The sequence below is a fragment of the Perna viridis genome, chromosome 9 (assembly GCF_037379345.1).
Source record: "Perna viridis isolate PV_CMFRI_1.1 ecotype Kerala chromosome 9, ASM3737934v1, whole genome shotgun sequence".
Taxonomy (NCBI): Eukaryota; Metazoa; Mollusca; class Bivalvia; order Mytilida; family Mytilidae; genus Perna; species Perna viridis.
Window position 1 is genome coordinate 30,810,759 of NC_142453.1, and position 60,948 is coordinate 30,871,706.

Genomic DNA, 60,948 nt, shown 5'->3' on the forward strand with positions numbered 1-60,948 from the left:
TTATACGCTGTCCGAAAAAAAATTAATTGCCGATATTCAGTTTTTACTATGAAACATACTTTGAAGCAGGAGTTATTATGCGCTATGAAAACTGTTTTTTTTAACCAACCATTTTCATTGTAAACACAAAGTCATTGCCGCTGTTTCTACCGTTTTGGTTTGTGCCTTGATATTGCTATTTTCTGTATGGACTTTTTACCTATTCATTTTGAATATTGACCTAAGTTTGTCAGCTCAATTGTGTTATTACCTTTCATTTGAACTCAACATATAAAAAAATCTTCCTTACCTTCACGATACTAGCTTGTCCATTTTTGTTTGTAACATATGATACTTCTTGTTGGCCTTCCCATTGGTTTGGAATGCAGCATGATGTCACGACTAATGGAAGCAGAGTCACAAACGATAACTGGTATAAAACGCGACTGTCCATGATAAATATTATCTGAATTGTCTAAAATCTTTTCCCTTATATAAGAAATATTAGTTCAGGAACTCCACCTTTGTTATCAGTTAAAGGTCCCAAGTTGGCATAAACATTCCAAACCGTAGTGCTTTCCGTTGCTTATTTTGAAATTCCTGCCGTTATCAAAAATGGAATTCCAACAATCATTGTGAAATATTTAAGATGAATTTCTTCATTGATTAAGGGTTTAGTGACAATTGACCACTCCTTCAATAGTTGCCATCAGAAATATCAATTTCATATCTGGATATGAATTTTCATTTTAGCGTGTGGTATTTTGTCATGTTTTGTTTTGTTGTTTGTTTGTTTGTTTTTTTTTTTTTGTTTGTTTGGGGTTTTTTTTGGGGGGAGGGGGTATTTGTTAGTTGGTTTGTAGTATATCGAAATTTGTTTGTTCTTTTCTGTTGTTAATATTTGTTTTAACAAAACTCTTCTTTTATTCATTTTTCGTCTTTACCATTAATATCTATTCATTTGATTTGTCAACGTATATTATGTTTTTATTAATTATCTTATTCAAGTTCTATTCAAGTTCCAATGTAATCTTTCATTCACTGATATATACAATATGCTGAAGTACACTGAAGTACATGGTTCGAAAAAAAAATAAAAAGCTTCAATTTTAAATAATTTTCAAATTTCAAATAATAAATCAGCTTTTGACCTGTGATCAATCTAATAATGTGAACATATTTATTTGCGATCTTTCTATGCATATCTACATTTTACATATTTATGCTTATTCGAATGTGTCGTGCTACAAAAACGCATCTTTCTCTTTAGTTTTTAAAATAAGAAAAGTTTTGTTATTTTCAGATTTTATCAAATACATTAAGAAATACGGTCACTACGTAAACAGCTAACTGGAGTTATGCATACATTGTACAGACTGTTTCAGATGTGAATACATTTTTGTTATCATTCATTCAGGATTTTGCACATTGTACAAGTTTCTTCTAAATACTACACACTACAAAAAAAAGCCCAAAGCAACATAATTTGGTATTATCATGATGTGTCAATACAGACTAAAACACAATGCACTTCATTACATTTAATACGTTTAATTACTTTTCGTTCAATAATTTCACAAGGAACAACACTGCAACGCGTCGAAACCAAAGAAGTTGATATGAAGTGACACACTCTATCAAGTTCAGAAAAACGATGATTCCGAAGACCAAAGAATAAGTACATTTTTGATATATTTTATTTACAATTTCGTAATTCATTCATGATATTGTATTTTTCACTTTTATGTGGCAATGACCATTGATTATTTATTTGTAAGTGTGAAATTTTCTATATTGTAATTCATTCACATCATCTACGCAATAAAGAATCGGATATGTATATTTTAAGACAATAATATTTGACTTTTTAAAAGCCGAACTATTTAAAATGGATCTGATATGCCAGTTAACTGTTAGTAGGCCTTTGTTTGTTAATTTGTGTAACGCATAATCAGTTTCTTTATTACTATTTTAACAAGGTACTCAGAGCTTTTTGAACTGATTTTAGGTGTGTTTACTTGTGTATTGTTTTCCGCATTGGATAGATTTAAATGGGGAAGTTTGTGATCACGACGTACTTCAACACCGCTGCATTTTTTGCGCCTGTCCCAAGTCAGGAAATTGTTTGTCTCTGTGAATATTGTTTTGTTTTTACTTTCTCTGTACTTCTTTGTTGCTGGTGGTATATAGGTTCAACTAGTTCGCTGTACCTATTTATAATATTATTTTTGGGAGGGGGCAGCAGCAGCCTGCCCAGTAATGTAAGGATTTCCTCGTCGTTCTTTGAAGACCCATTGATGGTCTTGAGCTGGCATTCTTCATCCAGATGGGGTTGGTGTCTCTTTGACATATTCTTTACTTCAATGCTCCTTATATTTTAGTGGATTAAACAGTGTTGAAGGTGAATCAATTAAAGTCAAAAGTCTTTGATACGGCTGTATTTTGAATCGAACTCATACTATTCATCCTTCGTAGCCAACATGGGGGCTAGAACAATTAGAAAACAAAGATAGAAGCTGCAGGAACAATTATTAATGAAAAATTCAATGACTGGGCGGAAATGATCATGCTTTCAAAGATTAAAAACAATCATGTAGACGTGAATTGTGTGATAAACCCAAATTATGAGTAACAACGGCAAGAATCGACCCCTGAACATTTTGAGTAACTAAAGTTGGACACAATATTCAATGTCAATACAGCCCTGAATTTAAATTGTAGTTACTTGTCTGGCAAGCTTCTTTTCAGAATGAACATGAAAAAATAACTGTAAACCTTGCAGTTTTACTACAATGAAAGTCATTTCTAATAAATTGATAAAATTATTTATTTTGATTCATTAGTGGGCCCTACTTCTTAAAAGGTTACGGCTATATTCATTAAAAACCGTTAAAACGTTTATTTATTTTTTTTATATAAAACCTTAAAGTACAATTTTACGGAGATCCATATACTTTTACACTCGTGTAACAGAATAATGAAAGTCTTTGACTTTTTCAGCCGTCAATTTCTAAAATGTCAGGTTATAATCCAACAAATCCATCCCAGTCTCGTTTTGAAGAATAAGATCACGTGGTACATTTTCATAGATACATTGTACCCATACGCTAAAACAGTTGATATTTAATTTTATATTTTGGGATGCCTGCATCCAGCGAGTTTTTGGTCCTCAAATCCATACGTTTGAGTTCATAACCCCAAGTATAAAATACTTAATTCAGATGGTGACAAAAGTGAATTCATAATGTAAAAAAAAGGAAGAGAGACTCAAAATGCAGTTTAGGTATTTGTAAATTATTGGGTATTTTTACATATGAACAGACATTTGTGATAAAAAGCGATAAACCGATATGCTTGATGAAAGTCTTGCGATTTTGTTAAAAAATAAGATTGAATAAATTAAACCTATAGTCTCGGAGCTTGTGGTGTAAAGCAAACAGTTTCACGAAATCTTTATGGTAGATGCAAGCCATCGGTTTCTCCGAAATGGTATTTTCTTAAGAGAATCATGGTCGCGTTTCCTCGAAATAGTGGCTGATAATGATTCGTGGGTTTGTTTGAAATTTAAGTGTTTTCTGATACTTATGTTAAGCAGAAACAGCAGGAGTTAGCTGCAAAACTCGGTGTGCAAGAAGATAGGGTTTTGATATGTGCCATAAATGTTTCACTTCAGATGTAATCAATTACGAGTAAAAACACAAAACTATTAAAAATATGGAAATACTGAGTTTGTTATGTTTAAAAGATACGAAATAACAACTTTAAGAAAGAACAAAATAAAACTGTATCAGCAACTTATTCGGTTATAAAACTGCGCAGATACAAGAAAGGTGAAAAATACATTTTCAAATATATCACAATAAAGACATTTCATTTCCTTACAGTATTCAACATCAAAATCCTACTCAATAGTCCGATTAGTCATAAATATGAAGTCGTCTGGTTTCTATGACATTTCATTTCTGTGGCAACATAATTTACGGGCTAATTTTATTGTTTCCCAATTCAGTTTCTGTGTTTCTAGGTCAGTGACTACATTTAGGCTTTCAAGTTGCTGACCTTTCTAAATCTTGCACTTATGTATCAATGTACTCACAATGGTGAACGTAACAGATTTTGATAGCAAGTTGCAGTATGAGCAAGCTTTTGGAAGAGTAATCAAGGGAACCAAGGTTATAGCGGTAATCAAAAGAATGTAATCCAGGGACAAAGACCATACATGTAAAACAGACATACACAACAAAGAACATAAAGTAACTAAAATCATACATACAAAGTAACAAAAGTAAATGAGCAACTCGGACTCCACTAAAAACTGGGAGCATGGACCGGGTGCACCGGTAGGGTATCATGTCATTTAAAAATATTGCTATAATAGAAGGATTTAACATAACAGATAAAGATTGATAAAGTCTTTGTAATATGCTTTGTAAATCTTTTTTTTTCTATATTTCTCTGTGTGAGTGTGTTTGATAGGATAATTTTCTCGTTTAAGCAATAAAGTTCTAACAGCAAAACAAGACAGACACACAATTTTCTAGTAAGTGACTATCAGTGTATGCGTGATGATCTACCTTGTAGTGACGTGACTTGCTGAATGTACAAAAAAAACTATTTTACACTTATTACCATTGTAAATGGTAGGTTTACAAGGTAAAAAAAATATTAAGTGTCAGTCCCTGTAAGAATCAGACAGTAGGTGAAACATGGCATTAAAAAAAATGATATTGTAATTTGATTATTTTCACGGAAAACAGATAAGATTTATCATATCATGCTGCACCATTGAGTTACAATTTCATAGAAATGCGCTGAAAATGAACATTTCAAGGGCAGATAATTCTGTCAAAAACCTCATTTTTCTAAAATTCTATTGAAAAATTTCTGAGCATAGCCAGTGAAGCAAAGATCAAATAACGGTCTTTTTAAATAGAGAAAGCATCCTTGAGTGATATTACATTGTCTGATCGGTGAGGTTTTGACAGCAAGTTTCTGATTTTTCCCATTTTGCCTGATCCTTACAAACACTTACACTTAAAACATAATCCGAAAACTTGTCAGAACAGAAAGAAAGCCGATATCCAGTTATGACAATTAAAAAAACACAATCTGCGACTTTTCCCCACAACTTGGATCTAAAATGACAAGGAAGGAAACAGTTGTTTACTTGTTTTAAAGTCATTATATTATGGTTATTAACATTTCCGTTGGATCACGGAAGATTAAACGAGATTTACTCCTGTGTATGTTATAACAGATCTTTGATTCCGTTCAATATGATTTGTGTAATCATCTGTTGATATCTTCGAATTGCTTGGTTAGTGGCTGATATATTTTCCTTCCGAGACGAACATGTTGTATGCTAAGCGAACTTGCAAAAAATTAAAATGACATGAAATGATGCACCTGGTCCATACACTAAGTTTTAAATGACGTGCGGGTTGCTCATTCACTTTTTGTTTCTTTGTACGTATGGTTTTTATTTTTGTTTCTTGTTTTTTTTATTATTTGATTTTTTTCATGTCATTTATTTGTTTCTAAGTTCTCTGTCTAGTCTGTATCCTTGGAATATCTTCTCTCTTGATTACTGCGCGAATCTTGGTTCCCATGATTAGGCATCGTCCTTTAGAGCCAATTAGATGAAAAAGGTAGTTAAATTGCGCTAAAATTACCCCCCCCCCCACCCAGTTGAATTGCATCAACAAAAAAGACTACCAATTGCGCCATTTTACTTGTAAAATATCTTTATATAGCGGTAGTGTTATCAAGCATTTACAAAAAAAAGTATGAAAATAAAATATAAGTTGAGAAAATTTATAAAAAATGCATAGAAGATGTAATCCACATTTGACAAGGTAGATTCATCTTTTATTGGATCAAGTATTAATGTTTATACTGAACAGTAACTCCGCCGGGCAAACCTGCTGGTCAAACGTCCGGAGGGAAGTCCATGTTCATATGTCACGTCGTTACAGGAGATTTAACCATTATCGAAAACGAATCTCTACGTAATATCCTTTCTAAAGGTCACAAGTACCGTGAACCACGCTCCATAAATTGGAATTATAACTTTAAAGTTCTTATGGATGCCGTCGAGGACTATGCATGAAAATGGATAAAACGAGAACAAGAAGACATTGATTCACTGTCAGAGTGGTTAAAGGCCGTGAGGTCTTTAATTTTGAAACGAATGAAAGTTTTAAGTAGGTCAATGAGTGCCAAGGCTACACCAGTTTTCAAAGACCCCGATGTAGCAAAAACATTGTCTACTATACATGACAAACATGTTGTCGTACCAGCAGACAAAGCCCAAAACAACATTGTTTTTGTCTGCAAAACGTTTTATATCCAATGTTTATTATCAGAGGTAGACGTAGAAAATAATAACAGTGATAAGACCAATACTGCTACCACTCTCTCCAAAGAAGAGATTGTGGAAAACCATAAATCTGTGCTATCCTCTTTTGGTCTCTCTACCAAGGACGATGATTGTGATTTACCGTCTATGTACTGGATTCCTAAACTTCACAAGAATCCATACAAACAATGTTTCATAGCTGGATCTGCAAAATGTACCACCAAACCTCTTTCAAAACTTTTAACTTCTATACTCACAACTGTCAAAGAGGGTCTGCAGTCCTACCACAACACTTGTTACTCCCGTAGTGGTATTAATTCAAAGTGGATCCTGAAAAATTTGAAAGATCTTTTGGAGACAATCAGTTCAAGACTATTATCTGAATATAATAGCATTAAAACCTATGATTTTTCAACACTGTATACTTCTATTCCCCATACTAAATTAAAATCCCGACTTAAAATCATTATACATCGTTGTTTTTCCAAAAAAGATGATACACCTAGATACAAATATATAGTTCTTGGTAGAGATTCCTCATACTTTGTAAGAAATAATTTCAAATCATCTTCAGAGGAAGATGTTTACAAAATGCTGGAATTTTTAATCGACAACATATTTGTCCAGTGTGGTGGACGTGTTTTTCAACAAACGGTCGGCATTCCAATGGGAACAAATTGTGCTCCTTTACTTGCTGACCATTTTCTTCACTCTTATGAGGCTGACTTTATAGCTGATTTGATCGGAAAGAAAGAATATCGTTTGGCTAGATCCTTCAGTCTCAGTTTCCGCTATATAGATGACGTAGTATCTTTAAACAATCCTAATTTTGGGGATTTGATACATCGCATCTACCAAAAAGAACTTGAGATAAAGGATACTACAGATACTGTGAAGTCAGCTTCATATATTGACCTACACTTAGAAATCGATGCTAAAGGAAAAATATTGACCAAACTTTACGACAAACGTGATGACTTTTCATTCAGAATTATCAACTTTCGTTTCATCTGTGGCAAAATCCCTTCGGCTCCTGCGTATGTAGTGTTCATATCACAACTCATACGCTATGCCAGAGCTTGCCGAAACTACGTAGACTTTGTATCGCGCTAGAAGTCTAACAAATAGGCTTCTGGAACAGGGTTATGTTGCTACAAGATTGAAGTCATCATTACAGAAGTTTTATGGTCGTTATCATGAACTCGTGGATCGTTATGTATCCATCAGCACCATGAAAACTGATTTATTCAACGGGTCATAGTTTGCCTTTCCTCGTTTGTCTACCACGGACTTGACTTTTTATGAGCGACTCGGCGGATGTTTCTAGAAAAACAGAGGACGCTTACCCTACCAGTGCACCTGGTCCATGCTCCCAGTTTTCAGTGGAGTCCGAGTTGCTCATTTACTTTTGTTACTTTGTATGTATGATTTTAGTTACTTTATGTTCTTTGTTGAGTGTGTCTGTTTTCCATGTCTGGTCTTTGTCCCTGGATTACATTCTTTTGATTACCGCTATTACCTTGGTTCCCTTGATTACTCTTTCAGTATTTTGTTTTTGTTTTGAGATGTTATAATAAATAATTTTGAATATTTGCGGTATATATTATTATCATAATAATATCAGAATGATTACAATTTTACCAGTATTTTTTTTTTTAATGTGTTCTATCATAGATTTTCATCACTCTATTTTTAAATTCATATTTATTTAATTAAGCTACTTCTGCTATCAAATATTATTAGAGGGTACTATCGTTGTTACATTTAATATCCGAGTCCTTTGCAATTGTATCAAGATGCACGGATTTTCGGGATACAACTATTACTTTTACCTTTAATAAATTTTTTTTTCTCAATTTCTTTTAACATCTAGTCCGCATTCTCCAATTTCGTTAATGATACATCACTTAACATCCACCTGATGAGACGTCGTATTATACCAAGAAAAGGCTTGGGCGATTTGTTTTTATTTTTGGTACAATGGCATCAAGGATGTTCAATTTGCAGGTCGGGTATTTCATTTTTGTTATTAGTAACTCTAAAGTTAAAAAATAAGACAGCTGTATTACAATACACTATAAATATATCATTTAATAATTATTTAACTAAATATAACTTAATTTTAATCTATATCATAGATTATTACCTATATAATAATGTTGAAAGCACTACCCATCAAACTATATAGCACTCAGCCACATGTGTTGAGGAGGATCCAAACTCAGCTTTCCATATATATCGATTTTTAAAGACAGACTTAAAACTAAAAATCTGCTTTCATACAGAAAGAATACATATATGTATACATTACTGTAGTGGTTAATCTCCTTACATAAACCAAACATAAACTTATATATTAGATTAGATTCTACATATAATTAAGTAGAATTTCAGTAAATAGTTCATATAGTCAACTAAATAATTATTTAAGTACCATTCTGTGTAAGAATCAGGCAATGGGTGGCACATCATTTTCCTCAATTTACACTTTTTTGCCGAAAATATATTCAGTCCACCTAGAAAACAACCAAAAAAGCTATTTAAAATCATCCTGAAGGATCTGTGATGTAGATATTTTTTTACTGCTTATATAGGGAAATAGTGCAGGAAAATTTTCCCACCATTTTTCCATAGTGCATTTCAACTAAATTTGACCTATTGATATCTAAAAAGGGCAAATTTTACAAACAATTTGATGGTTATTTCTGGTGATTATCAGGTATAATAAATTGATTGATGATATAAAATCTCTGCGTTTTTTCCTTCATGTACCACACCTTATATATATTTTGCCCAAATCTAGACAGAGAAATACTTAAAAGCAATGACAATGTTTGTGTTGGTACACATTTAAAATTTCTTTCAATAATTTAAAATAGAATTTATATTGTAAATAAAGTAATTGTATTAATGTAAAATTACAAAAAAACATGGCCTGTCTAAAGTGTAATAGTACAAAACTTGGACAAAAGCATCTTATATAAATGTAGTTACACAATACACATAAACAAGACCAAAGATTAACAATTTATAATACTAAATGAAGGAGGAAGTAAGGGACAAAACTCTTAATCAATTTTACATCAATCTCATGTAAGCATCAAAGTAACCTGGATTGATTTCATTCTGTTTCAAATGAAAGCTTGATAGGCTTCAGTGAAATTGAATATGATACAAACACATCACTGATTTCAAGAGTTGTTTCTCTTCCCCTAGGTCTACTTTCTAAACAAACCCAGCATTTTCAATGCATACACAACATATGCAGATATATTATTTTATAGTGCAAGCAAATTACAAACTATTTGTCAGAACATGGAACAAATTATTGTTCTCTGGAAGATATAGTATGTGACTGAATAGTCAAGCAAAACACACAACAGGGAAAGAAAAAAACATAAAAAAACCTGAATAGAATTTAATAGCTCTAAGCAATATTCAATGATGAAATAATGTTTTGTAATGCATTATAACAACCAAAAAATAAAACGCAATGTATTGGAATAGTTGTATGGAGCATAATAAATGTTTTAACGTTTTTCAGTAAGAAGTCACTAGATTTTTTCTTAAAATTTATATATAATTGAGCAAATGTAGACAATGGAATGTTGATAGCATGTTAGAGGTTTTAATTTCTAGAATAATAAAAAAGACTTTGACATTATGTTTTTTACAAAATATGTCAATGTCAAAATTAACCCTGTGAAACAAATTAAATCAAAAGATAGATGAATTCCATAAAAAGTAGGACAAAATTTCTAAATATTTAACTCATCTACAAATAGTATTGTGATATAACAAGAAATGAAAACAGTACAAGGGCAGATCCAGGATTTGAGTTTAGGGGTGGGGGGGCGTTAATTGAATTAAATGCCATGCAAAGCAAGGCAAAAAAATATTATGGGGTGAAACTTGTAGTAAAAAAATGGGATTACTCTAACAACAGGAATGGACAGCACAAGAAACATGGAGGCACAAATAAATATCCCTGTCCCTCTATTTCTGAGAAAAAAAAGGAGATCACTACACTAGCAATGACTTTATTATCCAGAAATTAAATGATTTCTTTGATGTGATACCATAAATTGTTAATGAACATTTTAATAAAATCTGTACATGTAAATATCACAGTACACCGGAATGCCTTCCAAAAATACTGTAACATAAAAAAAAAATATTGTGCTGACTATATAATTGCAAAGTAATGAAACAACGAAGAGTGGAAATGCCATGTAAATAAAATAAAAAAAAAAAAACAATGATTGATATTAGAATTTAAAATTGTGATTTTTTTCTGTGGAATGTAAATTTATCATTTTAGTGTAACAAAAGCAAACGCCATGTAGCTATTTTAAAACCTCCTAGCCATTCTATAAATGGAGAAGTTAAATGTCATTCTGGCTCAACAATATAAATTCCCATTCAAAATAGTTGACATACTATGAATGTTTTTTTTCCCTTTTAAATAAGAGGGGTTCCTTGAATCTTCCTCTACAAGATATTCGTAAGTGAAAAACAAATATATAAAAATAAGAGTTAAACAAAACAACCCATTTTACGATGATGAAATTGAATCTGAAGGTGAAAATATTATGAATATGTTCTTAACAGATGTTTTATTGTTGGGTATATTGACTACCTACATATTATGCGAAAGGGTTGGTCATAATGGAAAACCAAAATAGATCAATTCAAAAAACACATATATGCCACACAATGAGATCAAGATATCAACCCATGGTGTATTATCATTATTTAGTACTAATATATTTATTTATAATTTTAACATTTAATCATAAATTAACATATGTCTAACAGGAGTTTCATTATCTGCTTTTCTATAGTTCAAAGTGTTATTGAAAATGCAGAAAATGTATTTGTTTAACTGACCAACCACTACCTTTTCATAAACGAAGAAAGTCTGGTGTCTAAAAAATATCCTAAAAAGCCATAACCCTGCATCTACCTGAAGTATTACTACATGTAAGTGTGCAGCCAAGTTTTATTAAAGGAATGATTTATATATGAAGAAATTACCTTAATCACGTGATGCACACTCAATAACCTGTGAAGCATTTTCAAGTGTTCACCATGGGCATTACGGTTATTTTAAATATGCAGTTGGGAAGTGACTGTTTTAACTTAATGCAGATGCAGATCATGTTTTTTATAGTTTTGCATCTTTCCACTGGACAAGACATCAGAAATATAACATAGCAGAGGCATATCAAAAAAGGCAAATGTTATTTCAGAACAAATGGCTTCATTCCTCATCGGCAAAGTTTAAAAATAATACTCTAGTTATTTATATGGTAACTTACAGCAAATGACAAATTGAAATCATGAAGTAAAGACTAAGGATTGTTCATAAATCATACAGCACAAAAAATATCACAGATGTCTGGAAAAAGAAAAATATCTATCGAAAAATATAATTATATAAATGCTGATATTTTTAGCACATTACAATGAAAACATATCAAGACCTATTTCTATGAAGCTAAACAAAAGCTGCAATGCTCTTATTTCATCAAAATATTAGCTGTAATAAATCAATACCAAAATATAAACTTGATCCAGAATTAATGTGAAAGTTACAGTTTTCTATCCTAAAATACCAACTGTTTACCATTATCTCTACTAACACAATGTGATACAGCATTGTCTTGAACCCTTAGAGAAAATGCACTTCAAATGAAACTGGTAGAAAAAAAAATAGCAATTGCAATCAATCATCATACTGCAACACAAAAGTATATGATTGAATGTTTTTAATCAAAAACCTTAAAAATAACAAGTAACTACAAAAACCAACCAAATAAAGAATTGTCAATTATAAAAATAATAAAATCTGGTCCTCTTGTTGACTGAAGAATATTTAAAGGGTCAGTAGAGAATGTCACTTGGATGATTTTACTGATGCAAGTAACCCAGAACCTGCAAAGAAAATTATGAATAATTAATGATAGTTTATCTTTCTTCATGACTTCACAATACCAGGTAATTCTATTTAGGGTACAACATTTGTTTTCTCCTGGCTGAGAAAATACTTAAGTACCATTCTGTGGAAGAACCAGCAATGGGTGGCTCATCATTACTCCCAATTATTGCCTCCTCTTTTTTTTTGGCCTCAAATATATTCAATATATCTAGGAAATAATCAAAAATCTGTAATTTTTAATTTATTCCCTCTAGCCTTCTTAAATTAATCCTGAAGCAACTGTGATATAGGTATTTTGGAATACTTATATAGGGTGGGAGTTTTCCATATTGCATTTCAACTGAATTTGACCTATACATTTCTTATAAAGGAAGTTCAACAATCACTTTGATGGTTATTTCTGGAAGTTAAGTAAAAATAATTGGATAATACCATAAAATCTCTTAATTGCCACAGCTTATACACATTTTGCCTGATTCTTAGACTGGAAATTATTTAAGAACGTCTTAATGCTACCAACACAACTACACATTTTACTCTGTGATATCCCTACTGAAAGGGAACAGAACATGACAATATAATTATTTCTACTTGAAGGAAAGCAGGACAAGTTTGCCTTTTGAAAAAGTGTTGTTTGGACAAGGCAAAAATTTTATTTTCTCCAGAAAGGGAGCAGAAAAATACAACTATTTTCTTCTTGTGAAAAGGAACAGGAAAAGTAATCTCTTCTAGTTAGATGAAAAGCTATCTTAACAAATCAATTTCTGGGACATAAAAAACTATCATGTCCTCATTAAGAGGAGCTTACACATTACTTCTGACAAATATTTCCAGTTTAAAAATCAAATTTTGTCATCTAACATTTCCACTGATAAATTTTCTTTAGATTTTATTTAGTCCCATCATTAAAGTTACCTCTCAAATACGAAAAATGTTAGAATTCTTCAAAACAAACATAAATAAGAAATTTCCCTATATACTTTCTTTAGACCGTAGACAAATAGACAGTGTTATAAGACCAAAAAATAAAAGTTTGGTTTATTCCAATCAGCAAGAAAAACATAACGCAGGCAGGTAGAAAAAAAAAAAAAATTATGTTGAGTTAATGAGTAAACAAGGAAGATTTTAAGGGTGCTTGAGCCAAAATTGCCATCAAATGCATAAGGTAGCATAAAAAAATAAGGGTAGCAGGAAACACATGTCTTCATTTTTTTATAATTTTATTAATATTATTCTTTTTTTTCTTTTTTTTTTTGCCTAACATATCTAGTAAATTATGGGCATCAAAACCAACCAAGCAATGAGAAACAAGTATATTTTAACACTTATCACTTTTCTAGTGGATATGAAAATAATATTTGTTAATCAAAACTTCCAACATGACTTTATCTTAATTGTAAATTAATGGAAACAGTACTTCTTCTTAAATCCTAACAAGTTAACAAATCATTATTAGCATACTATCACCATGGAAAAGCAATATACACCATTGTTCAACACTAACATCTACAAACCCAAAAGCACTGCAGGGAAAAAATCAACTTAAAATTGATAAGCGGTCATAATATAAATCAGTCCTGACAGGAAAGACCATTATATTTATTTACTATTAGCAATAGAAACCAATATCTAAAACAAAATGTTCCCATAAGAGTAATCCTAATGTAAAGTTGTACTTTTCTTTTGTACTGTCAAACAATAAAACTCTTTTATTGTTTATTGAAGTTATCCTCAGTGGATGTAATCCTGGTATGTAATTAATATAGCTGTCCCTGGATGCAGCTAAAAGCTTTTAAATAGCAGACAGAGAAATCATGTGGAAATTTTCTTTGCATTTTATATTTAAGATGAAAAATGTTTATTTTAGAATCTGCAATGCTACTGCTCAGTATACTCAGCAACCAAAGAAATGCACAACTTGAGTATTTTTCTTTGGAATATAAAATTCAGATCCATATTTACTTAAATGAGGTGAAAATTTGACTTCTATAGCATCCAATTCTATGAAAATGGAGGATTTCCATATTTTCTGTAATGATCCTTCAAAAAATTGACATTTTTCAGACATTTTTCAAAAAATGAAATTTTTTTGTCCAAAACTGATGCAACATGTGTCTCTTTACCAAGGCAAAATAAACATTTTGGATTGGTGATTAACTTTTTCATAACCACTACGCCTTAATGTGACTAAAGTCAGGCAATATTTCCACTTCTTTGGATAAAATGATAATCCTCTATTGCCATTTTACCAGGCAACCCAAAATCCTTCAATGGCATGTTTATGTCCAAGAAGATGCTTATAATATTTTAGTATTTAAGTACCTCAACCTGTGGAAATTGTACAGCAGAAAAAACCTGGTGCATGTTTTCTGTTGCTAAGTATAGAAGCTTTAATCAAGAAACATGTCATCATTTTAGTGCAAAGATTCATGTGTGAAAATTAATGACTAGGTCATGTAGGTTAAACGAAAAAAATGTGTAAAATTTGAACCCCATTTTTCAAACTGAAGCGAAACTTGATGCAATTAAGTTTAAGTATTAAAACCCATAAATAAAATACTTCAGCAGTCAGATGTCTTAGGAAATGTTTGTGTGGGGGTTGAAGTGACTGCAAATGTAGTAAAAACTAAACCCTCATGCAAACTTTCGAATTATTGGTACCCTAATGTTTTTGTATAGGCTATTCAATATCACCTTGACCTTTTTTCATTCTTGTTTGTTTTGTTTTTCAGTATCACGAAAAAAATATCTCCAGGTTTGATATCCAAAAATACAGTTTGTGTATTGTTCATAGTGTACCATGTTAGACACCTGCATGTCTCACTCTCTCTCTCAGGAGAAATACCTAGACAAAGGAGTTCATTTCTAAGACTTTTGAGGAAAATTTTGGGAAAAGCCTATTAATTAAAAAGCAATAGTTCTTATGTATTCAGCAGCAGATCCATTGAGGAGGCAGTTCAAAGGGATGGAAACGTTTCTTTGAAAAACTTTGTTAATTTTGTGAAAATGGTCAAATGCATAACCTGAACCACTACTTTTTCTGGAACAGCCTCTTTTCAATAAATCGGAATCCCTGCTAATTTACTGTTGTGATAATAGAATATGGTAGACAATAACTAGTGTACTGATTTGAAATAAAAACAATATACAGATGAGGCTAAGAAGTGGAATAAAACGTGAGGCTTTGTTGATCATTTTTTCCTATTCTAGCCATATATCGTTTTTATTTCAAGTTTAATTTTTATATGAAGTATTTTTTACATTTCTTCCCTACTAGTGACCCACCATAGTGATGCTATGACAAACAGGTAGTTCAGGCAAGGGTAGGAAAGCTGGCATACCCATAGTGTCATTTACTGTCAGTAGCAAATGTATCCCCAGTAAATATACAGTCAATGCATTTTGGTTGCTCAAATAGAACAATTCAAAACTTGAGAAGACAAACCAAGATAAGATAAAATAAAATTAATTCTAGCAAGGATCTAATTATATACATAACTATACTAAAGCTATCCAAAGAAAACATGCTTCAGAAAAGAAAAAAAAGTCACTTTAAACATTTTTTTTACTAACACAGTAGCAGTTGATATTATTTGTTTTTAAAAAAATATTTCTAATTTTGTACTGGAAAATCTGCAGAACAGTTATCACATCATTTCAAACCTAAATGCTTTACTCATCACACTTAGAGATATCAATGAAAAATAACCACTTTGCCAACACATATGAAGGGAGCTAACTCATATCATTCAACCCATCACGATGCATTCTGTAAAAGATATTGGTGCAATCACTTCAAATCCATGATGATAATGTGGGTTATGCTGAAGAGAGGAGGTGTGTTTAGCAATGAACACTATTTCAATAAATTATAAAATGATTATAAGCTCCTATTTAATACTGCTTAAGATAAATCTTAGATTCCCATCTTTGCCTAACAGTTAAAATTTAGTTATCCCCACTCCAATACCCTCTTATGGAATGTGTTAATGTTTGCTAAGTTAATGATATCCTACCCCAACTTATGAGAAATTTATTTCTAATTAGGAAGGAAAGAAATTATAGTCCTCTTCTTAACCCCAGTTTATTTTTACAGAAATGAATCTGACATTTGCTTTTCAGTGGTCTTTTATTGAATTCCATTTGTTCAGGACAATCAAAATTATTCTTTTATTACACAACTTCAAAACGTCTAAAACATTATCATGGGTGAACTAGATAAAACAGCAATTGTTCTTGAATTATAGGAGAATTAAATGAAAAGACTAAATAACCAATATATGATCACAAGTGTAAAAAAGCCTGTTGGTTTAATGAGCACACCAAACTTGCTTTGTGTATAAGCCAGATCTCTCAGTAATCTTCATATCAGTAATCATATCTATTCACAATAACCAATTGATTATCAAATTAATTATATAGATTTTCTCAAAATTTTTTGATATTTTCACAAGACTTTTATTAATTTTGTAATTTGCCGATTAATATTCCATATCATCAGTGATATCAATTTGAAGTTAACATCAGATGATAAAAATTGTGATGTTTTGGCAGGAGAAAATAAAAGAGTGAGAATACAGAATTTATCTTACACATTAATTATCGAAATTTATTACACAGCAAATATTATATAAATCAAAACTATCTTTATACCAAATTATAATCAATATCTGGCAATACACAACAAATAAAACAAATTCAAACTTGTTTTTGAATAACGGTGAACAAATAATTAAATTTGCACAGGAGGATAAAAAAGGAATGAATCGTTGTAGAAATAGATGGAAATCTGCATGGATAGGGCTATTATACATATACTGTCTAAAGCAGTCACACGGTAAGGTTGTGAACAGGACAATACCTTCAATCCTTGTCTGCCAACATGTCAACTGCCTCTGTATAAAATCAAAAACACTTAAAAATGCCTCATAGTGGTTCATTTTAAGATTCGAGGGGTAATATGTACCTCTTTGCAGTAAAAATATGACTTAGAAATTGCATTTTATAAGCAAGAGAAAAGAGAAACATTTAACCAGCATTAGGTATTTTTCTAGAAGCAAAGCTCAAATTCAAACATCCATGTGTGTTATTCTAATGTATTGCATTTAAGAGGAGACTTTGTCTGAGAAATGTCATCTTCTGATCCTAAAGGTCATTACACTGGATAGTATTAAGTTTGAATATTTTTCCTTTTCCATATGAGATCAATTATACCATAATTCAATAGTGCAAATTTAAGTGTCTATTTAAATGGTCTAGAGGGAAATACAGGAAAGGAATGGAATGGTAAAAAATCTTAAAATACAAACGTAGCATGAACAACATATTGCTAAGTTAAAACTGCTTCACCAAATTAACTGAAAAAACTGCAAAACTGGCACTAAAACACAAAATTACCCTACAACAACACAAATAAATCATGAAATAGCTTGTGATTCCCCTTACCAACTGATTTTTGACCTACATCATACATAAATGATACAAATTTAATCATTAAAATTGCACAAGACATAACCTTATCTTTAAGCATGAAATTCACTTCTGTGTGAAAGATATATAAACTGCAGTATATCTCATATAATTGAAAAAAAATTTTTAAATATAAAAAAAGAAAATATATTCAATATACTGATGCCCTACTCTGCAAATACTTTTAACCTAAGTTATACTATGTTATTTATATATTACGAGATTCCTGTGAATTTATTTTCATGATCTGATCTACAAATGAAATATTACACCAAATTCGTGATATGCTTGACAAATTAACCTTCTAATGTTAGATCCATAATAAGAAGTGTTGATTAAATGCAAGATGACAAATGTATGGCCAAACAAGGTTAGGATTTGTGAGACCTTACTTGTGGTGACCCATGGACATCATGGTATAGACAAATACCCAAAAATATCATAACTCACCATCATCATCATCATAATTAGATTCACCTAAACCTAAAGTAAGCAAGCAGTTTAGCATTGTGTTGTATTGCACTGCTGTCAGAAATTTTGAAGGTATGAGCAAACTTTTTCTGATATTTCTATAAAAAAAAATGAATGACCACATTCTAAACACAAACTTAAAATAGCTCATAAAAACTAAACCCCTTTACCCCGTCTTTGAATTTTTTATTTTTTTTTTAAAGGAAAACATGTATTTTTTACGGCAACTCATACAAGCCAAGTTTAACACTGCTGGTATGACTATATATCTTACTTCTTAATCTCTGCCTTTTTTCTTCTGCAGCCTTCTTCCACTCAGGTTCAGAGGTTTTAACCTTTGGCTCTTGTACTGAAATCACACACAATCAATTACATATACAAGAAGTGTGAAAGAGTAAAAGAGCAGTAATTACAGATGGCATATATTTTTATTTTTATTGGCAACTGGAACCTTTCATTATCATTATGTATACTTTATTTCTCTATTATTCTCAATTTTATCCCTGATTCTCATTGGGGTAATGGGATATCCAGAACTGCAATCATAAACATTCCAATGCTGTTTCGGCTGAATATTTCTATATTCAACTTTGTTATATAATGCATTATCATTTGTTATTTCATGCCTTAGTATCTGAAATTAAACCACCAAAGGCTTTTTCATAATTTAATGGCTAAGTGGAGAAATCAGCTTTGCAAAAAACATTGATGATGAAAATAACTGAAGAAAATAAATTGCTTTGATGTCCTTTTAAATATAATATACAAGCAAGTATCCATGACAATGTAAACCCACATATTTAGCATTTTCGTTCATACAAGACTAGGTGTGTAACTATAAAAGGCAGGAGACGCATCATTAATTAATGTCATTATAATTCATTACAGTTCAAGTCCCATTTTTCCCCTGCATTAGTTTTATTGTAGAAAATGTGATCAGGTGAAAATTTCTACTCATTAAAATTGTACATAAACGTGTCATCTCATTTTTCTGATAAAACGATTGTTTTTTAAGTTACCTAGAAATATTGTGACTAGGCTCACAATAAAAAGAATCACTTTACTTGGACTTTAAACACGATAGGTTTGATTACCTTCCTTTGCTGGGATCCTACTTTCCAACAATAATCATATTCCTTCAGGCACATCTACATATAATGTATGATACATTACCATGACACATAAACGCACAAGTTGAATTATCTCCCCTTTCAGTTACCTTCCTCCAGACATATCTATATATGATGTCTATCCTTTCTAACAAATTTCATCAAAATCCATCAAGCAGTTTAGGGGAAGTTGTACTTCTATAAATGTGGACTGACAAATAGACAAATATATAGAAAAGGTGATTCCTAAGACGAATAAAAATATTTACCTTTAGCAGGAGTTTGTCTCATTTTCTTCTGTCCTAGTTCTACCTTCCAGGGAGGTAATTCTTTATCTCCAGATGCATCTTTCTTGGGCTGCAATAAAAATTGAAAGACATGTATATCTTACTAAAGTGTTTCTAATTCCATAAAAGTATTACTGAATTATGTGCCCACAGACAGACAGATGAAAACACAACATAAAGTTGCACGCCTTGTCATGCTAGGAATACTCCCATACAGGAAGTTGATTTTGAACAGTAACTAAAATTACTACAATATACACCCTATCTATATAAAACCATACATTAAATTTAAAATCAATTCTTCCGGTGGGATATTTTGCTGAAAATTTTCTCAATTCTTCCATCATTTAAAATGTCCCATGAGACAGGAAGTTGATATCGGACATGTACCAAATTTACTTATAATGAATGCATCATCCACATAAAGCCCTACATTTAGTGGAATCCAAGTTACACATCTACCTTTCTTACTTTGTGTGTCTGATTTTAGTTACTTTATGTTCTTTGTTGTGTATGTCTGTTTTCCATGTCTGGTCTTTGTCCCTGGATTTCATTCTTTTGATTACTACTATAACCTCTTGTTCCCTTGATTTGAAAATCAATTCATATGGTGGAAGCTGAGATTTTTCTGAGTCTCACAATGACAATTTTTTTTTTCTATCATTCCATCAATGGAAATTGGTGAAGTCTCATGAAACAGCAGTTGAAATCAAACAGCAACCAAATTGTTTAAAAAGTATTCCCGATCTATATATAAAACCACTCATCAAATTTGAAATCAATCCATCCATTAAGAGTAGAGGATATAGCAACAAAAAAAAACTTTGATGGACAAACAGACAAGGTGATTCCAATTTAATTTAGTTTGATTTGTAACAAGCTTTCTAATTGGTGGTTCTCATTTGAGTAAACCAAGTTATTTTGTATAACCTGGCTTGGTACTATGACATCACTAACTTCATTTTGTCCATGCTCTGCTATTCAAATAATCCCAAACAAAATAATGTTTTGATTACGAATCACTTATTAGTATTCAAACTGTCTTCAATGAGAAATTAAAATGTAAGGAATTTTTGAACAGGTTTATATATGAAATAAACTGGTTTGCGACAGTTTCCACTTATAAACTGTGAAGAGGTTTATAAACAAGTGGCGCCTGAATCACTCACCTGGTTGAATTTTGCCTTTCAAAGGCAATAAATTTAACAAGAAGTTGTCCAACAATTCTGACTCAAGAAGTCTTTGGTAAGACTTATCATAAGGATCATTTCAACAATTGAAAGTTTCTTTTAACCTATCATAGTTTTCAAGATATTGACTGAAAACTGTAAAAAAAAAAGTCTTTTTTTTTTCATTTTTCCCCTTTCAAGGGCAATAACCCTTACAAGGAGTCGTCTGGCAACTTTTATCCCTGAAGACTTTTGTAGTCATAATAATAAGGATCATTTCATCTATTGAAAGACTTTGGCTAAACCTAACAGTTTGGAAATATATGCAAAAAACTACTGTCTGACCCTTGTGTTTTATTATTAGTAATGGCGGCCATGTTTTTCTACGAATCGAAAATCCCCATACAATTTCTATGCAGGATACCCGAAGGAACATTCATACCATGTTTGGTTCTAATTAGTCAAGTAATTTCAGAGAGGAAGAGTTTTATATAATTGTTAATGATGACGACAACAACAACGATGAACCCCAAGTGATGGCAATAGCTCACCTGGCCAAAGGCCAGGTGAGCTAAAAATGTGTAAACTGTCGCAAGCCAGGTTAGTTTTATATAACCTGTCCAAGAATTATAAACATTCCTTAAATACTGCCAACTCATTGAGTGGAGGCATAATAAACTATTATAAAATTCACCAAAATATCAAATTGTTTCACTTATTTTGTCATTAAACTGTCTACTTTCATTCTGTGAGAGATACGTTTTAAATTTTTAGAGTTGAAAAAAAAATAATTACCGTGAATCTCAAATCACTGTCTTTTCTGCCTTTTCGTTTTTCAGCCAATTCTTTTTTCCATTGAGGTATTTCTCCAGTATCTTTGGATGGTGTACAAAAGGCAAGATTAGGTGTAGAAGGAGATTTGCCACGAGTCTCTGTTGTCTTTAGCCAACTTGGCGTGTATTGATCCCTACCTACAAATGGTAAAATTAATGCTAACTAAATACATGTATCAATAGGAAAATTGATGTGCTTACTTACTTTTAAGGTAAAACATTTATCCATGGTCAAACTCAATTTTTTGTGCATCTTTTTTAATTTAGCTCCTTTTCTTAGTCAATGTATATCAGTATTTTTCTCTATTATGAAAGTGGTACAAGTACTGAGGTATTTCCCTTCATTGACATACAAGTAATTTTGCTAAATTTTGTGTTATTTTTTTTTCATTGTAATGCCTGTACCTTCCTTTAGTTTGATATCTCCCCTGCCGTTAACATGCTAGGAGTTTTTGACTTTTGAGATCTTTCCTTCTATTGTCAAATATTTGGATTTGTCTCCATCATTGACTATCATTATTATTATTCATTTTTAAAATGTCCCCCACTATGATCATACCTGTATTTTTCTTAATTTTTAGATCATCTCCACTATTGTCAGACCCTGTAGATGTGTATCTGGTACGAGATGCATGGCCGTTGATATTCTCCTGTTGAGTTTCCTGAAGTGGAATAGAGGATTTTCTTGGAACATTCTCCAGGGTTTCATTGTCACTTATTCTATTTTCTACAAAAAAGAATGTATATGTTCATAATATGCTACGGCCAGTTTGGAAAAAGTTTTCCAAATGCAATAACATACAACATACCCAGACCTGTTATGACAATCCAAACTTTTGGCAGTATTTTATCTAAATAAATACATCGCAAATTTTGTATGATGTACCACGTATACAGGTGTAAATGATGCCTAAAATCCTGAATTTTGTCATTTTAATCTGTTTTTTAACATAGATATTATGAAATCTGGAAGATTCATAATCTGTACATGCTTTCCAGTTCAAATTTTAGACACCACAGAGATTTGGAAAGGTATAACCCACATAAGGCACCAACTTCAACATTACACCATCTGTAGAAGTGAGTAGGCAAGCAAACAGACCATGAGTTAGAAGCAGCAATAATATCATTTGCCTTATATGAAATAGAACTGTATTTTAAAGAAATAGTCTTATCGAACCTCCCACCATTCAGAAGGAGTTTCAGGACTGTGATCTGCATACCTGACCTTGATAGGGACCACTAAAATTGAGATTACAATGACGTTTTACTATTAACAATATAACAGGTAATTCTTGTGAAACAAAATTTGTGATTAGGAGTCTGAATCTAATCTTTGCAGTATATAGCAGTAGTTAGAATTGCTAATATAGTGGTAGGACTGGTGGACCTTTTCCCATAAATCGTAAATAGGTCTGAATCATTCGATCTTGGATCCTTCTTTGAATACCTGATTTATTGAAGCTTCTAATGATGAGGAATTTCTCAATACTGTGAAAGTATTTTCATTTGTGGATACCAACTTCCATAGATTAGCAAAGAAAGACTAATTCATGGATTCTTGAATTAGTGGTTTTGATATTTTCAATATACACATCAATGAAAATTTCCTTTTCGTTAGGAACCAAATTTCATGGTTTAGTCTATCCTCGAAACCACGAAAATTGGTCCCCCAAAAACAATAGTACTATCTCAGTATTTTAAATGATAACAAACACAAGGACTTCAACATATTTTATAATCATTTTATCTATTTCATAAGTCAATCTGTTGATATCATCTAAAAATTTGATACTAAATATAAACATGGTGCAGCACACATCGTTGTTTTAGGTATTTCTCCACTTATAATGGAATTGCATGGCTAGGTCAAACAAAACAATACAAAATATAATTGATATTGGCCATCAAGCAAAATGGACCACAAGGTATGCCCAATCTATAAAAAGCCATATATCAAATTTTAAATTAATCCTTAATTGGGAGTTAAGATTACTGTGATGAAATTCAGACAGAATAATATACCAGCCACACCTTGACAGTATAGATGATCTGGCTAATTCATGTCATATTAAGAAAATTTCTAGTATTTTATGCATTAACATCACAGAATCTTTAAACACTTATTTAAATTCTACCCTGAATACAGAAGTTAATGCATATATGTTCTATGGCAATAAATAATTTTGTTTTCTTTGACACTAAAAAATTAAATGTAAAAAAGCTATTCATATACATTCAGTTGTTGACATCTATAAGTCATGTACATGTCAAAAATGTAATTCCTTTTCAATCAGTAAACATATTTGTACATCAGTATTTTAAAAGTAAGTGTAATATTTCAACTTTACAACTTTACATTAACCCATTATTCTTCATTAGCTCTTTAAAAAAAAAGTATGACATTAAAATTGACAAATGGTGTAACAGACAGACAGGGTAATTCTATAAAACTCCAAATTTAGATTAGGGGTATAAAAATGCCTACCTTTAGCATCTTGCTGTACTTTAGAATCATTTAACCAGCTGGGTTTTTCTTTCTCTCGACTACCTGACAATTCTACAGATTGTTCTCTCATAGGCTTTAACTTTCTTTCTTGTAACCATGATGGTTTTTCCTTATTGCCACTTTCCGACCTTTGAACACTAGTATCTGATTTTGAAGGAGTATTGCGTAGCATTGGCTTATCAAATCTATGTTTAGATTCTTTACTTGATGAGTCATCCACTTCTTGATGTAAAGACCTTGCCGATTTTAATTTGGGTTTTTCAAACAGTCCAACTGAAGGTTTATCAAGATCTTGTCCATCAGTGTCTTGTTTGATCCTAGGTGTGCGTCTTAAGGCAGGTACATCAAATGTTTTGGCCTCTGGACTTTTAGGAGGTTCCCTGCGTTTAGGTAGAGGAGTGGCCCTAAGAGTTGGAATTTGAAAAGTTCCTGTTTCTTGATCCTGATTGTCCACATCTTTTTCCTTCTGAACACTTTTAAGCTGTGGTACACTAAAAACTTTTTCACTTTCAATAGGTGATTTTAACTCTGATTCAGTTTTTGGCACATTTTTCAACTCTGGGACATCAATTTTAGCTCTCTCTATACTTCGTTGTCTTTCTGTTGGCTTAGGCACATTCCGTAATTGAGGCTTATCAAAGAATGATCCAGTGTGATCATCAGTGCTACTTTCACCTCCAAGTTCACCTAAGTCCAATGTCATTTCTGTGTCATTTGATTCATCATTACGAAGATGTCGTAATGTCTGTGTGGGAAGATTGTCAACCTTTTTCAATTTAGGAGTTTGGAATGTATGTCTTGAGTCATCTGTTCTATTTTTAGATTCATCTATATCATCAGAATCTCCAGTTTTTCCCTGAACAAATCTTAAACTTTCAGTAGGAAGATCTTCTACTTTCCGAAGTTTAGGAGTTTGAAACATGTGTTTTGAATCAGAGTCCATTCTATCTGAAGACTTACTTTTTGATGGTGTTCTTTCCACTTGCTTTAATGCAGGCATGTCAAATTTAGAATTGTCACTTTCAATTTTATCACGATTTGGACGTGAAACAGCTTTTAGCTGAGGCTTTTCAAATTGATGTGATGATTCTTCCTTTACTTTGACAGATTCTCTCTCAGAAGTTTTCTGTAGTCGTGTTGTACTTATATCTTGATTATCTGACTGACTATTCCCACGAGATGTTGGAACGGGAAGTTTAACACCAATAGTTCTAAAATCTTTCTTTGTGTCATCAGGTGTTAAATCACTGTCTGAAGGAGTTGATCCTTTACTTTTCTTTGGCTGAAGGGGCTGAAAATATATAGAAAAACATATAAAACTGTGATTAGAGCTAGACACTTGTATAGGAAGTTGTATGTGTTTAGAACTAGACACTTTTACAGGAAGTTGTATGTGTTTAGAGCTAGACACTTGTACAGGAAGCTGTATGTGTTTAGAGCTAGACACTTGTATAGGAAGTTGTATGTGTTTAGAACTAGATACTTTTACAGGAAGTTGTATGTGTTTCGAGCTAGACACTTGTACAGGAAGCTGTATGTGTTTAGAGCTAGACACTTGTATAGGAAGTTGTATGTGTTTAGAACTAGACACTTTTACAGGAAGTTGTATGTGTTTAGAGCTAGACACTTGTACAGGAAGCTGTATGTGTTTAGAGCTAGACGTTTGTACAGGAAGTTGTATGTGTTTAGAGCTAGACATTTGTATAGGAAGTTGATATCTGACAGCAACCAAACCTCTATCTATATAAAGCCACATACAAAATATGAAATAAATTTATCCATTTGGAGCTGAGATAATTGTGACAAAATTTTGACAGTCAGACGGATAGACAAAATTACAGACAGAAAGATGAGGTGTTCAGTGAGTGGAGGTATTGATTCTGAATTTGTCATTATATGATTACATTACCATTCCCATTCCAGGTAATGCTACCATGCCTGGGAGTGGTTTCTTAGCAGGAGGTGACGAAGCATCAGAATCATGTGACCCACTGTCTCTATCAAAAACGTCCTCTTCTCCATCATGCCCATTCTGTAACATTGGTTTTGGTTCTGGAAAAGAACAAAAAAAAGAGATTTAAACTTCAAATTAAAATCTGTGACTTTAATTATCTCCCTTTCATAGCATGGGACATCAACATATAAATCCTATCTTTGTACAACATTTCAACAAAGTCTATTGTACAATTTACAGTTATGTTCATAAAGTAATGCTGACAGACAGCAATGTTATTTTCCAATGGGATGTGGTATAAAAAAAACTTTAACCCTTCTTGAATGCGTTGACATGTTAAGTATACCAGTCTATGAAATATACATGACACTATTCATTTAGGGATCCTAAAATAGTTTGGGGGATTTCCAAGCCTTAAGTAAGCATTATTTACAAGTAGGATCAGCTTTCTGAAAGTAAAATATAATAATTATCTCTTTGGAGAAACTATGGTTGGTTAGAAATTTTAGTTCCATCTTGCATCATCACAATTTTTAGCTTATCTGATTGAGTTACAACTTGAACAGATCTTCTGACACTGTCAGTTCAATCTAATATAGAATTCTAGAAAAAGATTAGTCAGTATCCCAGTACTTTAAACAAGAAATAGAAACATAAATTTAGCTTTGTTTAAAAAAAAAAGAATTGAAATCTCCGGCAATTAGATGGATACAACAGCAGAAAGAAAGCATTTGATGGGATATTAGATGATACCCCTTTTCATGCTGTCAAAAATGAAATACATATCAAAAATCAAAAGAATAAAAGAGGGGGGCAGTTCAAAAAGGCATGACTTGAAAACTGCACATGAGATAAATGAGATTGCACAGCAGATCCATATTTAGTAGTACTGTTTAATTGCGCACAGTTCAAATAACATGCTTTGCAAGGTGCAGCTAATGATGCGACCACAGAAGTCCAACCCTGAACAGTTGGGGCAAGTATGGACACACCATTCAAGCTTAATAAAGCATTGAATTTTGATTGTGTTTCGAAATTATACACAGGATTAGAATTTGACCAGAATTTAAATGGCACTTTTTGGCCACTAATTCCTAAAGGGTCCAATCACAATCTCTAAAGGTTTCCTTTTAGTCAAGTTATTATCCAGACATAAGGAAAATGCTTGTTTCTGATCTAGTTTTAGTCCTTAATTTCTAATTAATTCAAGTGACAACCACCAAAACCAATCTTAGCCTTTGTTTTGTCGTATGGGGGGGGGCTTATGTCCTAGACCCACCACACAGTGCCATACCAAATTTTTTTAGGTTGTATAAAACATATTCGTTCAGTTCAAATTATCATCTGGAAACCATCAGGAATAGACTGATGATCAAACACACTGGACAATTAAAATAGCAGGTATCACATGATACCTCACAGACATATGTGGTGGGGTATAAAAAATTGACTTTGGCTTTTTCAAAACTGATGAACACCTATCTCCCATACCAAAAGAAGAAATCGGTAACTAATTCACCCTTTGAAAAGGTTGTAACAAGAACTAGTATTAAGAAATTTGTAATTCCTTTGTTTCTATAGCAACAAAACAAGCCTAGTACCTGTAGAGTCAGTAAACAAACTATCATCATTGGAGTCCCCTTTACTGTGAAGACAATTCCTGGTGGGTTTCCTCCTTTTTGCCAGAGAACCTCGCTTTCTCAGGGCTGTTTTCTGTTTTCCTATCCCTACATCTAAATGAGCATTATCCTGAAGAATAAAATGACAAGATCGTCTAGATTCCATCAAACACTCCTTTTCTTCCCTTACATTACGATCTATGTCAGAGTCGAATGTACTACCAACTATTGTTTCAATCAGAGATGATTTAACGAGGTCAATAAACAAAGTGGAAATTGGCAAATTCGAAAGTAAATATACAGTAAAAAAGGAATCGTAACTGTAAAATCCAAATTTGAAATAGCGGAATTCCGCTAAAAAGCGGAAAAAATCAAGTCTGTTCAATGTAAAACTGAATATCCTTGGGAGTGCAATATATACACTCATGCAACAAAACATTAATAATTTCATTTGAGATTTAAAATTATCTCCTCAATTTGATTCTTTTTATCCACATCTTGTTGGTTTTATGTATTTCTCATGCCAAGTATAGATTCTGAGATGTCAATAGATCCACTGTATTTTGTAAAATTATACATCTGTTTTCTTCAAATTCTTAAAAAAAGGGATCCTGATTCAATTTGTGCTCTACACATACACATGTATGCATGGTCATCCCCTGCAATGAATAATTCTATGTAATACATGTACAATACAATACCTGAACTATGGCATCTAAATCAATGCTGTCCTCTTTCTGTAAACCATTAGTAACCTAAAAATTAAATTAATATTTGTCAAATATGTACAATTGTTTCAGTCCTTGGAACTTAACTGCAGTGAAACTTTTTCTATAATGTAAAACTTGTGTTTATTCTGTGGAACTTATGGAAGATTTCTGAATAGTGGTAGAGTGGGGATTGTATCAAACAGACTATTTCCTTTTTAATGCACCAGGACTACAATTTTATTCAGGTAAGACTGGAACTTTGTTCACACAGGTTTAGCACATATTGCACTTGATATGAAATCATGGATACATGTAACTGTCCTAAGAACATTGTGAGGATCAAAGGTCAGTGACCCTCAATTTCTGACCTAAGACCTATGAAACTGCATTAGCCTAGGCTCTAAGCAATCTTTCCGAAGATTCCTCATACCGTCAGATATAACTGGTAAAAATGTGGCAGGACTGGCAAAAAAATCTGGAATGCCTGACTGGAAATCCAGAAAATTTAAGATATTAGTCAATCTTGATTCAGGTCAAAATGGACAGTAAGACTTGGTTCAGTCCTGATAATAGTAAGTGATCACAGGACCAAATGTCCTGAAAAGGAAAGTGAACCTTTGGAAAGACTGCTCTAAGCCTGCAACCCTTTTTTAAAACAACTTATTGGGTAGGGACTGTTAGTTTTCCTTAAGAGGACTATTGATTTGGAAGGGAAATCATGGGAACCAGGATTGGTTATCAAAACAAACATAATCCAAGGATAACTACTAGACAAGGAAAAGAGAGTAGACACACACAACAACAATAATGAAATGACCATTAACCTTTACCCTCTGAACATTGTTGCCAGGGGATATTCCATAATGACCCTCCAAGAATCTACTAAAAACCATGATTGGTTGATTGACTGTTGAGGTTTAACGCCCGAGCAGCAATATTTCAGCTATATTCAGGCGATGAACATGAAATAGGAGATAAAATGAACATGAAATGATGATGATGATGAAATGAAAAAGGGATGGGACACAAGGGCTACAAGGTCGATAAACTTTAGATTGCCACTAGAAAAAGGAAGCGGAGCGCATAGGTTCCTTCTATCGAATACCAAAGCAGGGTTCTTTAACGTGCGAGGAACATGGCATTTTACCCAACACGGTGCATCACTATGATTTGTGGTCAGGTTTTCCATATTATACCCTGACAACCCAAGCATGTAACACACCAGGAGTACCCCATTCCACCACCTGGTGCACACATCCCAGTTGCTCTGTGGGCAGAGTGCCTAGCACCTGGCACTATTTAGTCGCCTTTTACGACAAGCTTAGCGCTGTTGCAGGCCTATTCTTTTGACACCCCGACCTGCATGGGGCACAAAAAACCAGGAGCATGGATCAGGTGCAACGGTAGGGTAAGCTTCAGTAGCAAATAAAATATAACATTCAAGGTAGAAGAAAGAGGAAAAGGAACTCTTTGATATGGGGAACAAATCATCTTTCATGGTACAGATGGATCCACCATAGCAATTCACAAGTTCATGATTCCGTTTTTCGATAAGCTGCGGCATAATGTACGAGTTGTGATTTAAGAACATGCCCACATGCTGAAAGCAAGTTGACATATATGAAAAGAAAGTTGTAATATTCAACAAAAAGACATCAGGATTGAGGTATTTAGTTTGGTCACGAGTTTTCCTTTACCATCAATTCCCAAGAGTCTAAGTCAACAGATATGAGGCAACACTCATAGAATCTGAAGAGTCTTTTATCCCAAGTTCTCTTGTTTAGATTGAATGTATAATGCTTTTAAGGTGGGATTTCAATTAATCATCACAAAAAGTTCTTTTTTTAGTGGTATAAAGAGTTAAAGATCATAGGTCTTGATGTAATCATATTCCAATAATAATTCAGCATTGAGAACTACCAGTAGATATTTCTTTTTTATCAGTATCCACATGGAACAGATACCACTAGTGACTACAAGAGTAACAGGTTTGTGGTAGCACTAGAAACCCTTTTTGACAGCTGTAAGTATGGAAGTTAATAGTTTGAAAGAGGCTTGGTAGATCTAGCTATACAGCATTGTTTGTATGGATTTTTCTAAAAGGCCTTATTTTTTTAACAGGAAGATGGCCCTGAATTTTGGACTCTCCAAATCTCTGAAATACCTACCTCATTATCTTGATCCATATCAATAGCCTTCCCCGACTCATCTGTTACCATGAGCTCAATGTCTGTCTTATCTTCAAAACTTGGAACATACTTGTCTTCTTCTTGATCTTCAACATCACTGGATTCTGTTGAATTTTCTTCTTCCTCATTTTCATCAAAATCATTTGTTTCTGTTTCATCAATATCCAGAATAAGTTTTTCACTATTCATTGCACTATCCATCTGATTACTTTCCAAGTTTAAGAGATCATCTACACTACTTCTCCCTTGTTCAGCCTCCGTAGCGTCAGTTTCAACATCAAAATCAAAATCAATCAGTTTTCCATTGTTTTTAGAAGTCTCTGTAGAATTGGGCTTCGCTGATAAAATATCATCATCATCAAATAAACTATTTTTTTCTTCTTTTGGTTTGGAAGGCTTCATGAGATCTGTGTCCTGTCCAAAGTCTGACATCTTTAATGAATTATCCAATGATGCATTTGTATAGGCTTTGTTTGTCTTCTCCATAGCAATTAAAGTGGAGTCCGAACACATCTGGAAAGTTCAAAGGTCAATTTTTAGATATTTTACAATGATAAAACTTTTTTTTTAACCAGTTTTTCTAACAAAAAACAAAAACACGGCACTACAAAATTACAAAAGTGATTAAAATGCACTGTTATTTAGCATAGAAAAGACATTGATAAACACTGCTGTTTTAAATATCTTCAAATTACAATATTTATGTACTTTTCTAAAATGACATGACAACACTTTGTATTCTGCATTTAAAAAAAATATGAGTTTTTTTCAAACCAAAGAACTTTATACAATGTACCTGAAAATGTTTTCATGTAGCATGCATATCATGCCTACATATAAAAAATGCAAAATACACTACTAATATTCAGAAAATACTTCACTAGTTTTAAGTAATAAGTGAAATGTATAATAAAATATCTAAATAATCTTTGAGAAGTGGCTTTAAGGAGGTCGACTTATTGTAAGGGACATAACTCTTGAAATACTTGATATATTTGTGTAATATACAATTTTACCAAAGCCTATCAAGCTTTCATTTGAAACAGAATGAAATCAATCCAAGTTACTTTGATGCTTACACAAGAGCGATGTAAAATGCTGTATTCCAATGATTTGTAATAGTTGTGTCCCTTACCTTAGGTCTACCTCCTTAAACACGATACCAATAACTAAAACTCTTCCATGGTACATGTATGAAAATCCAACTGATGAAACCTTGGCATTTGAGGAATTTAATTCAGAAAAGAAAATACAGATGAAAATATTCACAAGTACAGCATCCATTTTTAATGTACCCTATATTTAATTTCTAAACAGATTGACATCCTAAAAACTGAAATCTGAACAATAGTGGTACCTGTTTAAAATACAATCAAGCAAGATGAACAAATGAATTTAAAAGTATTTTCTGAATTTCAGATCCTATATAGATAGCTTAAAAGAAAACTTAGAAGTCTAGACAATCAACTGATGCATTTATTTAAAGATCAGGATAACTATAGATTCCCTACTCGCAGGCTACATGTACATGTACTTGACTGGTCTCCTTTTAATAGAATTACTTCCCCTTTATACTGGTAAGTCTTGTCAAAAGGCAAGTTTTTTTTCTGTTTATAACTTAACCATGTTAACTGCATGCAATTTATAGTTTAAAGTAAAATTTATTTTACACTGTATGAACACCAATATGGGTCTTTCAATTATAATGGGTTTTTAAGTTGTTCTTTTCAAAGAAATTTGAAAGTAAGAGATAATCACATGATCGTCATAACATTGCTTTAAATGTAAAGTGAAACAAATGCTATTGATCTCATATCTTGCTTTTGATACCATAAGAATGGGACCCTAACTCAAACTAAAAACCATTGGATGAGTGTTGATTAAAATCTTATCAAAAAAAAAAAACATGAAATGCATAAATATGATATTAATAACACAAAAAGAAAATTCTGAAAACTATATATCATATTGATGTACCCAGATGTTGCAAACTAAAAACAGTTATCACTTTTGAATGCTTTAAGCAGTAAAACTTCCAGACCAAAAATAAATGGAAAACAAGACTTATAAGCTGTATCATAGGCTGCATTTCATATGTTTCTCATGTGTAGTACTATTGGTTGTGTATAGGGATCAATCACTCATTCCAGAACATACAGATTCAGTTTGAACTTATTTTATCAAAGACATGCATTTAAGTAGCCTTTTTTAAAGACAAAAGTAGAAGCCCTCAAATAAAAAACTCATTTTCACTGGATGTTGCAATAGAATCTATCATTAAACAGACAGACTGGATTATTGAGGTCAGGTAATTATATGTATTCTACAAATAGGGAATATGCAACAATTCATGGATGGGCTTATTATATTAACATCATTGTTATCAACAAAAAAGCAGATTTCCAGTTTTCATGCATAAGGCTTTTAAATGTATATAAATAAATGTTTGGGTTCAAGCACACATGATGGGTCTTTCATCCTATTTTCTAAGTCCAATGATCTCTGAAAAATCTAATCAAAATGTTCCATTCAGTATCAAGTTCTGCTTTCTGTTCAGATGACTTTTAAATGGATCAAAACCATTAGGGTTTCCCTTTGAATGATGCTTTCACAATCATGAAAGCTGAAATATGATTGGCTGAAAGAAAGATCATCTGAAAAGTTGATAGAATGTTTTCAGAACCTGCAAGCACTGACTGAATGGAACAATCGGGAGGTTTAATTTTAATTAGATCATATAGATATTTGATATCTGAAATAAATTATTGGCAAAACAAAAGGAAGTTCCTCCCATATCATGCATATGGTCAAAACTTATATATACACAGAAACTTGTCTAAAGCAACCCTGTTTGGGACTGCAGGAACTGTCCATTTTGGGAAGGTTTTCTATTAATACAGGTCCAACATGTATAAAATTGATATGAATTGGACCTGGTCATCAGTTTACTCTGGGTTCAATATAGACAGGTTTCATTGTATAACAAAATTAAAATCAATGTGTTTTTGAGTTACCATACACTATGTGGTGGACAGACATTTTAAAGCTAAAGAAAATCATATCTGATAAAGGAATATGGATATTATACCATCATGTTTTCTTTAAAAAAAATGGATATAATTACAATAAGTATTGGATAGAATAGAACATTGATGTAATGATTGAAATTGTCTTAATACCTGACAATTCAAGATCTTGTCTTCTCCAGCATAATTTTCTGGACCAAAATTTCAAACGTGTATCTACTCAATCTATCCAACATAGATATTTTGCATTTAGTTTATTCCATACAAAAGTAAAAACAAAATTTAAGTTTCCTGCTGTTAGACACACAACCAACTTGATACTTAAGGCTTTTGGGGAATTCACGAAAAACAGATTAGAGAGGCTCAAACACATCTGACGCAATTTAATCAGGCACAAATTAAACATGTGTGAATCTATGATAAATCTTGATGCAGGGCATTTTTCAACAAACTGAGCAAAGACCTTCTCCATTAAAACAAATTGTTAGAAAGAAAAAGAACTAAATTTCATAGTTACATACTAATAGTTTAGAAATGAGGAAATCTGCTTTTTTGTTCATCAATTGATACATATACTAACATCTAAAAAATCTTAATTAAATACATAAAATGGATAAACTGATATGGTAGAACCGACTTATAGTTAAGTAACACAAGCATTCACAGTATAATTTTAAATGCTTACAGAACATCCTACAATGGAAATATATATGGTTAAATAATAATACAATATTGACCCACAAATGTCGTGTAATTCTAGAAAAGAAAAAAAAATTCTGGTAGTAATGACATCATGCAACTTCCAAAAAGATACCCTCTCTTTCAAAATGTATACACCAAAACATACCAATTAAAGGGTTTAAGGCAGAGGACCCCTTTAATGCAACTTTTAAATTTTGTTCAATAATGAACACTATATATATAGATGATTAAAGAGTATATATTGGTGTTTTGATGATTTTTTTTTAATTTTCCGTATTTTTGAAGGGGGCAGCATTCTTCACTTTGGGGGAATAAAATGCTTATTTTAAAGACAGCCAAGAAGACAACCATACAGTGGTAACCAATAGTATGTGTAACATAAAACTTATATATAAATCCTTTCAAATTCTTAATAGACATTGCTACAGAAAAATTTACATTACAGAGTGTTACAATCCTTTACAATCAATGCCCTATTGAACCAATTGTAAAGGATGAAGTTTTTTGCTAATGACCTATATGTTTTTGTGAGTGCACTAAAATACATCTTAGAGTGAAAAGAAGCTACCAAACACCAATTTTAAGCTGATATTCCATTTTTAAAGTACTGACCTCAGGAAGATGGTCAAAATTTACAAGGTCATCAATATCATCATCGCTTTCATCTGACAATCCTGTCAACAAGTCTTCAAAACTCTTCTCTATTTTCTGAAAAATAAACAAAAAACATTTTTTTCAGTCAAGAAAGTGTAAAATGAGCTGCTTTTTTTTCTCAAACGAGTTTTTACTCATATCGTACATACAGAATAACTGCAGCTTTGATGCTAGGGACATAAAATATCACAGTGAGCTTGTAAGTTAAGATTCGATGTTCTGTTGAGACATCCTAAACTGGCATTATTCTGCTTATTCACCAATATCACAGTTGATTTGATCTGAAGTTGTCATCAGAAAATTGCTGTTATCTTTTAGTATCACTGCAGCAGCCTGAGATAGAAAATTATGGGCAGTGGGAAAAGTAGATACAATGTACAATGTATAATACCAAAAAGTACTTTGTCTCATACACTTTATTAGAAAACTGATTAATTTAAATGACAGTTCAAGGAAATGTTCATAAATGTCAAAACTATAAATATTCTTGCGTAGTTAACTCTTGACTTATATTTCTACAGTCTGAACAGTTTGTTTGTGAAATATGATAGTCTACTTGTAACAAATCTATACTTAACTGAAATATCAAATACAACTACTTCAGTTTTAATAATAAGTATAAGCCAACTACTTCAGAATGTTGTATAACAGCTTTACTGGTTCAAATAGAACATATAACTAGAGGCTCTATGGAGTCTGATTCACTCAAAAAAGACTGATTTACCTTACAAGGGTAAAAATATGTAATAATCCACAGAGTGCTTTCAGGCGAGAAGATTTTAAAAAATAGTTAACAATTGTTGACGACAGATGAAGGCAAAATGCAAAGAGATGACATTAGTTTACATTAGTGGACATTCGATCCAAGACAGCTAAAAATTAACAAAAATAATTACAAACATCAAAGCACAACCTCTCAATTCTAATGATTCTCTTCGTCTTGCCTTTAAAACTGCCACTGTTTTGGTATTTAAGATATTATGGCTTAAACTTGCTAGAACATAAAAGCAGCAACATGCAGAAAATCATGTCATTTCATGCAGAAAATCATGTCATTTCAATCTAACATATATTTCAGACTTTCAAACGACAAGTTGCAAATTGATCACCATCTTCTAAATGCAGAACACTTGGGCAAGAAGCAAAATTGACCTCCAGTTTTAATTTGATGGCCAAAATTACTGAACTGTCAAGATTATGGTTACCTTTTAATCATGGCTATGGTTTTAAGAGATGTCTCTTATAAAAGATTATTTTCAATTAATTTCTATCATTTGAACTGATAGTTACAGACAATTAACTCCTGATTTTTACTGACCACAAAACACAAGCTTATATACATTGTACTGACTAAGACATAGACATTCTCATCTGTGAATTTATGCAAGAATTAATAACAATATGCACTAAATTGATTCTTAAATCCCTTTAGTTAATATTGAAATGCAGGTAGGAGTTGTAGTCATTCAATTTATCTCAGGCAGAAAAAGGTATATGTAATTCAAATAAATGTTGCATAACATACTGTAGGAAACTGAAGTAAGATAATGACACATTTCTACTCATTTTACATTATTTATGTAATGCAGTAAACGGTCAAAGAAAACAAAGCCATTTTTTAAAAAATTGTAACAATGCTTATGTTTCATTTCATCCTTCTGATTTTGGGAAATACATGCAATGGTAGACCAATTCACACAAAATTTAACCATTTTACTGAACTTAAAATCTGACCCTCTTCGTCATATTTAGCCTTCATTTTTTCTTAAACCACCAATAAGTAACATCATCATGAGCATTATCATGATCTTGAACTTCAAAGATAATCTCAAACAACAGAAAGTTTGGTCACTAACTACTGTGAAAATACTTATATTCGTGGATACCAATTTTCGTGGATTGGGGAAGAAGCGTGGATTCTTGATTTTGAGGTTTCCAGTATACACATCAATGGAAATCGCCTTTTCGTACCCAAGAATACTACAAAAATTATAACATGACGAACATAAGTACTTTCACAGTATATTTACAAGCCTACCTGTTAACCTTTTCAACCGTAAATGTGGCAGATTTTACCTCGCTGACACTGTCTCATGTGAGAGATTTTTATGTTAAATCAAATTTCAATTTTTTGGTATTTTTCACAGAAAAAATAAAAACCTCCCACAAATCTTATATTTTTTTGTGGGAGATTCCAAATTTTTTATTGATTTGTGGGAGTCTACCTCCTCCTATAATATGGGAGGGTTAACAATTAACAGATATGATCAAGTGATGTCTTACATGGCTAAAACCTGTTCGCTAGATCAGTATTCATCAATACAAGCAATAAAAAAAGCATGCACTACATAACTTGGGCATAAGATATGTAATAACCCCGCATTAGATTATTTCTCCTTGCATGTATCTTACAATACATGTAATTATATTTCATCAAGCACATCCAAATTTAGATACACAGTACAAGGTCCACTTGACAAAAATGAAAGGTTTTCAATAAAGCGTCAATGTAAGAGATTGAAGGTCCAGGGCATAGGTAAAAAGGAATCAAAAGGTCAGAAAATGAGGGTTCCAGACCATGGACCATTTCTAATTTTAACTCCTGCCTTCTTTGAAGACGGGGCTAGGAACTCAGACTGTTCAGCTTGTGTGATTTTTGGCCTCCTTAAGAAATACCATTTAATGCTTTTTTCCTAACTCTAATCTACTTATGTGATTACTTCATGAAAAGTAACAAGTAGGACCTATCTTATAAAATGATAATTTCGTTCCAATACAACCGATTAAAGGCCTTATCTCCCAAAATAAACATAAATACAGGAAGTCCAAATAAAAAAAAACATAAATCATGTTGTTACGGGGCAAACATTTACATTTGTAACTTGTAATTCTAAATAATGAGGTTGTTATAAAGAAAATCTTTACAAATCACCTTGACTCTGACAAAAATATATAAACCAATATGTGTCCTACCTTAGTGTTTAGCCTCTAAATATGAATGTTTACGGATTGTGTTTAGGTGCATGTTAAAGAATCTGTGCAAGCAGTTTGATAAATATCCACGAGAAAATATCCATTAAAGGCACTGAACTCCAGGAGTACATGTATACTCAAATGACATAGCATTTTCTTTTATATCTGCCTAAAGAATTCTCCCATGTTCCAAAATTAGATGATATAGTATACTTTAAAAAATCTGAACTAAGTAGAAAATGCTCCGCAGACATGACTCATGTTAAACACTACCTACCCATAGTAAAAGTCATGTGTTCCCTAAGAAAACTACAAATACTGTGAGCAATGGTGAGCAAGCTAACAAAGGAAATAACCCCCACTTTAAATGGAATTTAATATTAAATTTAAACCCTTACATACAATTACCTCCCTTTGAAGTTCTCAACTGTAATTATATTCCTTCATGCACATCTACATATGATACTCAACCTGCCTACGAAATTTCGTCAAAATCACTAAGGTGGTTTAGGAGATGACTCAGTCACTGCTTGCAAGGATTAGATATGTAAAACCTTAAGTTGAATTATCACCCTTACACCTAAATCCTAAGCCTTGAGGTGCAGTGGCCAAAAAGCAAAAAAGAATGTTAGTCTATTATTTGTTCACAGGTCATGAAAATACACGGTCTATGCCGTCCTAGCCCAGGAGTAAGCTTACCCTATTTTTCGAAAGTGTAGATCTTTCCGAAGCCATGTCTTCTTCTATAAATATCTGATCTAATACTGAGTTGTTCTTTACCAAAATATCATCTAACTCATCAGCGCTCTTGTCACCCAATGGCCAAGACTGACTCTCTTTACAATATGGCTGAAAAAGATTTTAAAATATGTGTTTAAAATTCTTTTTCAGTTGGATAAGCCAACCCTAAAAGTCGATAACCTGCTGTAAAAATAGAAACATGCCAAAATTAGCGTATAATATATATAAATGCAAAGTGAAAGTATACAAATAATAAAACATTAAAGTTCAACTACAAAACAACAAAAATCACATTGTAGTTAAGAACATCAAATCTTCCAACAGTTAAAAACATCTAATCTTCAAACAGTTAAAACCTTACCACAGCTCAATAACATTGTCAAACTTCCCTACAGCTAAAACATCTAGTCTCCCTACAGCTCAAAAATAACATCAAACCTTATAGTCTAAAAAAAAAAACACAAACCTTCCTACAGCTTGAAAAAACAACATCAAATCTTCTTGCAGTTCAAAAACACCTTCAAAACTCCTTACACATGTTACAGCTCAAATACAACTTAAAATCCCTTGTATCAAATCAAGTCACCTTAATTTTTCATAGATAATCAGCCGGACATCTAACTTAGGTCGAGTGCCCTGATTGACATGTGGTCAGATATATATAAATATAACTTTATATGGCCAATTACCCCAGTATACATACACACCTCCATACTGTAAGCCGTTCAGGACATATCAATGATTTTATCATTATACAACTGATAACAGGTCTATTATCATCAAATCATAATGGACTGTAAACTAATCATGTAGAATATGTCTATATATTGCAAACTGTTATTAAAAGGTTAAGTTTTCACAGTGTAAAGAAGAAGGGTGCTTGCATAAAACAAAGATTTCAACAGTAAAAATTGGACTCAAAACAAAAAAAACAATGTCACAAGTTTATTCATCCAAAAGTTATCCTTTCATCAATATATGCACCAGGTACTTAGCTATTTGTAGACCTGAGATACTTTATAGGCATTTTATAAACATCTCTTATTTCGTGAATTTTAAGAAATCAAGCGATAACAAGTAGTTCTTCATGAGAGAGCTGTCCCTTAATTTTAACTTCAGCTTAAAAGACCTATTCCAATATGAAGTTAGAGTTACACTAGAACAAAAAGAAGAGTTGCACTATTCTGATTAAAATCTTTCTAAAAATTGTGACTTTTAAAATGAATATATACATGTATAAATGGTATTTAACCTACCTAATTTAACCAAAGAAACTCCAGCTTTCAGGTAAATTACTTTCCAATGATATCCACTTGGAATAATTATGGGTAAAATCAAATTAATACATGTACCATTAAAACTCCAACAGTTCAACAGACTGAAACATTACGTCCCAAAGAGACTATTATAGTATTATAACAAAATACATGTGTATCTTATTTATAACCTTTATACATATTCAAAACACTGTAACATCACTGCCAGTTTAAAGTACATTATATTGACAAGACTTAAAATCTTATTTCATGTTTAATATAATCCAAGGCTGGCAAGTAACTGTAATGTATTTACAACATTTAATTCTCACTCTTAAAATAGAAATTGTATTAAAATTTAAATACAGGTATTGGTGAGAATATATAGTGTAATAATAAGTAAAACTTTAGAATGAAATTGATCAATATAGAGCATATTCCATATTTGGTATGGTTAGTCTGAATTGTTAACTGATGTACCATAACTAAAAATAATCTCCCTATGAAGGAGTCTATGACACCTTAGAGGTTTCTGTGTACAGTGACCATAGATTGTAAGAATGTCAAATACAGGAACAGTGCTTTGTTTGGCAGTTTATGTACAAATATGGAAACTAAATATAACAGCAGTGGGCCAATAGTTAAAGTATATACAATGTACCTGTAATTTTTTACACAATTACAAGTCTTCAAAGTTTTAAGGAAACTAAATCTTGCAATAAAAGGACAGTATATTGCTATATAAAATAGACCCCCCTTTTTTCTTTTATCTCATAGAATGTAAAAATTAGGGAAAAAAATTATTTTTTTGCAATTTTGAGCAAATTCACACATAATCTTAAAATTGCAAGTTTTTATCATTTTGAATTTAAGTCAGTTGCCTTTTTTGCCCAATTTCTATATTTGCAGTTTTTCTTCAATATTTTTTTCAATACAAATTTGTAGATTTTCCTACCTTGTGATCACATACAATATCCTAAACAAAATGAATTGAAACCACTGCCCAACAGGTCACCATCTACCCGTAGTTAAAAACTGAAAATGATCACTGATTTAGCCTGGATTATGACATTCATCCAGGACAACAATCTTAGATGTACATCCTTTATTTACTGTAGATGTAGCATTTTATCTGATCGAATGATACATGTCAACATCTACAGTTAACGTACCACAATATAGTAGTAAAAATTTGAATTATTCCAGTAATTTACATACAATAGGAGATTTCAATGTTTATCCTTGAGAACAGAAAATTTAATTCATCATTTCTTATACCAGTAGACAAATTTTCTCACAAACAGACAATCTTTTGAAAATGACGTAAAGTTTCTTTCAATTTGAAACAATCTACTGGGTTTTTTGAAAGGTTTGATCATGATCAACTAACAAAGTTTAAAAGTACTGGTATTTAAATCGTCATTGATGTGCCGTACATCATAACAATTATTACACTACTTTGAATAGTATTGAAGTTTTCACAAGGACAAATTTAATTCCCACATTCAGATTGTACAGTTCTAATAAATATCTCAGTATGTAAATTGTAGTTCATATAACTTTACAATAGAAACACACTCATTCAAATAGGAGGGAAAATTTGATCCCTTACAAATTGCAGAACACTCATCAAACATTTTAAATTTAGAAAAATATCCCAGACTTTATGCAACAAACAACAATACTCTAAATTTAAAAGTTATTGCAATTTTGATTTTTGCAATTTTATTGCAATTTTGACTTTTGCAATTTTGGAAAATCTTTAAAAAATTCCATCACACAAATTTTTAATGTTGCAATTTTAAGACAGTCCTATTTACCCCAAAATAAATATACCCTAATAATTTCTGAATTTACAGTATCTTGAAATTAAGGAAAATATCTAAAGCAAACTAAAGCATACATGTACCTTTAATAGATTGGGAACAATACCAAAAAAGGCCTATTGCAATGTACACGTAATATTTGACATAGTTTAGTGTGGTTCAATTTCCTAAAAATAATAATTACATAATCCTACTGTACATTTTACACCTGACATATGTTTTAGGGCAGTAAAAACATTTAAACTTGACAAGCTACATGCATTCTGACATGAAACATGTAATAAAATAATTACAGTATTTCCATTAGAAATTTTCCCTCTATTTCTTCTTTAAAACATACACCAGTTCAAGAAATAAGTTGGTGAATTGAAATTTCCTATAGATTTTAGTTCCTGTTTCAGCTCTAAGTATTATTTCCAATGACCCATTAAGCACAAAAAATCAAGATCGTCTGAATATAGCTGAAATATTGCTGCTCGGATGTTAAACCCCAACAAACAAACAAAACAAACAAAAAATCAAGACATACTCAACAGAAATTGTCCCAGACTTCAAATTAGAAATAGAAGACATTCATACTGAAAGTACCTATTCCACATGTAACTTCATTTTCCAGCTATAATTAGGTATTTTTTTTGCTAACCCTTGCAGCTGACAGCATGAGGTCTAAGATAAGGTTGATTTCATGAATAAAAGGCCTGTTTTGTGAGGACTGGGGTAGGCAAAAGCAAAGTGTATGTCACACAATGACAAAGGCAGAGATGTGTAGCCGTGAGCTGGTACAATAACTAAGTTACGGGTGCTCCTCAATATCAACAATGTACCAGGAGATTTTAAAATGTTGATGATCTAGTAAAACATACCACCTGTTACTTACCTTTCAATGACTTAATAGATATTTTGATAGCCAAGTTATATTGCACGTCTTTCTTGGAATTCCCAGTTATTTTTTTAAAAACATGCAATTTATTTTATCATATTACAAGTCAGTACAGGTATAGGATTCCACCATGTAAACAGAGCTTTGGTGTAACATGAAAATGTACAAAATTTTCTTAGAACATCAAGATAAGGATATCCTCCTTATGAATTGATGATAGCTCAATTATGTTTATCAAAAATTAAACATCCCTTTCAAGTTCCTGTTTGAATCAATACAATACCTCCATTGTATCTACACATATTTTTCTATTAAATACTGATTCAATAAACAAATTCCTTTCACATTGTTAACATTCTATATAATACTGTAGTACTTCCTAGAAACTCATTAAGTAATCTGGTATTTTTTTAGATAATCAGCCTTTATGTATTTGTTTTCTTAGGTTATCAGAAAGAATGATATCAAACAATGCTGTAAAAAGGAGGAAGAGTGTTACATTGACTATATAAATAATATCTTTTTGGAGATAAATTTTTGGCACTCTATAAGTAAATATTCTATAACAGGTTGTGAAATATTCCTTTCAAGACCCAATATACAAGATACAAGTACCCACAGCAAGAAAAAACTGATATAGCTACATGTAAAATATCAAATCAATATCTTCAATGTCTAAAAACTCTGGACAACTGAACATTTTAACAGTTCTTCCAGATTCAAAGGTTTAAAGTCATAAAAAAAAAAACAAACAAACATACATACATATGAACAACATCCAATTTAGACTCATATAGATATACTGTGGCTATATACAGCAACCATGGCAAATATCAAGTCAGTAACTCAAAGGACTAAAAATATGTATGACAATAAAGTGATTGACACCAATACAAACTGTCTCTTACTAGTGTTAGCAGCTACTGTACTTAGATTTATTCAGCCAAATTATTCTTACAAGTCTCAATCTAAAATCTTTGGTATGACTGAGCAGAGGATTGAACCTATCATGTCCAACACTTTTGACTAACAAGCTACCCTGAGACCAACGAGGTAATATAAACAGGAGCCTGAATTACTCACCTGATTGAATTTTGCCTTTCAAGGGCATTAAATTAAATAAGAAGTTGTCCAACAATTTTGACTCAAGAAAAGTTTGATAGGACTTATCATAAGGATCATTTCAGTTAATGAAAGTCTGAATCCATCATATTCTTCAAGACATTGGCTGAAAACTGTTTGTTTGTTTGTTTGTTGGGGTTTAACATCCGAGCAGCAGCTATATTCAGACGATGAACATGAAATTGATGATAAAATGAACATGAAATGATGATGAAATGAAAAAGGGATGGGACACAAGGATAGTAGGGTCAAAAACTTTTGATTGCCACTGGAAATTAGGAGAAGTGGGTAGGATCGGGCAATTTAGCCTCCTGTGGCGGAGCCCTATGGTTCCTACTCCGGGAGAATACCACAGCAGGGTTCTTTAACGTGCAAGGAACGTGGCATCTTTCCCAACATGGTGCACCACTATGGTTTGCGGTCAGGTTTTCCTTTTATAGCCTGACAACCCCAGCATGTAACACGCCAGGGGAACCCCATTCCACCACCTGGAGCACACATCCCAGTTGCTCTGTGGGAAGAGCGCCCTTGCCCCTGGCTAGGATTCTAAGCACTATTTAGTAGCCTTTTACAAGAAGCTTATCGCTGCTGCAGGCCTATTCTTTTAACACCCGGACCTGCACGGGGAGGCTGAAAACTGTAAAAAAACTGTCATTTTCCACTGTCAAGGGCAATAACTCTTATAAGAAGGTGTCTGACAAATTTTATGCCTGAAGATTTTTGTAGTTCTAAAAATTAGGATCATTTCAGTTATTGAAAGAATTTGGCTAAACCTAACGGTTTTGGAGATATATGCAAAAAACGACTGTCTGACCCCTGTTCTATTTTTAGTAACAGTGGCCATGTTTTTCGACGGATCAAAAAAACCCACTTCAACTCTATGCAGGATACCCCAAGAAACACTTATACCGAGTTTTGTTTTAATTGGTAAAATAGTGTCGGAGGAGAAGATTTTTGAAAGAAAAACATTAAAAATAGCAAAAAACTTTGAAAAAGGACAATAACTCCAACATGGCTTAATACATTAAAATGAAAATTTGACCAAAGATAGATCTCATCATGCTGAACACTTTTAAACTTTTCAAAATGGGCTAAACCTAACCATTTTGGAGATATATGCGAAAAACTATTGTCTGACCCCTATCTTCTATTTTTAGTAACGGCGGCCATGCTTTTAGACAGATAAAAAAAACCCACATCAGTTCTATGCATGATACCCCAAGGAACATTCATACCAAGTTTGGTTCCAATTGGTCAAGTAGGAGGAGAAGATTTTTGTAAGAATAACATTAAAAATAGCAAAAAAACGTTGAAAAAGGACAATACCTCCAATATGGCTGAACAGATTAAAATGAAAATTTGACCAAAGATAGATCTCATCATGCTGAACACTTTTACGTGGTCAAAATTGGGCTTGACCTAACCGTTTTGGAGATATATGTGAAAAACTATTGTGTGACCCCTATGTTCTATTTTTAGTAATGGCGGCCATGTTTTTCGACAGACCAAAAATCCCCACATCAGTTCTATGCATGATACCCCAAGGAACATTCATACCAAGTTTGGTTCCAATTGGTCAAGTAGTGTCAGGGGAGAAGATTTTTGAAAGAAATAACATAAAAAATAGCAAAAAATGTTGAAAAGGGGCAATAACACCATAGCTTAATAGATTAAAATGAAAATTTGACCACAGATAAATCTCATCATGCAAAACACTTTTACCCCATGTCAGAATTTGGCTAAACCTAACTGTTTTGGAGATATATGTGAAAAACTACTGTCTGACCCCTATGTTCTAGTTTTAGTAACGGCGGCCATGTTTTTTCGACGGATCAAAAATCCCCACAACAGTTCTATGCAGGATATCCAAAGGAACATTCATACCAAGTTTGGTTCCAATTGATCCGGTCATTTTAGAGGAGAAGAGTTTTGAAAAATTGTTAACGACGACTGATGCCAAGTGACGGCAATAGCTCACATGGCCTTTGGCCAGGTCAGCTTAAAAAGAACTTGTAGCAAGTCTAACAAACCATGTTTTGTCTAAATTATGTGATTCATTAGGTCACGGTTCTATCCAGTATAGCTATAAGCTTCATTTGAAACTATCAAAGCATTCTTACCTTATACTGCCTGGGAATTAATTCTTTATAGATTTACATGTATGAACTCATACCAGGTAATTACTACATGTGTGAAAATAAGTGCAGAATATCTATAGACCATATAGAAATCAGTATATATCATACCACTGACAGAAAGAAGTGTTTTTTAACAATTTATTTGAAACTTTACCACGTAAAGGACTCATGGTTGTAAGGTAGAGATTTTACCTTCAATTTAAATTGCTGTCATTTTCTTTATTTAAATCACTGTTGATAGGATAACAATAGAAAATTAAGATGGTTCAGGGCAGTAGTCATTGGGATAGAAATTTTGTTAAACTGTATGTACCTGTAAGAGTTTTTATATTGTGACAAATGTCCATAAAGCATAAAGAAGAAACACATGGATAAAACAAGGAACACCTAGAGAACATCAGGCTAAGGGCAAACTTTTAATTACCATATGTGTTCTCTAAAGAAATTGTAAGCAGTAGTTACTTTAGATGCACACAAGTGAAGAACCTATGAAAAAAAACGACATCAGGAACTCAATTAACACAAATATAAAGAACAAATCATAAGAATTTAAAAAATATGAACAGAAAAAAAATATGAACCCCACTACATACCTGTCAACCCTCCCACATTAGGAGGATGACTCCGACAAAATCACTGAAAAATTTACAATATCCCACATGAAAATGTAAGATTTTAGATGTTACGGCAAAATTTATTATACTTTCAGTGAAAAATACTAAATAATTGAATTTTGCGACAAAAAATTTGCTTTTAGGTAAAAATGTCCCACAGGAGATAGACACATCAACAGGGGAAATCTCCCACATGAACTGTCCCAAGGGTTAACAGGAATGAACTTAGGTTGTGAACTCAATTCAATGAAACGATGAGTACCCCTGGTAGTTCCTGCTACTTTATATCAGATATGGAAACAAAGATAGATGTTTAAAGATGGGGGGTTGGTTTTATCGAAACCAAATATCGAAAATACTTCCAAATTCAAACATGATCTTGCTTTTTTATCTTTTTAACTTTCAAAAGTCAATAGTTTAACTAATCCTCAATAGTGTAAAATCCATTTGCTTATCCTTGCAAACAGGAAAAGATTTTGGTCAATGCAACATTGTTGTGCCAGATCATAACTTTATATATGTACCAGAATATTGTAACCATTAACAAACTAATTGTATATTATCAAACTTAACACCCATATCAATTTCAGGAAATAAACTTTTGCAGACAAGAGGCTAAGCATGTAAAATGTGAAATGTTCATATTAGAATCTTTTCTGTACATAAATTATGTTAGGGGTCTAATCAAACTACAAGTTACATTGGTCACTGGATCCTTGCAAAGCTATTTCCTGTATAAATAAAGCCATGTGCTAGAAATGCCCTTTTATTGTCACACTGTGTACAGGTTTATAGTAAGGGAAAGCTTGTGTATCCTGGGATCATGCATATAGCTTTTTATAAATTCAATTTATGCTTGGAAAGCTTATGTTACACTGCAATTAACATGAAGCAGTGAAGGATATCTATAAATTGCATTCACACATGTGTAGGCTGCATGTGTACCACAGAAGACCCTTAAGTGTTAACTTCAGAACAGCCACTGAGCATGTGTGAAATAAACTTTCCAAAAGTAGGGTTTGGGACAGAATAAAAGAATTTTCCTTGTGGAAGTGGGTATTGAGCATGCTCATATAAGACTATACCACAGTTAACAAGACAGGATCTATACCATATGATGTGCATTCTAAAACATGTACATTGTACTGGTACTACCTTTTGGAAAATCTTTATGATTTCACTATCCTCCATCTACTAGTATAGATGATATATGTTATTATGTACTTAAACAGCACAATACATATCAATAGTAAAATTATCACATGTCAATAATTATATCAAAATGATGATACCTTATTAACAGGGTTATGTGCAGTACCTGTGTATCAAATTTTTATCTTATTTGAAATGAAAGTACCAATTGTGAAATGAATCTGAATATTTTGATGAAGTTTCTACTTCCAAAGAGACAAATTTGTGTTGTTTTTTTGTTTTTTTGTTCGTAAAAAACAGCACAGTCCATTAATCAGAATTTTTGTGCAGGACTTCCCCTTACTTGAATAGAACAGTTAACCATTAACTATACCCTCCTCTATTTTAAGTATAAGTTAAAGAAGGTACTGTACCTGAACAAGTATACACATTATTAGAGTATATGGTTAAAAAATACAGCCTGTAAGTGTATGAGGCAATAGGGATAGAGCAAAATGAGAGGCTGGCCAATCATTTTCCACATCCTGTACAAAGTACATATCTTAGAGCCTGTATTTTTCAATAATAACCTAATACTGTATTATCCAAAAATGAAAAAGCAAAACTGGGTCAAAGACAAAAAAAAGGTAGGATTTCCATAAAATACGCATTTGACTGGAAATTTTGAAAAATAGACCAAGTTTGCGAATAGAAGTGTGACAGACCTGAAATCAAATCCAACAGTACAGAACCATGTACTGCTGTTGTGTACCAAATATGTAGTGGCTGTGATTTACAGTTCCTGATGTTTCCCTGCTCGACATTCAGCATTCTGTAGTTGCCAATTTGCAGAAGTGCAACCCAGCTAATAAATTGTTTGTAATTTGTTTAACCCTAAATTATCCCTATTGTGTCCTGCCAAATTGATTTCATATTGTTTCACCGAGTCCTTGGGGAATCTCTGGCTTCTTAGTGATCTTAATTTATAGGCGTGCCTAAAAATACAGGCAAAAATGTACATGTACACAAATATATCACAGCTGTATTCGACATCTTGTGTTTGTATCTGAAGGCATTGATTTCAGGATAAAATTCACAAAAAGCAATGACTAAAAGCATTAGGGCCTTAACCACTTTAAAACAATAAACTTTTTGCAGGATAGTTCTAAAATAGTTTTCTTTTGATATCAAGTGATGCTTTGAGTACACATCTGGTATGGCTAATAATACAAATTTTTGCATTTTACTCTACTATTCAAAAGTGAAGTTTAAACACATAAAACATGTAAGGGCTAGCCAAAACGTTACTTGTTTTAGTGTTAAGGCCCTAACAATGTAACATTGTCAAATTGTTAAAGACAGCATTTTTTGGTATTAATATTGACTCACTAATAGGGTCTTTATATAGAAACTAACACACTACATATATTTAAAAGCAGTTTTTGGTATGACATGGGTTGTGTCCTTATTACATGACTTATGATGCACTGTGGATCTCAACCCTGCATGAAAAGAATTGGGATTTATACTGCATATGATGAAGACATAACATACTTTTTGTAGACTTAAACTGGTCTGGAGCTGGTATGCCAGTTAACTGCTAGTAGTCCTTTGTTTGTTCATTTGTGTAATGTATAATTAGTTTCTTTGCTTCGATTGATCTGTTCTAACAAGGGACTTCGACCTTGTTGAACTGATTTTTATTTGTTTTTAATTGTGTAATATTTATTCCAAAGTGGTCAGATTTTAAAGGTGCAGGGTTGTGATCATGCCTAAGTAATAGAACCCTGCCACATTTTTTGTGCCTGTCCCAAGTCAGGAATTTCTGGCCTCATTATGTATGTATCACTTCACTTTCAGTATCAACTTTAATGTTGCTGGAATAAATAGGAGCAACTATTTCACTGTATTAGCGTTTAATGTTTTTTGGGTCAGGTGCAGCCTGTCCTTTGGTGTTAGGGTTTCCTAGTCGTTTGGACCAGATGCAGTCTGTCCTGTGGTGTGAGGGTTTCCTAGTCGTTTGGGCCAGATGCAGCCTGTCCTGTGGTGTGAGGGTTTCCTAGTCGTTTGGGCCAGATGCAGCCTGTCCTGTGGTTTGAGGGTTTCTTAGTCATTTGGACCAGATGCAGCCTGTCCTGTGGTGTGAGGGTTTCCTACTCATTCAATGAAGACCAATGGATGGCACTGAACTAACATATTTCATCCCAGAGAATATGTGGTCTCTTTGACACTATTTCCATTCTCATTATAAGACTTGCTCACATTTACAAAATTTTAACAAAAAAATATTTGTTGGATAAAAGGAGGTGGTAAAAATATTTGTTGGATAAAAGGAGGTGGCTAAAATACTTAAAAGAATGTATAGCATTTTCATGTACATTAAACAAATATATGAGAGTTATATACTAAACACAGCAGCGGATATCATGACTTTTAGCTCAGAGAATATAAAAAGTGATCACTACTATGAAAATACATATAATGATTAGTTGGCACAAGTATTTATAGTTGAGTTCCTTGATTTTATTTAAGATTTACAATAAGATTTCAATGGAAAATGTTAATTTGGGGGGGTATTTGAATTTATCATTCGACAATAACATGAAAACCACAAGAATTGGAACCCAAGAAAATACAGGTAAGTTTTTTTTCCAGCATGAAAATAAAGAAATTAACTGCCTAATAACAGTACAATACACACGTGTGAACTAGCAACCTACACTGGATATGCAAAATTAAACATTACAATAGACCCTTTTGTGCTAACATTGGGGTAGTCGATGAGCATGCGTAGAGCATGCTCAATATACACTTCTACCCAAGCTCTACCTCGCGAAAGTGTATATTGAGCATTCCCACGAACTTACCACAAAAGGGTCTATACACAGTTTATCTATCCATCAGTCTATCTAATTCTATAAAATGCTGCAGGACATGGCAAAATTTGTACATAATCTCAGTGCATTGTGCATGTAATTTTCACAGATTTTTTAGGCGATAAAAAATTCCCTGTGGACTGCAACAGTTTAAATTCAAGGTATCTCAATATCAAACATCACTGTTCATGTACATATTATAATTGACCATACTGTCATCTACATTTTTAAAAAAAAAAAACTATATGCTAAAATAGGCTTATCAGATTTAGTACAATGATTTTTACACTAACTTTTTTTTTCTTTAATGGGTATCGAGTACAAATATTTATGCTGTCTAGAGAGGCTAATTTTTATTTTGCTTGGTCATGCCTCCCTTTGACATCAGATTTTTAAAAATTCCCCCAGCGAACATCATGATTATCTGGACCAATGGATATCACAAGTTCAAAGAACAATTAAGATCCACACAATATCCCAAACTGGCCAGCTGAACTTTCAGCATAACAAGAAAGAAAGTCTGAAGAATCAAGATAAATTTATTCTCCATAAAGCACAAGGACGACATATTTTATCGACTGGCAAATCTTTCAAGTTAAGGACTGACAACTTGACAATTTGGGAAAGTCTAAAATTTGGACTAAGGTCCCTAAAACTTAATATGGAAGGGGGATTACTAAAATAAAACAGGGTACATATTTCAGGAAGTTGGATATTTATGTATGAAAAAAATTCCTTAAACTGAGTATATAATGAAGCTCTCAGACTATGACTAAATATCAATACACATCATAATCAATATTCAATACTTATGAACTCCAATACACAAATCACAAAATAAAATATTATGGCAATTCAATACACATAATAAATATCTGACAAGTGTTGGATTATTTAAACATACCTCTGTTCTTCAATTATTCCAACATACGAAAATAGTGGTTACCTGTAATAAAAATAAGTCAACAGGTAAATTTGTCACTAATGTAATATATAGCGAAACAGCTGATGTTTTAAGGTAGCCGACCACATGTTTAACATAGGTGAATCATAACGAAATTTAAAGTAATAGTCTTTTTCCCATAACTTTGTCATTACTTAAAATGGATAATTATGATAGCTGACATTATTATGAATAGCAGCATACCGTTAAATGAATTACGTAGTTCTGGATACATGTATTGGTAAAATATTTATATACCAACAATACTTTTTACACATACTGAATTATTACAAACCAACTTCACTGGCAAATTAGCAAACTTGAGTCCATACTCAATTTAAGATATATTAGCTCAGAGCTTTAAAATGATTTGCAATATTCTCCCAATATGTTTCAAGCTGTCACTTAATTACTACATCAGGTAGCGTTAGGTATTTTTAAAAAAATTCATGAATCAAAATTGTGTGTATGTCAACCATTTTACACAGGGATCAAGGCATTTTGTGACTTATCTCCCATATATAAGATTAGAATACATATTTGGAATTTCAGGGATTAAGTCCATAGCCTAATTTTTGTTTGTCCTTTCCCAACTAATATTTTGTATTTTCAGAAGGTTGATAGGAAAATTTTCTTTTATTGAAAACAATTTGAAAGCATGTTCTCTATGATGAAAGATAAAACAAAATTCTGATTTAGTTCTCAACATGAAGCATTTATTTTTTTAAACTACTTTCTAGTGCTATCAAGTCAGCTATTACTTACATTTAACATAGACAGGACTACTGTGATAAATCACCCAGAAATAAATCTTAGGACACATTCCAGGTACTGTAATTATATAGACACCATTACTTACTTTTGGACAAAGACGGCCGAATTCAAAAGCTTGAACACTTTTCTTTACATTCGTGAATTTGAACTGTCATGTAACTCCAGACTAGAAGCACATTTCAGTCATAATTCCTGAATATAATTTTGTTCAGCTGGGCTCAAAGGCACTGATGGGAAGGTAATGGTTAAACTGTAGAGTTTTTTTTTACCCAAATCTTTTAAATTGCTGTTAAAATTAAATAATACTTTATTTTATTTCCCTTTTCATTTTACCCAGAATTTTCAATTCTCTGAACTAGAGTCTGAATCACTGTGACCTGGATGCATCAAGATTATTTGTCGAATAGTGGATGAACCATAATTTTTAAATAACACAGTGCTTTGCAAAGTACAGTGCTATAATGGCCTAGGGAGAACAGTGCCACTTACAGTGTATAATAACTAAACTATATGAGATGGGCAACATTTACCTTATGCATGAAGTCACAGTAACCATGATTACCACATGATTCAACCATGTTCGGAGCCATAAAAATGTTTTTTTTTACCCAGTTTCTGATGTCTTCTCTGTTGAATCCTAAGACCATTATTTTAATTTCAAAAGTGAGCTATTCCAGGGCAACTATTTCACTCGAATCACCCAGTAGCATGAGCCCTCCTTTTATTAAAGTGTTATATACAATGATATAGTGTCTTGAGGTTGGGCCTAAATATGCAATAATTCATTAACTAACACTGACACAGTTTTATGCATTTTCAATTATCAAATAACTGTTCAAAAACCTTTGTTTAACAATGTGAGTATGTCTAACAAAAGCTTTCAGTCCTTCAGAAAAAGGTATAATGTATGTTTGATAAAATCTAATTAGAGAATCACTTCAAATTTGTTAATATTTGTGATAATAAAATTGTTTGAATGATAATAAAAAAAAATAAACATATGATTTAAATGAAAACAGAAGCCATAAGAAGGAACTCTACAACATGCAAATAAAAATGGAAAGTAAATGATTTTCCCCTATTGGGGTCAGAGGTTCAAATTAGTGGTGATTCAAGGTCCTGAAATTTCTGACCTAGGACCTTTGAAATTTTATTTTTTCCCTATTAGGGTCAGGGGTTCAAATTAGTGGTGATTCAAGGTCCTGAAATTTCTGACCTAGGACCTTAGAAATTTTATTCACAATGTATCAAGGTCCTGAACCCTCAATCTTTTTTAACTGACACTTTTTTTCCTCAAGAAGCCCATTGATTTCAAACTTGGAAAAGTCCAAGACCTTCCAGTCTTGTAAATAAAATTGAACCGGTGTAGGTTGCTTTGTCCTAGAATCCCCTTCCTCCACACACACAGGGGTGATGCTTAGGTTTGGGCATAGCAAAAAGAAACCCAAAGAAAATTGTTATCTTTTGCTTTTATTTAATCTCATGAACTTTTTCTAAGGTTCAACATACAAAAACAGATAGCAGCCATTGCATTACATGTATGCTGATCAAAAACTCTTCTGCCTTTCCCTTTTGTAATACATGTAGAAAATTATCTCTTCAGCACAAGATAGAAGAATCAGTCTGAATTTTTATCAAATAGTTTCTAAAATTAAAAACGGACTAGTTGAAGTCCTTCATGTTAAGTCTCTCGTTTTCAGTGGATGCCCCCTTTTTTTCATAAAAATCTATATTCTCCTGCTAATGTGCTCATGCCTAAGCATGAGATTTAGCCACTTTCAGAATATCTCTCATCTTATAAATTAACTTCAAACCTGTGATAAAGACTGTCATTGTAATAGAGGAAAAACATTGTGTCATTTTTCAGGGAAGGGAATGTCACCAGATATTGTTGGAGTGAATTTGGATTGAAGTTCAAATAAGGTCTTTTACTAAACATAAACCATGTCAGGAAAACATAACTTCAGTAAATCTCCCGCATCAAGAAAATTTTGAGAGGGAGATGTCCCGCTTTAAAATTGTCAAAGGTTCACCATATAGGGAGGTCAGTCAAAATATGAAGTATATAGAAAGTGTACAAGTGTATATTAGTTTGAATGAGCCCAAGAAATGTAACTTAACGGTGCAAAAATTTTTAAAATTGGTCACAGGGTTCAAAAGTTATTACAATTTAAAGTTCAAAATTTTTGTCATTTTTCTTGCAAAGGCAAAAAAGTCACATTTTGGGCACTTTTGGAGCCCCAAATAAGTCAAACAGGTAAAGAAATTCATACATTGTGTCTTAATCATTTAAATAGAGCCATTTCATACTTTGATTTAAGCCATTCAGGAAACTTGTTTCTTAAAATGAGTTGAATTTCCCACCATTACTTTTTTACCAAAAATAATGCAAAATATTTAGACGGTTTACTTTACATGAATTGCTGTCATGCATATTTATGTATAAAACATTTTATAGAGCTAACTGAGGGATAAATTGGAAAATGACTTTAGCCTGATCGGTTATCGGCAATATTCTTATTTGAACAACCACTGAGGATACTAATTCAAAACTGAATCTCAGTCAAGTCTCAAGACTACAAGAGCCCAGAAAATGCTTTTTTCACAGTGACAACGGCAGCCACGAACTCTAGGTCTAATAAAAAAGGCTACGAGTAGAAAAGCCATTCATCGTTCTCCATGCTATATCGTAGGTAGCTTGGAAATTAATTAAAGAAATATATTCGTGTCACCTACCTGACAACTTCAAGCCAAAATTTACCGGAAGTAGAAGGCGCTGGTAAAGGCTAAAATGAGTCTGCTGTTTTTGCACTTGTTTCTCTCTTCTTACGAATCACAGTTCGTAGCTAAACTCTTTAAAAATCCTTAAAATATATTATCTTTGCACGAATATAGTATAACTTTTAGATATTTTGGTGATATTTTGGCAGTAAATAAGCTTAACTTCAAATACGATATGTTCAAGTTTGCTAGGGGGAATAACTAGAAAAAAAACAAGCGGACAAAAATTGCGCTGAGTAATTACTTCTTTTTGAGATTAAAAACGAACCAATTAGTAGGCTTAATAGAAATTAGAAACAACAAATAAAATATTTATTTTGGCCGAAAAGGAATAACATACATGTACAAGATATTACATAAGGACAAAAACAGAAATACACGTATACATGCAAATATATACGACAAATTACAAACATCTGGCGGGCCACATAATAAAAAATCCACCAAACAAGCCCGTCAAACAAACAATAAATAAAAATATCAAAAAGCAACAAAAATAATATCAAACTGAGGAAGGACAAATCAAAGAGATGAGACAATCCCTTGAAAATTCGTCTCCAAGCAGGAAGAATAGAACACTTCTTCAACCGCCTCAACAACCCAGGAAATGAGGCGCAAAACTTTCCTGAAAGTATTGACCCTAAAACAGCTACCAAATAGAACCCACGGAATGAAACACTCCCTTGAAAGTTCTACAAATCTAAGGAATTGAACTCTTCCTTAAAGGTCTATGGTCAAATAAATAAATAGATAAGACAAAATGAAAAGAAAAAGATAATAAAACATAATATAATACATAACAAAAACATACATCTACATATGATTGATGACATTTTGAAAACATCTACGAAGCTCATACTGGCCAGCTTCATTAAGGTGGAAGCTCATACTGGCCAGCTTCATTAAGGTGGAGGCTCATACTGGCCAGCTTCATTAAGGTGGAAGCTCATACTAGCCAGCTTCATTAAGGTGGAAGCTCATACTAGCCAGCTTCATTAAGGTGGAACCCACCATCCTTGATAGCAAATAAAGACCCGGCAGGAATCTGCTCATTCGGCATCAGTCAGATAGGGGGTTGGTGCAAGAGGACGCCTCGGACTTAACAGGGACCTCAATATAGATACATGTAGTAATTCCCAAAATGATGTTAACATTATTAAAAGTAATTTAAAAATTTGTTATTTAAATGTTTGTGGTCTAAAGAAAAGATTATTATCTCCTGATTTTTTTAGATACCTTGCATGAACATGATATTTGTGTATTTGTAGAAACAAAACTTACAGATTTAGATAATATAGATTTACCATATGGTTTTGACTATGTCACAAAAAATAGACAAAAATTTTAAAAAGCGTCAGGTGGAATAATAGTGATTTACAAAAAAAGTTTAGCTAAAAAATTAAAATTTTACAAAACTGAAAGCCAGTTTGTTCAGTGGTTTAAGATATCAAATTCTTTAATTCTAGGTGATTCTGATGTACTATTCGGATGTGTGTATGTACCACCTGAAAATTCGAATTACTCTAGTTTGGAAGCTTTTGAAGAAATGGAAAACGAATTAAGAACTTTAGTAAATAACGAAAATAGTTACGTTGCACTAATCGGTGATTTTAACTCAAAAACGGGTGTATTACCAGATTATGTAATTCCAGACGAGTCTATAGTGAATTTATTTGACTTAGATCATGATGCTGATATTTTAGCATACTTGTATGATTTTCAAGAATTGATACATAACCAAATTTCATTACAGAGGGTATCTAAATGTACATGTAGACCAAATACTTATGGCAATACATTACTTGAGATGTGTAAAAAGAATAACATTTATATTGTCAACTCTAGAGTAGGTATAGACAGAAATGTAGGTGAAAAAACATGTAATGATTCAAGTGTTGTTGATTACTTAATCGTATCATCAAAAATGTTTCCTTTTATTTCTGATTTTGAAATTTGTGAATTTTTACCTCTATATTCAGATTGTCACTGTATGATTAAGTTTAGTCTGCAGGCTACGTTTTGTAATGAGCAACAGACCGTTTACGAAGGAACACGCGAGTCAGTTTTTATTAAGTGGAAGACTGAAAAGAAATCCGAGCATGTAAATCATGTTCACGACGACTCTAACGGTAACATGAAGAGTGTGTTGAACAAACTAAATGCAATTTCTGCTAATAATGTTACACAAATTGAAATGAATAATATTGTTTCAGATATAAATAATATTTTCACAGATGCAGCGAAAAAACTTTCGGTAAAGGAAAATTTCGTAAAAACTATTATAAACATAAAGATTCAAAACCTTGCTATAATAGAAAGTGTTCAAATAGCAGGAAAAAATTTCATAAAGCACGTAAAAGACATAGCCTTTTGAAAAATGCTGAAAATTGACGAAAAATGAGGCTTGCTAGTAAAGAACACAAAAATACTCTAAATGAAGCATTTGAAAACTACCAACAAAAAGCTGCGGACCAGTTACGGGATATGTCTAAAATAGATTCGAAGGGACTTTGGAAAATTTTGAATAAACTTAATCAAAACAAAAAACAAAATGATAATGACGATACATCTCTTCAGGCATTATATGATCATTTCAAAGCATTAAATGAAAATGACAATATCGAAAATGGCCAAGAACCGGATTTTAATTTTGATAATATATCTGATGAGGTTGAACCATTTTTAAATGGACCAATTACGGAAGATGAAATAAAAAAAGTTTTCTCAAATTTGCAAAATGGTAAGGCTTTTGGTAGTGATGGAATCTTAATGAATATATCAAAAATACTATAAATGATCTGATGCCTGTTTACATAAAGCTTTTTAATTTAATTTTTGAAACTGGAATTATTCCTGATAGTTGGTCCACTGGAATAATGATTACTATTTTTAAAAATAAAGGCTCAAGGGCGGATCCGGAAATGTACAGAGGAATTACCTTGAATTCCTGTTTTAGTAAAACCTTTTCCGCTGTTTTGAATAATAGATTGAATATGTACGCTGAACATGTTAATTTAATTACAATGTCACAAGCAGGATTTCGTAGAGGTTTTTCTACAGTAGATAATATATTTGTATTGTATTCTCTAATCACTATGTATTTTTCCCTCGGTAAAAACTGTACTGCACTTTTGTAGATTTTAAAATTGCGTTTGACACCGTTTGGAGATCAGGACTATGGCAAAAAATGCAAAAATCAAACATTAAAGGTAAAATTTTTACTGTAATTTATAATATGTATCAAAACATCAAAACATGTATTAAAAAGGGAAATGATTTTTCACAATTTTTTATATCTCATATTGGAGTGAAACAGGGAGAAAATTTATCTCCCTTTCTTTTCTCAATATTTCTCAGTGATTTGGAGAATTTTTTCTCGGAAAATAATGTAGAATGTCTTGGGGAAATCTCAGATTTATGTCAAGAATCATTACATATATATGTAAAAATGTTCTTAATTTTATATGCTGATGACACAGCCCTGCTCTCCGAATCCCCAGAAGGTTTGCAAGAAGCTCTTACACAATTCTTAAATTACTGTGACAGTTGGAAACTAAAAGTAAATACAAATAAAACTAAAGTGGTCATTTTCAGTAAGAAGAAAATAAGACAAAACCAGAATTTCAAATTGTATGGAGAAAATATTGAAATTGTTGATGCTTATTCTTACCTTGGGATATTATTCAATTTTAATGGCAGTTTCTGTAATGCTAGAAAAAAACTCGTTGATCAAGCTCAGAAAGCTTTATTTGCACTTTATCATAAAATTAAGAATATTTGTATCCCAACTGATTTACAGTTAAAACTATTTGACTCACTTGTAAGTCCCATCTTAATGTATGCTTCTGAAGTGTGGGGATTTGAAAATAAAGACGCAATAGAAAAGATGCATCTTCAGTTTTGTAAAAACATTTTAAAAGTTCGATCTAGTACACCAAATTATATGGTGTATGGTGAATTAGGTAGGTTCTCTATGGAGACCATAATAAAACGTAAGATGGTCCTATTCTGGAATAGTTTATTACTAGAAAATACTAAATTATCGTCTATTATGTACAGAGCAATGCTAGCACTGCATTTAGAATTTCCGCAGAAATTTAAATGGATATCTTATGTTAAGTCAATACTTGACGAAAATGGCTTGAGTATTATTGGGAAGGTCAGATTCCAATGCAGAGATTGGCTTTGAAAAAATTAATTACACAACAATTACATGATCAATTTATCCAACAGTGGTTTGCCCAAATGAGCAATTCATCTAGAGGTATGTTCTATTCAGAATAAAAAACCGAGTTTGGTTTAGAAAATTATCTACTAAAGTTGAAACAGGGCGATAGGTTATATATAGCAAAACTGAGATGCTCTAATTTAAAGATTCCCATTGAAACGGGGAGGTGGACAAATACTCCAAAAGAAGAGCGAATTTGTCATCTTTGTGAAAACGGGCTTGGGGATGAATTTCATTATCTTTTTGTTTGTAATAATCCAGATTTAAAGAAATTCCGTAAAAAATATAGTCCTCAATACTACACTGTAAATCCAAGGGATCACAAATTAAAAAAAGCTGTTAATGTTTTGCCATGTTGAACTTTACAGAAATCTTGCAAGTTATTTAAAAATTCTTATTCGTACTTTATAAATTATCTCATCCAGTGTATACTGTTTATGAAAATGCTTTAAAATTATGTGGTTTAGTACCCCTACATATCGTACTTATTATAGGTATACTGCGTTGTATTCTCCCTGTATTTTGACTTAAATATACATGTATGTGTAAATGTATTTATATTTTGTATGGACTTATACGTTATGTGTTGCTTTGTATGCTATAATGTGGTGTTTGTGTTTATATCATGTCTTCTTGTACACCTTTGTGTCTGAGGTATAAATAAAGTAATGTCTATTGAAAAAAAAAATCAACCGCCTAAACAACCCAGGAAATGAGGCGCAAAACTTTCCTGAAAGTATTGACCCTAAAACAGCCACCAAATAGAACCCAAGGAATGAAACACTCCCTTGAAAGTTCTACACATCTAAGGAATTGAACTCTTCCTTAAAGGTCTATGGTCAAATAAATAAATAGATAAGACAAAATGAAAAGAAAAAAGATAATAAAACATAATATAATACATAACAAAAACATAGATCTACATATGATTGATGACATTTTGAAAACATCTACGAAGCTCATACTGGCCAGCTTCATTAAGGTGGAAGCTCATACTGGCCAGCTTCATTAAGGTGGAAGCTCATACTGGCCAGCTTCATTAAGGTGGAGCCCACCATCCTCGATAGCAAATAAAGACCCGACAGGAATACGCAAAAAAATATCTTATAAGAACGAACGAAATGAACACTGTACGAACTACAAATTTTACATAACTGTAAATAAATAGTTTTGCATTTCGCACCAGTAGAAGAAAAATCGACTGGTAAGGTAAAATAGACTAAAAGAAGATACGAATACAATCAGAGGAGGATTTAATCAATAAAATTAATTCACGAAAATCTGCTTAAATCTTATCAACAGAATTATTAATACATGTAACATCATTAGTGCCAAAGTGAACAATGACATTAGAATAATTGGATAAAGAAATCTCTCTATTCTTAATCATATGCTTCATAGTGTTTATCTTAGCTCCCATGATAGCAAGTAGATCCATGAGTTCACTAGGCACACTAGCATGGAAGGCGAAGGTTGCACCCCTCTTCTAACACTTTGAGAGGAATATAACTTGGAATTTAACCCAATTTTACCAATCAGATCATTCAGCTTGTACTGAAATTGAGAGTACATAACAGGAACTAACTTGGACTGCCTGCGAAGAACAAAGCAGGGGAATTATCCGGTGCAGGAATAATGTTACACATGCGAATATATGCAGAAACTGGGCAAAGAATAGAACCAGGT

The 60,948-nt window shown here is 32.3% G+C and overlaps 2 protein-coding genes and 1 pseudogene across 11 annotated transcripts in view; all 3 read right to left on the minus strand.

Annotated features, from left to right (window-relative positions):
- LOC148607774 (ependymin-related protein 1-like) overlaps positions 1-456 on the minus strand; it is a 3,962-nt gene extending 3,506 nt beyond the window's left edge. The window contains exon 1 of the mRNA XM_088545355.1: positions 290-456. Within this exon, the coding sequence (XP_088401481.1) occupies positions 290-433 (144 nt within the window). The 5' untranslated portion in view covers positions 434-456. The remainder of the gene's footprint in view (positions 1-289) is intronic.
- Positions 457-8,402: 7,946 nt separating this feature from the next.
- On the minus strand, positions 8,403-55,059 carry LOC148607775 (uncharacterized). Of its 10 annotated transcripts, none has more exons than XM_088546994.1 (15): positions 47,685-47,720; positions 38,652-38,801; positions 34,938-35,033; positions 30,577-31,110; positions 28,400-28,453; positions 27,681-27,828; positions 26,035-26,177; positions 24,105-25,416; positions 22,176-22,343; positions 21,579-21,754; positions 19,597-19,684; positions 18,493-18,567; positions 18,198-18,230; positions 17,140-17,173; positions 8,403-12,274 (listed from the first exon to the last, which is right to left on the minus strand). In XM_088546994.1, exons 1-14 carry the CDS (start codon positions 47,718-47,720, stop codon positions 17,142-17,144), a joined length of 3,045 nt encoding a protein of 1,014 aa, XP_088403120.1. In that variant the 3' UTR covers positions 8,403-12,274; positions 17,140-17,141. The 10 variants fall into 10 exon arrangements, with proteins under 10 accessions (XP_088403120.1, XP_088403122.1, XP_088403121.1 ...); XM_088546998.1 differs by lacking the exons at positions 8,403-12,274; positions 17,140-17,173; positions 47,685-47,720 and adding exons at positions 17,198-17,738; positions 51,441-51,482; positions 54,990-55,059; XM_088547000.1 differs by lacking the exons at positions 8,403-12,274; positions 17,140-17,173; positions 47,685-47,720 and adding exons at positions 17,198-17,738; positions 48,386-48,655; positions 51,441-51,488.
- A 788-nt stretch (positions 55,060-55,847) lies between these two features.
- LOC148607776 (uncharacterized) lies at positions 55,848-60,700 on the minus strand (annotated as a pseudogene).
- Positions 60,701-60,948: the final 248 nt, after the last annotated feature.

Coding starts and splice junctions, on each gene's coding strand:
- LOC148607775 (XM_088546992.1), bottom strand. CDS start 47,720: ATGGAGGATAGTGAAATCATAAAGATTTTCCAAAAG. Junction 22,344..24,104: donor AGTACAGCAAGATGCTAAAG/GTAGGCATTTTT, acceptor TCTTTTTTGTAG/AAAATAGAATAAGTGACAAT. Junction 17,739..18,197: donor TAATTATGATGATGATGATG/GTGAGTTATGAT, acceptor TGTATGATGTAG/GTCAAAAATCAGTTGGTAAG.